Genomic DNA, 63,584 nt, shown 5'->3' on the forward strand with positions numbered 1-63,584 from the left:
AAGGCATGTTTGACGGATGGAGGCAGCCTGTTCAGCCGGTTCGCAGTCAAACTAGAGGAAGAAGCAGCAGCACAGAAATGGTTGCCTAGGTGCCCAGATAGTCATTTAACCCTCATTGGTTGAAAGGGAAGCCGAGGGCAGCGCAGCCCTTTTCACATGCTGCTCTTTCCATCCCCATTATCTCCCCCGGTCTCATCCCCGCAACCACCAATATGGCTTCCTTGAAAGGGCTTAGCATTCTTTTAAATGTAAATACCACACTGCGCTCTCTCTGCACAGGCGTGCAGGGATGGAGCTGAAGATTAGGGCCCTAATGTTTCGACGCCACCGCGGCTTTCTCTCTTCGGCAGGATCATTTAATGGCGGCGGCGACTGCGGAGCGTTAGAGGGTGTTTTCTTTTAGTCACATTTAATGTTGGATGAGATCAAACACAAAGAGAAGCCCACCACACACTGCTGTGGCCTTGTCCGAGCGTCCCACTGTGACGGACTCAAAATGGCAACCAGAAAAAAACCAGCGGCCGCAAACTTCAATCTCATCGCCCTCTCCCAGTGTCCGTCGTGTCACTGGGACGCCTCAGATGTCCTCGTTCAGAGGACAGCCTCCACTGTGTCTCTTCTCGGAGCCCCTGGCATTTTTTTTTTCCTTGGATGGCGGCGAGTGTGCATTCCCTGGCACACAATTTTCAACAGCGCTCCCCCCCGGAGTAGCTGGGGAATGGCTATCACAACAATTACGCTGACAGCTCTTTTCTAAAGTGCACTTGATTTATTTGATTTAGCGAAGATTAATGGCGCTCCCTCGGAGCAGGCCTGGCTGAACGAAGGCCCCTACGTGACGCGAGCACAGGTGTACGCCACGGCCAGATAATGGGATTGGCATGGAATGTATGCACACACCCCAACATATGTCTACATAAACTCACAAATCATCTCTGAGCATGTTTAATTTGACAAAAGCCTAAGCCTGTTGTTTTTTTTCCCTCTCTTTTTTTCCCCTAGTTACCCCCCGAAGTGACAGATTCAATGCTCCCGGTCGTACATTAGCTTTTCAGATGATCACAGCAGACGTATATCAGAAAACAGAGCAGACACACTATTATGTTAGAATCTGGTCCAATCGAGCTCAAGTGTCATGTTATGTGTGTGCACGATGTGTAACAAAATATGAAGTTAAGATCTTATTTTTTATTGTTTCATGTTTGAAAATGCTGAATTCCTGCCAAAATGCTAAGTAATTTTCAAAACACAGTCAATATACTTTTTACTTACTTTACTTTTTTTTAAATACACAGACCATGCGCAGACTAAACTTGAAGGTGAAATTACAAAAGTGAAAATGTTTGAACTTAATGGTGCAGATTTTCTCTCGTTTTCTAATAATTTTTTCCATGGTCATTTTCTCGATGTCAAGGTTCCCACAGACCCATTTAGCAAAATCTGTCAAAATCAAGCAAGAACAGGATTAGGCTGGATTCATGCAACATCCAAAACAATCTCATTGTGCTGCGCTGCACGGTTCCTCGCCCAGTTTGCCAATCGGCCTCGTATTAGCAAATTTGAGAGACGCTTTAATAAAAGTGAAAAAGTTTGACTCGTTTGCTACAATATGTGTATTTCAGTCTTGGGTCGTTCGTGGATATTGTTGCAATACTCAATTTTGGATTCTTGGGACTTATATCCCTTTTATTGACAGTATGGTCTTAGAAATATATATCTATATATATATATATATAAAGATATATTATTTTTGTGGTCATCTGACCATAATTTACAGGATCTATGAATGTATTAGCACGTTCTTGTTCATAAATTTGATGTTGTCGGGGTCGTACTGCCTCCGCCTCACCTGTCGGACGTTCAAATACTTTTCAGTCTAAAAAGTTCTTTTCATGTTAAGATAAAGCGGTCTGGAAATCACTAAGGCTTGCTTTTTGTTTTGTTTTGTTTTGAACCGGATTTCATTCTAGCATTGGCAGCCCAGATTTTTTAAATATCAAGATAGATTCAAAATAAAAGTGGTTTGGCTTAGGCTCGAGTTATTATTTATTATTTTTAAGTCTTTGCACTGTCTGCCTAAATGATTTCATTTTAGTGTTGGCGACACTGAACTTCTACACTATCAACATCAGTTACATTTTTTCCTACATATGCTGCAATAGCTTTCATCTTTTTTCACTGTTTCACACAGAGACACAAAAACTGTATGGAGACAGGAACGTTCCTAGAAGTTGCTGCTAGAGGGAGACACCTGCCCCTCCACTGTGTGCCAGAGAGCTCTTCGTTTGGCCGGCTGGCAGACAGTTGCCAGGCCAGCGGTCCGGTACGGTCCAGTGAGGTTGGCACTGACGCCTGCCCATCTGCCCGAGTTGACACGTTTGCTCCCACGCCACTTGTCCAGGAGGACGAAATGTGCGGCGGTGTCCTGGCAAAGTTCCCTGAAATGTCAACCTGGCGTGACAAACCCCTGCCGGCCCCTTGGCCCCTCGCAGGCCCGGTAATGTGGGGCATCGCCCTGGATCGGACGAGGAGCCAGGAACATGCCACGGTAACAAAAACTGCTGATCGACTGCCGGGGCGCCACCATCTTGTCCGGGGTGGAGGGAGCTTGTTCGGTCAGGTAGAGGATCCCTGTTCTCATTACTGGCCCTGAACCTAACAAAACTTGGCTATTCATTAGTTGATAGAGGGCAGCTGGATAGAGGAGAGATAGAGCCGGAAAAACACGCCCGGACCCTCGGCTGAGGCGATCGCGTCCCATTAAAAATGTGTTATAAATGAGAGAAACCATTTGTCTCCTCTCACAAGCCAAAAACAAAGGATGCGGAAGACAAATAACACACGGAACATATTTTCTCTTGTGTGAGCAGATGGTCGTGGAGGTGCTGTGAGGGTCCGACGTTGGCTGACTCTGTCCCGCAGTCCCCTCAGGGCGGCAACTGTGAGTGGTCATTAACACGGGGAGCAGGCCATGCCAGGAGAGAGAGGAGTCGAGCTGTAGTTAACAGCCACTATCCACTTAAATCCTGCTCCTCTGTGCTAAACAGGAACAGCTACAGCATTTCTACTTGTTGCCATGGCTGTTAGGGCAACACATCATGTAAGACCTTTAGAAGAAAAGAAAAAAAGACATTGTTTTGCGAGCACAAAGGAACAGAATGGGTGGAGGTGTGGATCTACTCCACTGCGCCTCATCACTCACTCTTTCTGAACCTAAGGTTATGGCCAGGGCTGTCTGGCAGTTATCCATACACAGCAAATCATGACTTTTTTATGTGTGTGTGTGTGTGTGTGTGTGTGTGTGTGTGTGTGTGTGTGTGTGTGTGTGTGTGTGTGTGTGTGTGTGTGTGTGTGTGTGTGCGCGCGCACAGTGGAGCTGTGGACAGGTATGACAAGCTGACCTCCACATGTTACCGTGGAGAGTGTGTGGCCCAGTGTTACCTGTCACAACACGGGCCGCCCGGAGCCCCAGAGCACCAGCTTGACCAGGCCACTGGGCAGCAAGAAATAATAGAGACTGGCAACGGGGCAATGAGGGGTCACGCAGAGGGAGAGGGGAGAGAGGAGGGAGAGGAGGGAGGGGAGGGAGAGGAGGGAGGGGAGGGGGGGCAGGGACGCATGACAGGAGGACTGGTAGAGGGATGAAAGCAGGGGGAGAAGAGAGGAAAGAGAAATCGAGGAGAGCGGTGAGGATAATGATGTGGGAGCAAGTGGGTCAATCAAGGAGCAAAGAGAGGAAGATAAAAGAGAGCAAAGTAAGGAAGGTGGCTGCTGATCTCGCTGCACATTACCGTCTCCAGCCTCTGAAGACAGCTGTAAATTATGCGTAAAGGCAGCGAGGGGAGAGGAGAGAAAAAATAGGACTCCTCGAGTTCCCGCCGTCTGTCAGACGACCTCAGAAAAGACCAGAGAAAAGACGCCTCCGTTTTTTAACAAGACGCCGACCGGCTCACATCATCCCCCCCCGCCCCCCTTTTGTTTTCAAGTCCAGTTTATCTTTTGTGAGTAATACGCTGGAGCGTCCTCGAGGTGCAGCCACTCGCCCGCAGAGACGGAACAGCTGCATTCACTTAGGCATGGCTTGGCCGGCAATTAAAGTGCCGGATTAAGAGTGATTGCGTTTTGTGTCCTGAGGAGGCGCTGCCTGCCATCTTGAGAGGCCTCATTAACATGGCTGCCGTGGGGCTGTGCCGAGCACTGCCACAGGCAGTTAAAAAATAATGGAGACATTATCAACCTTAATGTCTTGTACCTGGAGTGGAGAAGATTTTATAATCACTATTGTGATGGGCCACGGGCTGCCAGTTGTGCAAAAAGGGAAAGGTTGGATGAAGATAACCCTTTCTCTGACCAGACCCCTGTGTGTTTTTTTTGATCAGCCACTGCACGTGGGGAGTCGGAGCAGCTGGATTTCATTAATTGAGTGCTGGCAGCGCTCGGCTCTGGCGGCAGGGGTGAGTCACACTGTTCGGATTGGTCTCTCTCTCCCTGATATCATCTTCCAACCATAACTACAAATAATTATTCACTCAAATCCATTACTGGAGGTCAATCAAGTTCCCCAATCAGTTCTAAAGTCCAATTACTGGCGTCAAGGCTCTGTTCGCGCTCCCCTGCAGTTGGCGGCCGGGCCAACGGGCCGCCCAGTAAATTACACATAGCAAACAGTGGAGTGTGCATGTGTGGGAGAGCGAGTCTCCTCAGGTGGGTAATAAAGCAAGAGGTACATTCTGGCCCTCCTGGGGCATTCTGACCGCACCGTCCATGCAGACTTCACCAGGTTAAATAGAATTAACCCTTGCATCGAGACACACTCCGAATGCCAACCGCGTCTCATCACCCGACAGGCCTGAGAGCACGCGGCATGCACAGTGCAGCCCGGTATTAACATCCAACGCAGCAGTGGATATAATAAGACATGTCGCCATAAGGGTCTTCTTATAAAGAGGCTGCACAGTGACCCATCAGAGCGGCATAATGAGTAGGGTGTTACATCTGGCGCGCACACACACACACACACACACGCACACGCACACACACACGCACACACGCAGGGCTTCGTTGCTGCTCTCCAACCCCATTAGTGTGTGGCTCCTTGTATCGTTTTGCAGCCGTCTTGAAAGTGAGCCCCGAGCCTGGAGGAAATGCTTCTCACACACTCATCTGTCACTACAGAGAGACAGCAGTGCAGCCAGCCGAGCCGGAGCGGCTGGGTGGGCAACAAGGCAGCATGTGTGTTTGTGTGTGTGTGTGTGTGTGTGTGTGTGTGTGTGACAGGGGATGGATGGCTTGCATGTATGTACAAGATGTGTAAGAGGAGCAGGACTCGTGTCCATGTATGCGAGTGTGGCGGTATGTGCTTGTGGGTTGAGGACCGGAGCAAACAGCAGGGACGGGTTGAGACTTTGTGGATCAGCAGCCCATGACCAGTTGTCACACTACACACACACACACACGCGCAGCCCCCACAACAGCCTGGTGGGAGGGCTAGTCTGACATTTCCCTCAGTGGCAGCCTTCCCTCACGCTCTGATCTGACCAGAAAACAACCAAACTGCAACACGACAGAACCAACAAGGGGAGCACGGATGCCTGTCCGTGCTACGACGCTGTACGCCTGTTTTCCTTACTGATTTTTTGCAGCAGCCCCCATTTTTCAGTGCTCGGTGCAGACTTTGGGGTTTTTGAAGGGGGGGGGAAGCTGAGATTTGGACAGCAAGTACATCAGGATGAGGGCACCGGTTTTCTTTGTCCCGAGCCAGGAAAGCAACTGACTTGAGACTGCTGACACAAAGAGAGACTGTCAGTGTAAGCTCCTCAATTAAACATGAAAAAAAACCTCATCAAAGAGCCAGTCTCTGTCCTCTTGCTTACATTCAAGAGATCCAGTGAAATGCTAAACACATGTGGATGGGCTCTGTGTTTAGGCTAAAATGGCCGAACACGATCCAGCAGCATTTGAGTTAATCTTCCTCAGTGAAACCGCATGGTGTTGTTTACACTGGAGACAACTGTGTGTATGTATATGCGTGTATGTAAATGCGTGTGTATATGCGCGCATGAGTGTGTGTGCGCGCTGCAGAACTCACTGTTCCCTTTTTCGCAAAAGCCAGAGCAGTTACAGTGTGTATGCGTTTGTGTCAGCATGATGGAGGAGAAGGGTGTTACTCAGACCTAATGAATCCATCTGCATTCAAGGGGCATTCTTCCTCTTGTACGCAGGCGGGAGCAAACGAGCGGCGACCTGGGAGCCCGTCCAGTGTTGGTTGGCGGGTGGGGTTGGGTGGCTGTGGGCTCGGGCTCAGTATTCCCAAAGCAGACAGAACAAGGATAAGCGTGGATTAGTATTAAATTTACATTCACATTTTTCCCCCTCCCGCTTGAAATATAGGCTATTTTCAGAGAGAGGGGTTGAGGTTGAAAGCTGGACAGTCACACACCCACCCCCTCCTGTCCTGTACTGTACGGAGCGTCGCAGCGCAGTTTTTTTATTCTTTTTTTGAAGCGACGACTGAGATTGGGCAGAGGAGGGTTTGGCACCGAGGGCGAGGAGGACCACAGTACAGCCTGTGCTCAGGGAGAGTGGCAGCCACTGATGTCCTCACCTCCAAGTGACCTGACACCCTAGGCAACCTCAATGAAGAATGGATGGAGGGCAGGAGGCGGGGGCATTACGAGGGGTGGACTGATTGGCACTGAGGGCCCACTCGTTAGGATAATGAATCCAGGGCAGAGTGGGATTAGGGAGACCTCTAGTGGCCGAAGAGAGTGAGAACATCCTGAACAATATATACTTAATATAATGAAAAATCCAAAAGCTACTTTCCAACAGTGACCGTAAAAGAGTTCAAGACCTTTATTGCGTCTTAATTTTTATCTGCATTAAATGTAATTGCATCAAAATTCTCTTTAGATGATATTTTATGACGCATAAAATTAATTGTCTGCCAAGTCATTTTTCTGACATTGTAAACACAAATTTAAAACTATTTTGTGTGTACTGGATTATATTCTTTATACTTATTAGCAGCACCAAGGAGATTATATTTGGTTCACGTTTGTATGTTTGTTTGTTAAAATAAATCTACAATTTTTAACAACTGATGAATTAATTTTTAACTATTTTGAAAATATTCACAGGTCCCAAAAAGAGAAATGTGGCGAGTCATCTATTGCTTTTCCTTAAAAAAAAAAAATATATATATATATATATATATATATATATTGATTATCTATTTTTATTTTTACAGATTTATTGTTAATGCAATGACTGTGTTGAGTAGATTATACAATCTTATGCTACTGATACTCAGGCCTGAATAAAGCTGCAGCGAAGTTATGACTATGTGACTTCTTTGTCTTTTGATCTCTGGTGGTGTTGAGGAGTGCAGTGCTTTATGAAGGTAATTCTAAAAATATTAAAGTGTGTTTCTGACAAATCCCAGGACTAATAAGTTACATTATTCAGCCCCCCTAGTCCCCCCCCCCCCCTTCATATCAGGAGAAAACACAAGGAGAGAGAAAGATGAGCTCAACTGCACTGACAGATTCAATGTTATTCACTTATCATTTAAGATTCACATCACACTTAACATATGATTCCACTCAGAAATATATATCAATGTCAACAGCAGTTCAACAATAGAAACAAGCGACTGAACAAATCTTATTGCTCCAAACCGTATCCTCTCATCTTTTCTTTGTATCAATGATCAATGATAGATCTGTGGGCAAAAGTTCCAGATGCTTATCACAGATCATACTTTCACAACAGTATTTGTCATGTCATTATTAATGGCCAGAACAGCTTCTGATTCTTAAGACACTGTTCGTGAAAATGATCAGTATTATTGTGCTCACTGTAACAAGGCCTCTGCAATCCTCCGTATGTACCAATTCAGCACTTATCCAACCTGTTCATGAAGGCTGTAGTGTTCTTGTCCAACACCGTCCCAGTTTCTTTTACAGTTTTACAGATGTGAATGTCTTGAACCTCAAGGTGAGACATGAAGACCGTCAGCTGAGCCAGGCCTCTCCTGATTTGGATTAAAGCGAGCTGAAACTGAGTGTCTGTGGAACTGGTGACTTCGGCCTCGGGTGTTTTAAACTTAAAATGAAGTGTAAAAAGAGCAGCGCTGCTTCTTTTTGTGCAAACCACAGGGTCAAAGTCACATCATCTTATTCTGTCCTGGGGTTTTGGGGTTTTTATTTGGCCACTGCGTGGCCCTGATGAGCCTAACATAGATCCAGTCCCACTGTTTACTATGAAGACGGCGACGCAAAGTCTTTCAGAAGCAGGTCAGCAGCCAGGCCTGGGGAGATGGCCCCGTTGGTGACCCGCTCCTCGAGGTGGGGTAGAGCCTCTCTGACACTGGGGTGATTTTGGAAATGGCGGAGGACATTCTCCTGGATCAGACTCCACATCCACACCTTCTGCTGGGCCCTCCTCCGGCCCTGCAGCTCGCCGCTGGCTAACATGGCGTCCCGGTATGACTCCAACTCGGCCCAGACCTCCGGGATGCCCTCACCGGTGTGAGAGGAGGCGCGCACCACCTGAGGAGGTAGTTAGGGGAGGGAGGGTGCGGGATGCATGTGTGAAAAGCTAGGCGGTTGTCCTGACAATTCGACTGCTCAGCCTGATGATGTCACCAAAGGCACAACAACCCACCTCTCTGCCATCCTTGGAAATTTCTTAATCTCAGCAATTTGACAAATTTGAAACTTCTATGACAAAAACAATTAATACAAGGAAAACTGTTTTTTCCTGTCAAAAATATTATTGGCCAAAAGCATAAAACTTTGGATAGAGGTATTGGTAGGTTGAAAGATTTTTGTGAAATATTGTTTCAGCTTAAGGAGCAAAGTTGCTGCTCTGATCTTTAAGATTTGTTGGATGCATCTCCATCCTGTAGGAAGTGTTTTCATCTCCCCATCAGACCTCATTCACGTAAGTAATCTAAGGGTAAATGTAGTTTTAGTGTTTCATTCTTGAAAAAGTGATTTTTTGTTCTTTTTCAGAGGTTGTTAACGATTCAAGAACATGCATGATGAAATCAAGGGCAATGTTCAAATTCAAAGACGACGAAATGTCTGCGTCTCAGATTTACAGGAACAAAAGAAAAAATCAGTACAGTCACACATGCAGTTAGGACCCCATATTAAAGTTAACCTTGTGTTAACTAATCATTTCATTACACACTAGTGAATAAAAAGGGTTTGGAGGAAGAGAGACAAGAAGAACAAACCTCACAGACTCTACAATCTCCAGACTGCAAATGTGTAATGAAATGACTTATGTCACTGGGAAATAATTTGTCATCAAATGCCACTCGGAAAAGTTGAAAGTGACAGGCTGGTAAATATTGGAGGCCTGTGATCAACAGCCAATTACGACTTCTCTAATTACTACATCAAGATAATAATTTTGCAAGGATTGAATTTGAGTATGATGCAAAAGCAGGAAATTTAATTTGAGACTAACCGTTATTGGAGTGTTTACTATTTATCTATGGGGCTAATAAACCCCCAACTCCCAACTCCAAAAATAAAACCTACCTCTACTAGTGTGTTGCCATGCACATAGTTTTGGCTTTATTTGAGGCTTTATAAAGTCCTGGCTGCAAGTGCATTGAACTTGAAGAGAAGACGATAAAAAGCGGCTAGGGAAAAAATAAATATATATATTTATATATTGTAGAGGAATAACAAAAATCAGGGCAACAGACAAAATGTCTGAGAAAAAAAAAGCTACCCCAGTGTCACAGCAGAGATTTCCAGCTAAGCTGCCTTTTCTGTGATTATGTGCAATTTGTGCAACAAAATAAACAAGGAATACTCATACTCAATGTTAACTTGATGATTGACAATTTGTAATTGACACTTCTTGGAACTTCATAAATCTAATATTCAATTAATTATTAGACAAAGTGTTCTGCAATTTATTTGTTCTGGTTAATTGTTAGTTGTTAGTTGTTGTTGTTTTTTTCCGTGTTATCAATCACGCAGACGTTGACTATGACATTCATGTTTTGTTTTCATGCAGAGCTAGATTGAGAGAGAAAAGAAAAATGAAAAAGAGGCTAAATCAGCGGGTAAGAAGGAAAGAATGAATTGCGGAAGAGGCAGTGAGAGCAGCCTGATGGCTTTTATACGAGTGTGCAGGCTTAAAATGAGCTAAACTCATGACACAGCAGCCGAGTGGTCCAGAGCAGCAGGAGTCAGGGGTGGAGGTGAGTGTGAGGAGGGCTGGGGGTGAGGGTGAGTAGGGGTGGGAGGAGGGGATGTTCCCTGGCAGCTTGCTCACTGGGCAGATGCTGCATCAGGGGCTGGACAAACAAAGGGAAGGGGGCCAGGCGAGCAGGTGGGTGAGCTGGGACGTGCAGGGAGTGAGACACTGCCGCACTGACACCATGATGCTATCATGGTTTCACATCATCACCATCATTATCAACACCCCCCCCCCCCCTCTTCCAGATCAGCTGAACTCACGGTGGGATAGCTTGTTTGGGTTCACAAGGCAGCTGTGGTTGCCCAGTGGGTCCAATGTTGAACAGTTGTCAGTTTTGGTTTTTTTGGCTCCCTCCCTCACTACACTGTCTGTTAACATATAGACAAGTAGACGGGCATAATCACTCACACCACACATACACAACACACACTGACCTTGGGGTTCCAGGACTTGGACTGTCTCCTGAGCAGCTTGAGTGCGCTGGTGTATTCAGTCTGGATCCTCCTGGCCGGCACCAACAGGTCTCCGTCCGACTTCGTCACAACCACCAAGTCAGCCCTCTCGATGATACCCCTCTTGATGCCCTGCACAGAGATTTTGGCATCAGAGAGTAATTCACTTCACTACAAAACACTAAATAAATCTGACTTCCAGTCGCCCCCTCATCTGCTGAGGGATCTCTCTTCGCCGAGTAATGGATGGATGTAGTTGTCTGTTTTTTTGGCTTCAAGTAAAATCACCTCTGACTGATGCAAAAAAAAAAAAAGAGTAGTTGAACTTTTTGTGACAGTTATTCATTTATTTATTTATTTTACTGCCTTTCTCCTGATGAAACGTGGTTTCTGCTCAGGTTTTTGTATCTGGCTGACGAATGAAGGCTGGAGGAGATATTAATATTGTTTAATATTGTTGGCGTTGTAATGATGGTTCATGATGTTACACTGTACTTGAATGCAACGGAATGTAATTGCCACACAGTTGCATTCTTCCTCAGGAAGTGTTAAATATTTCTACTTCCAGTCTGAATAACATTTTTGTGTTTCGATGGCAACATGTTTGATGCAAGATATAATTACACTAATTAAAACAAATGCCACTTGAGGCGCTTAATCACCATAATCACCATAATATCAATCCTAATGACTTAGGCTAACTGAGTAATTAATTTTTGCTAATTAATAAATTGATTAGCATATAGTTTTTGTCAACATACTTATCTTTACATAAAACCTGGACACAGAAATCAGCTTCTCCTCAATAACTTCAATTTGTAAATGCATTAATGCAGCGAGGCGATTCAAAATGTAGATTAGCTCATTTATTTACATTATTAATTACACAATAATGCTTATATTCACAATTAATCATATTTAATGTCATTTTCAGTGAATCTGTCGTGTCACAATTAAGAAACTGAAACAAAACTGCTCATGGATGTATAACGTAGTACTATGGAGTTACCATATTTACATGACCAATGCTTACTATTACTGGGCATTCTCTACACACCTACAGCAGAGTAGCACAGAATTATCGAAATATAGATTCAAGGTGCTAAAACCAACTTCCTGACCTGACAGATTGGCACTGGTGGTGCTGCAGATGTTGTTCACTGACCTGGAGTTCATCGCCCCCTGCTGGTGGAATCAGCAGCACAAACATGTCAACCATGTCAGCCACCGCAAACTCTGACTGGCCCACACCTGGAAACACGGGCAGATGATTTTATATATTCACAACGGACCATTACCCAGAAATGTAATGCAGATTTTTACAAAAAACTAGAAGGGGGCACCAGACCGAATATTGTATCATAAAATGACATGAATAGTTGACCAGCATAATTTGACACAATAAAAGTAGTTCAGGGAAAGTAAGATTGTTGTTGGTTCGGACATGTTAGAAAAATGCTTTTGATTAATTATGAGCGTTAACAGTCTTCACAGGGAATAAATTCTTGCCTATGACATACAACCAAGGTGTCTGATGAGGAGCAGCCGGTGTCAGACTTCAACACTTATTTATGGTAAAACTGTTTCTGTGGCAACAAGATTGAAAAATGACCTGCAACACCATATTCACAGATTTAATACTTAACTTTGATACTTAACTTTTTTCCATTTTATTCTGCAACTTAATGAAGGCAGTGGAAGTAAATCTTAACACTGCTAAGTAAGTGTATGGGGTTTGTTTGTCTCTTTGTTTTACTTAGAGTTGTTCACTCTTATTGGATCTCTTAAGATTATTATTGATGCCAGGTAGGACAGGACCTTAGTATTTTTGCATTAATATGTAGCTGGTTATGAAAACAATCAGATACAAGGTTGTCATCTGTAAAAAAAAAAATATTTATCAAACAGATAAGGAAAGTGTGAAAAGTAGATTTAATTAAAAGAAAATTCAAACTCAAACCCAGTTTGAGATTCATATTCCGGTGTCTTACCTACAGTCTCTACAAGGACAATGTCATATCCTGCCCCCTCACAGAGAACGATGGCCTCATTGGTCGTCCTGGTGACTCCACCGAGTGTTCCAGAGGTCGGCGACGGTCTGATGAAAGCATTCATGTCCCTGGAGAGTTCAGTCATTCGAGTCTTATCGCCCATCAGAGACCCTGCAGCAACACATTGTTTTGGGGCAGCATTGGTGCTATTGACTGTATAGGCAGCATCCCAATTATTTCAAAACATAAACAACATGGTCAATGGCATTTTTTGTCGGTCTCAGATGCTACCTCCTGTTGTGCAGGAGGACGGGTCCACGGCCAGCACTGATACTTTATGTCCACGTCCTGTCAACATCTTCCCCACCACCTCGATGAAGGACGACTTCCCTGCACCAGGAGGACCCGACAGACCTGAGAAATCAACAGAGAAAATATGGCACCAAGGACTGTTGTCAATAAAAATATGTCGTCCCCCCCCAACACCATTAAACTGCCAGATTCTGACCCCAACATGTGCCTTTTTGTTTTATGCACCATTTAGGATGAACTCTTACTACTCTGAAGTCTCCAAGATCATATTTTTCTCCTCTACTCTGATGTTTTGTGTGAACATTAACTGAAGCCGACCTGTACCTGGTGTGAGTTTATGCATTGTGCACTGCCGCCATGCAATTGGCTTATTGAATAAGCGCACGTTCCCAACAAAGTGGGAACGTGAGTATAGTGAGATAGTGAGTATCAAACCTACATTGTCAGTGTAAAACCATAAGCCTTGCCTGACAAAGACCCAACTGTGAGAACCAACGATTATTTTCATAATCGATTAATGTGTTGATCATTTTCTCGATTAATCGATTAGTTGTCTGGTACATTAAATGTCATAAAATTGTTAATAAATAAATAAATAAATTGATCGTGTTTCACAAACACCAAGATCATGTTTTTTCCACACACCAAAGATATTCAGTTCACTGTCTTAGAGGAGCAAAGAAACCAGAAAATATTCACGTTTAAGAAGCTAAAATCATAGAATATTGACTTTTTTTCCATAAAAACTACTTGAACCGATTAATCAATTATCAAAGTAGTTGCCGATTAATTTAGTACATGATTACTAGTCTATTAATCAATTAACTTTTGCAGCTCTGAAAAATATATATCATGTAGATGAGAGGAAAATCTAAATATTCAGTGTCTGATCAAACACTGTCTCCTTAGTCTTCACTTTTCAATTAATACAGACACTGAACCCACCCACCTACTCTGAAGGCCACCGGCTTCCCACCATTGCGACCCTCCTGCACCGTCCTGTGGGCCAGCACCCTCTGCAGCAGCACCTGCGCCAGCTCCTTCTTCCTGGGGTGCTGCGTCTCCACCAGAGTGATGGACTCGGCCAGCGACGCCCGCTGTCCCCCGACCAGTCCCTCGTACAGTTTCGTCAGCAGTCTCTGCTCGGGGCCGCTCAGGTCCCGCATGTGCTGCTGCCGCTGCTGGCTGAGGGCTGCGGTGCTCACACGCCGGCCGTGCTGGCAGCTGTGACCCAGGGTGGTGGTGATGGTGCTCTGGTGGGAACGGGGGGGGTGGTGGGAACTGGTGGAGACCCTTCGGTGGATGAAGCGGAGGAGGGAGAGGCCGGACCGCCCCGTGCTGTGGCAGATGTGGGGCATCTAGGGAGGAGGAACCGACATGTTACATCAGTGTTTCCCCTACCACTGAATTGGGGGGGGCGCCCCAATTTTTCTTTTTATCGTACTTAACATATAATGCCATGCAGAAGTCATTGAAGGTCACTTCCCTTATACACCTTATTCCTGCATAAAAGATTGCCCCCCCCCCCAACCAGTAAACCTAGGGGAAACCCTGTACATGTTAGCTTCAGTGTTTTTTTAGGCTCATGATGACGAACAAAATGGAAGAGAGCAAACGGAATTATGAGACGAATAACTTCACAGTCTCTTAATCACGTGCTAACAGAGAAGTCGGGTGTTGTTGGCTGTGACACGAGCTGAACAACAAACGGTTAGGAACTCACCTTTGACTTGTTTCAACACGAGCACAAAAGAAAAACCCCGTCAACTTCCACCGACAGTCGGTCTGACGCTCACGATGAAAGTACAAGTACAGTTGTCACAGATAAAAACCGGCAAACAATTTAAACAAATCGTGCATTACCGCTGACCTCGTACACGCTACCCGTACTTCCCCGGACATGTTACATATCAACGGGTGTTTCATTCATTCTCTTCCGTTTCCGCTGACGCACGGCAACGCCCCCGACAAATAGTTCCGTCCGTTTTTGTTTTTTTACTGACATTTAATGTGTTTAAACTCCGTAAAAATAAAGAAAATGTATGTCAAATGTAAAATACAGTAGGGTTAAAGATTTTTTTATTTTGTTTAAATGAGTGGAACTGTAAGAGTGATTTATAAGAAGTATTCCGTAAATCGTCAAATGAAAAGCTAAAGTAGTCAGGTCTAACCAGCAGAGGGCAGCAGAGGTTCATTTTCGCATCCTTTGTGAAACTACAGGCTGGTTCTTCGATTTGACCTGAGCCAAACCTGTTAATTAAGTTCATTCAAAGAATAAAAAGGGTTAGATTTTCCAGGAAATTAATAAATTGTGAATTTAGGTAAATTTTCAGGAAAGTCCAGTTTTGCCCAAGCTAAGGGGCCGGGGTCGGCAAAAGGGTTACCGGATTAATCCACATATTTGGGCAAAAAGGTTAGGTGGCTATTTTCCACCACTGGTTACAAGTTGTGATACTCATCAATACTGTTTGCAGGCATCCAGTGCATTCTTTATTCATATTTTCAGTCATGAAAAGGTACAATGACCATGGAATATTTGAGTTACAACTTGACTTTTCATATAATAATAATATAATAATATTTAAAGTTTGGATCTTCCCTTTTGAATTCTAATCAGCAAGATCAGTTTATCCGCATTATCTCCTTAACATGAGGCTGAATGAACCATGTCAAGCATCTGAAACGTAAACACATCCTATGTAAATTTTTGTGCAAATAGGGGCATAGATTTATAATTGGTTGTTGTATAATTAGAAATATGCACACCCTTATATTCATACCCTTATTACATGTTATAACAGTTTTTTGGGGAACTAAGGCATAGGATAATCTGAAAGGTTTGTATTATAAAGTATTTTAAATGTGTTGAGCCCTTAGACTAATAAAGTACAGGTAATAAAATAGTTGGCAAACCTGTAGTACAGCAGTGAAGCTCGATTAACTAAAACAAAAAATACAGGATTCAGACAATGGGCATAGATCCTACATCCTCACATTTTGTGTTGGAACTACAAATGTGTGTAATTCCTAAAAAAATAGTATTAATTCTCCTGTACCCCCTTCAATCACACTTTTAAGTGTGTTTCAAAGCACAACTCCAGAGTTTGGAATGAAATATTTCAATGTCACTGCACACAGTTGTAAAACATACTCGTTTACTTTCTCAATCTGCAAATAGTTTAGAAGTCTAGTCAAGGAGACACCTTGGATAAATGTTTTTATCACATTGCAGGTCTTGGCCATTCAGGACAGACAGACACCCCAGTACTTATAGTCCCAGACGTTCAGAGACTTCACTCCACCTGACGTGTTCGTCTGTGGAATTTAGGAGAAACATGCAAACTCTTGGGAGGCAGCGGTGCTAACCGCTGTGCAACCATACCACCCACGTCTAGTGAGTCAAATGAAACTCCCGCACGCAGAAAAACACATGCACGCACACGCACACACACAATGTTCAGTCAGTGATTTCCAGGGGAGCTTCCTGGAACATCGCTCTAAATCTAAAATGTTCCAGTACTTTCACAATGTGTCCCATAAAACAAAGGGAATGGTGATGTTATGCATTTCCTTGAACTTTACTGGAAACGCAATCATGTATAACATTAGTGCAGTTGGTTTTCAGATGCACCTGTTATTGTTTTGCTTCCGTAATTGAATGTCAAGTGGTTGATGTTTTTTGAAGTCTCTGACAATACTGTGATGCACATTGTCTTAGCATGGGTGGCCTGTAATTTAAGACACAGAAACACAAACGCCCAGACAAAGTGTTCATACAAGAAGCAGGCATGTTGCAAATAATGAAACAAATTTATTGATTCTTCCAGTAGAGACTTGATATTCATGGAATAAAACTGCTTTTCTGGGAGCTTTACTGAGCAAAAATGTTAAGAAGGAGAAAACAAAACAAAAGTGCAGACACAAAAAAAATAACAGAAAACACATTCAAAAAAATACAAAAAGAATGTAAAGAGTTTAACAGTTGAATAGCAAATAGAATTGCTGAAAACATAAAAGAATTTATTGGCAAAATCTGCATTTTATTTAGAAAACAAAACATCTCATTTGGACATCAGTAACTGAAACCTTTTTTTCTCAGTCAACAATTCAAATTTGAATGCTCAACATTTTCCCATAACAGTCATTTAACAAGTTTTGCTCAGTCAATGTAATAAGAGAATGAAGCACAGTCACTGAAATATTCATGTCCTCAATGTGACTCCATATTTGACACATCATGAATTTGCTGCAGAGCAAACACAGCGATGGACAAACTGAACTACACTGCATTTACTTCTGCCTCATGTGATGTTCAGCTACCAGTCTTAAATGTGTAACACTACACTAACCAAACTATGCTTTGCAAAACCAGACTGCACAGCACATATTCTAATAGTGAATATATCTAAACACTATTCTTTTTTCTTCTTTTTCCTTAAAATTCATTTGAAACACGAGTATAACACAAGATGAGACACATTTAAACATTAGTCTTTTAGGTCTGAAATGCCCTTTTAGTGCCATGCCCCACACTACACCCAACCCTTAACTCTCAAACTCCCTTTGATTCCACCCTCCTAATATATTTCATGATTTGTGATATGGGATTTCATGTTTTTAATTTTGCAGTGCTTTAATTCATTAACCTTAAAAATGAACTCTTTGAGGAAACAGCAGTCTTGTGTCTGGAGATGATTACATTTTTTTAGTCGTACTGGTCATCCTCCAAGTCCCTGCCACCTTTATACACGTCGTTAGTACATTTCCTGCCCACCACATTGCAGTCAGACAGAAAACAGCAGCCAACTGCAATTTGGGTGACCTGGAATGTAACCATAATTATTTCAACTACACACGTATATCTGGATTTTTTTCGAAAGAATATTTAGATGCAGAGTAGTTATGAGTCAGAATAATAGAACAATGAAAAAAGAGACTTGTGGGAGCAAGATCGGGGAGGATACTTGCGTCATGATGAGTGTGATGGTCTAATTATTACAGTTGGTCACAAAGATCAAGTATCTTCCAGTTGCATCACGCTCACTCACCCCCTCTCCCAGTCTGTAAATGTGCCCAATTCAGACGTCCTTCAAGTAGAGAACAAACCAACCCATTAAACAACCTGTCCAACCCTGCAGGTCCCAGATCAGCCTGTGTTTGAGTCTAAACCTCTATCTCTAATTGACTGAACCACAAACCAGTCTGGGACCAGCAAGCCTCTATTCTTGCTACTTAGACCAAAATGCTGGGGTGTGGACAGCCGAAGAGCTGAGGACATTGGAGCCTAGGAGACGGATGATATAGGGTTGTGGGGGGAGCCCATCTGGGTTAGCACCTTATCCAACCACTGCAGGGGGCCGTGCAGGTGAATCTCAATCCAGCAGGGTGTGCTGGTCACATCCTGGCGGTGGTACTCTGCTCCCCAGCCCTGGAACATACGGACGCACATGGTTCAGGATAAGGATGTGGGGACACAACCCCAAACTGTCCAGTGTAAAAAGGATCACACTTTTTTAAAAACGATTTCCTCAGGTCAATAAGACAATAATTATATTAAGACTCCCCTGCACAGCAGCAAAGCTCAGTTGGGTGCTGGTGACATTCAATTTTCCAATTTAAAAACAAAATGTTTTGCTTTTAGAATATACTGCTCACTTCACATTATAGTGATATTTAGATATTTTTCTGAGGAATTAAGTTCACAAAATGCACCAGTAAAAGAAAGAAATGAGGAGAAAACACTAATTTGTTGCTGATTACGGCAATGTTGTATAAAAGACAGAAACAGTAGAAGGCTGAGGGTTCTTGTTTGCACTGCAGAGCTTATCAATAATTCAGAATTTTATGTAAATTTTTTTAATGGAATGACAAACGAAATTTAATTCCGGGATTCTTTTGTTGTGAAAAAAGGTTCAAGTTCAAAGGTACAAGTTCATACTTGTTCATACTTCATACTATAGTTGTCTTTAAGAAGTGACACAACTGTAGAACTCTACTGATATTGAACTGATACGAAGAACTATACAATAAGTTGAATGTTAGCATTAGACAGAACATCAGTCCGACCATCTTACCTTGACGAAGCTCATGCGAATGGTGCACATCTTTGTGAGCTCGTACACGGCCTCGAAGCCGTGGTTGACGGACTGGGCCAGCAGCTCAGCAAACTCCTGGTTGTTGAAAATCTTCAGGCTGCAGCCACTGGGGATCTTGCACACAGTTGTGGGATGGAAGCCGTGGTGGAAGTTGCAGTTGCGACTCTGGACGAAGATACTGCTGTCACTCAGACATTCCGCGTACACCTCTCCGCCGACATAATACAGATGGACACCTGAAAGGGAAGCGGAAGAGGATAACGTGTCGGTGACGTGCTGAACCGTAGCTCTCGTGTCATCTGCAAAATCAAAATGCTCCAAAACTCCTTTGTGGTCAATCTAGAAATCAATACACTACAAATATCAACTCAATTTGTTGTTATTGTTCGGTTCTTCTCTAGATCCTAATCCGTATTGAAAAATGTATTAATTTAGTCTCGTCTGCGAACAGTCGGTGCCATTGAAGTCATTGACGGGGCTTGCATACTGCACCTTTGCCGATGTGCCGCCGGGTGTTCTCAATGGTTGAGTTGCGGTTGACGTTGGAGAGCAAGCCGAGACAGAATCGGTTGCAGTTGTTGGAGGGATCTGTGAAGCCGTCGACGAGCACACTGGTAGAGGAAGCCTGGAACGCCTCCCCGACACGATTGTTGAGCTCGTAGTAAACAATAGAGCACCAGTGCTTGGGTTCCTCGTAGGCCACGGGCTGCACATCTGCGCAGGAAACACATTAACAGGTCAAAAGAATGAGCCGAGCACATTGTACATGCAGAGACAGAAGCAGACACATTTAATGTGCTTTTAAGACTCCTCTGTGCAGACAAGCTGCCAGGATCCACTGATCCCAGCAGAGGCTCAGCGGTAAATCTTACTCCTCGTGCGCATTCATTTCTTCCAAATTGTCCCCTGTAGCCCGTAACACTAATTTGAACAATAATATAGGACCCACTGGCTACACTTGTGTACATTTACGCTGACCAAAATCAATGAAGATGCATCCTAAAGCCCGCAGATTGTCTGTGGTCTCCTTGCCAGCCGTCATGGAGCAGGCTGGCAGTCAATAGAAGAGGCCAGGCCACGCTCTCTGTGCAGAGTAACTCGAGGTGAACCAGTGCCAGCTGGCCTCACCCTCTATGAGAAAGGGGAATAAATCCGTTTATCAAAGCACATACTTCTCCCAAACTTCCTCTGCGGCTTGGTACTGGCTAGCAGGTATGTTTTGTCTATCCACTTCCCAGCACTGGACTACGATAGAGACCTACTCCCCTGCACAGGATGCAGCTTGTGGAAAAGAACGTTAAAAACTCCCCATACTCCCACTTCCAGCAAACATTTCAACAGCTCTTCCCGCTACTGTTGTCACCATGTGTGTGCAGATTCTCCGGCCCTCAAGTGCATCGTGATAAACAAAAAGTGCACATATTGTGTGGGTCAGGTGTGGAAAACAAAAAACGACCAGTCATTTCACCAAAGTGACATAAAAAATTATAATGAAAATAATTGAACTGCAATCACGATAGCAAAAAAGTGCAGCTCATACTAATTTAATTTAATTCGGTTCTTATTTCCGTATTGTTTTTTTTGTGTACAAATAATATTGTGGTCAACAAAGAGAATTGTTGAGCATCAAATTGCTGAGATATGGGAACACGGTGACTCTGCTGCCACGCGGGCTGATGAGGCAAGAAGCATCAAAATCAGACAGATTGTTCACAGGCCAATAATAAAGCCAGGTTATGTAAACCAGTGGCTCTCAAAACTGAAATTTCACAAATGTTGTGATGAGGGGTAAAACCACTGATCTACATCACTTGGTGATATTTTGAGGTAAAACCAAAAGTGAGGACACTCTATGACAGAATATAAAACAGAATGTTGGTCTGTAAACCGTGATGGATGTTCATCTTACATAGTTTAATAAATCATTTCACCATATTCCTTTTCTTTTCCTTTTCAAACAAGTGTGTCTATTCTGGTGGTTTGTTCTTCCCCCATCCGTTTCTTCAGCAATTAACTTGGTGAGTATATAATTATCATAACCATCATTATATAAATGATAGCCAACAATATAAAACAGTGTGGTTTTCCTTGACACCGAACGCCTGGAGCCGTTTGTGTGCATCGCGCCGCCCGTTACAAATTCATGAATGAGGTGCCCCGACGCGTCTGTCCAATGCAATAAAGGTGAAACCACAAAGTCGAGATGGCAGCAATTACTGCACCGCATCTCAGATCTGGAAGTTGGGGGTAATCAGTGACTCTTAATCGTTAACGAGTCTCAAGTCATTACCACCAGCAGAGGTGACATAAGCTCTGGCTTTTATGGGGCCTCGTAAAACTGCTCTGAGGCCTGACTTAATTTGCTGAGTCTAAGAGCTTCCCCCTGGGCTTCGCACCCACAGACAAAAGCCTCACTGTAAACCAGCAGATCTGTTTCCACACACTTTTCTCTCTCTTTTTTTTGCCTATGGAGTTTGATCGTGTAAGAAAAAGGAAAACAACCAGGCTTCAGAGAAATCTTTGCACCTGCAGATCAAGGCGAGCAGGTGCAGACAGGTTTCTGTGTGTGATGTGTGAACACAACGGAGAGCGCGAGATAGTAACTCCCATGGTTACCTGCCCGGTTGTTGCTCTCTAGAGGCAAGGGTGGAGCCAAGAGATTGGTGTCCATTGGCTGGGGACAATCCTGAGTTATTTGCTCCTCTGGGGGCACGTAGGCAGGAGGGGGAGTCTCTGCATCACGAAGGGGGGGCAGAACAAAGAGAAATTAGTTGTTGTTGTTTAGCTGACGCTTATGTCCAAAGCGACTTGCAATAAGTGCATTCAAACATTAAGATATTACCCAAAAAGTAGAGTACATAAAAATTGACCAAATAGGCAAAATGGCTGCAAGAGTGGCAGTAGAGGAACTCCCTCAGAGAAGGGGAGGGAAAGGTGCATCTCACCTGGCATCTGGAATGGACTGCCGGGCTCAGAGCTGGATGGAGAATGAGGGAAGGTGGCGCTGCTGCCGCTCCCCGGCGAGCTTGGGTAGCTGTTTCCCGGCGAATGCGGGAAGGGCATCGTGTTGGCCTGAGCGAAGGACTCCGGGAAGGTGGCATTCTGGGGCATGTGCGGCTCGTTCTGCTGTAGCGGATTGCGGAAGCGCGGCAGCATCGTATGCTTGGCGTTGAACTCGCTGTTCCTCGGTACCAACACGGGCGGCAGCACTGAAGAAAGACGGGGAAGCAGAAAAGAAATTCATCTACTGATTACTGATCTACACACTAATGAGACACTGAAGGCGTTTGTAAAGCTCTTCTATTACCGCAAATAAACCTGAAGGAGACTATTTTTTTTACTTTGTTCTGATTAGTGTGGGAGATACACAGTACAATATAAACTGAATCTATATTTGTCAGTCGTCACACTGTTCATACCAGCTGTCTCTCTGGGTGTGTGGGGTCACGGCAGGCAAAAATCAGCAGTCAAATAGCTTTCAATGCAAAGACAAACTACAAATGCTCCTGCGCTGACCTCTCAGGATGTTTCTCTCCTTTGAACCCCTCACTCTCCTGATTAAAGGATAATCCCCCCGTCTATTCTTGATAATATACAACAACCAACAAGACATGATCCCACTTTTATCCATGAATGACTGCCTAAATTTGATAAGATGATTATCAATTTGATAAGTTTGCAGATCCCTGGAGATCTTGGAGACACACCGGGCCTTATCGGGGTGAATCGACCATCGTTTTTCGGCGCCGTGGACCCAATCACACACACGCAAAAACCTACGCACACAAATTCAGAAAGAATTGAGTTATCTGAATCCAAGATAATAAATAAACCTCTTTCTGGGACTTTTCATGACTCAACACTCTGAGCACAGATGTGCTACATTTTTCAAACGTCAGCTTCCAGCCTGTCGGCCTGAGCCAGCAGTATTCGGGCCAGACTCTCGGGTTTCTGCTCAGAGAAAGACATTGTGAGGCGAGCCATTCTTGTGGAATTCATCACTTTTGGGTCAGTGTACTGGCCGACGCGAGGGCTATTCAGGTGCAGTATATATACAAACCACAGAGATGCGCTCCACTTGCGCCCATAAATACTTGTGCAGATAAATAAAGCTGTGTTGAAACTTTAGGCGTGGGCCTGCGCTGCTGTCAGTGTTGCCGCAGGTAGACCCGTGTGTGTGCTGCGACGGACCGGCGCATCAAGGTAGCTGTTTATTCCAAGGTGATATCTGGAGCAGGCGGACAGCTGTGGTGTTTGGTGAGGGGTGATTGACAGGATGTGTGTGTGTGTGTGTGTGTGTGTGTGTGTGTAGTCAGGTGCTGTTAAGAAAGAAGGGAAGGGGAGGTGGGGCGGTGTGGAAAGACAGGTGCTCTGGGGTTGAATCGCCTCTTAGCCCTCGACTTCCACCCGCTGCTAAAACAAAAAGTGTGCGAGGCAGGCAGCGACCCTTTCCTGCCATTGTGTGTGGGTGGCCGGCTTCCTGTTCCAGCCCTCCTGAGCGAAACTGTGCGTGCAGTCGTGTGTGTGTGTGTGTGTGTGTGTGTGTGAGTGTGTGTATCATTGTTTTAGTAACATGGTGCAAGTACGAGTGTGTGTCTACATGTGTGCCTAAAAAAAAAAAAAAAAGGGGGGGGGGGACAAAGCCCTCATTCTCCCCCAGATGGAATTTCCTGCTCCACACACACACACACACACCACTGTTTCTATCTTGTCAGCTCAGCCTCACTTTCTGTTTAGTCAGAGGACAGAAAGTGTTTGATCCATCATCTTTGCGGTCGAGACAAATAAGGCCAGATCAGCTGGGTCAGTATCATTTTCTGAATATCTCTTCAAAGTTTGTTTGTTTTCCTACTTGATCTGTCTCTTCCATCTAGTTTATTAGAATGTATTTCAAGATTTTAGTTATTACCATTTGCTGCCTGCTTTGAGGAACCTACCAAGAACACAGTAGTTAGTTACCAGTGTAAAAAAGAAAACCTCACAGTTCCTCTCATCTCAGGGTTGACAAACTGCTAAACCTGCTTTCTGAAACAGGTCCCACATACAAACGTGGCAAACAGGAAGAAAAAAGGTTACAGGAGAAGAGTAAGGTTATAGAATATAGAAAATAGAAGTCATTACCGTTTCTGAGACATTGTTTTACTTAGAAAACTGATGAAAGTTTTAAACAATTTAAGAGGGAAAAGAAAAAACATACTGGTTGGACTTTACAGTTTCTTTCTATAGAGTTTCTTTTTTTGTGGTTTGTGTTTCCATGGATGAGCTGATGCTGCACCTCTCCTGATACTGAATCTGATACATCGGTTCAGGGTGTCTGCCGGGATGGATTTGTGATTCAATACTCTCTTCTCCCCTCGTTTAACATCTGTGAAACTTTTACTGAAGGTGATTTTCAAGCATTAATCACTGTAATACTGACATTGTCATAGAAATCTGTATTTAATGTGGACGGGACATGGCCGTTCCTCTTAATACAGTCAGTATCAGCAGCACGGGCACAGATGTGTGCATCCCTTCTTCTTTTTCAGTATTGTATGACTCACCTGGACTGTCCACTCGTTTGTAGTGGTAGGGGTTGATACACACATCCTTCTGTTTGGAGCCAAACGGGTACTCGCAGCACTCCAGGGCCTTCAGCTCATGGTGGGACTGCAGGTCGGGCCAGCGCCACACCCGGCAATAGATGACGTGCGGCAGACCTTTCCTGTGGGACACCTGCAGCCGTCCGTCCAGGGAACGGGGGATTGTCACACAGTTACTGGGCTGACCCGGGCTGCTCAGAGCCCTCTCCAGCTCCTCCATGGCCCCCTTCTTCTTTTTCAGTTTCTTTACCAAAGCTTCCACAGCCTTCTCCGCCCATTTCTCCTCCTCGTCTCCCTGCTTCCAGCCCAGCAGCTGTTTGACCGCCGGGCCGGTGAAGGAGAAGAGCGAAGTGACGTTCATGATGGACAAGCCGCCCTCCTCCTCCTCCTCCCTCTCGTCTGTCCACAAGGAGGTGTGAGCAGTGATGGGCGAACGTTTTTTGGTGACAGCGTTTTATTTCTTCTTCTTCTTTCTCTGTCTATCAGACAATCCTCCGCTTCCAAGACGTCAGATCAGATCCTCTTGGCACCAACTGGGGAAAAAAAAGGAAAGGTAAGTTATCATCTATGAGCTAAAAAATCTACTTCAAAATTCATCTCAACTGGCTTCCTCCTTTCTCTTGCAGCGTCCCTGCAACTGTGGTGAGCACTGAGCACCCTTCTCCTTTTACTTGGCTGGCAGCGATGTCTCACCGGAAAAACCTCTGATGAGGCGATGATGTCAGTTATAGCTGTTACGGCCATGACAGTCGTGGCTTCTGGGAAAATGTCAGAGGAGTCACAACAGACGCTCTCCCGTGAACACCAGTCCCAACCAGGCATTCTGCAGATAGCTTCCTGTCCGTGTGGCTTGTCACATTACCACCGCTCACTTAAGTCATTTACAGCAAAAGGGTTTTCAGCGTGCAGCCTACACAACTCAGAAGAATTAGCTCTGCAGGTCTAACACCTGATTCACTCTTTGAAGGGTTAAGTGTCAACCAGCTCAAATCCTCCAGCAGCTGGGGGGGGGGGTCCACATTGCTGCACCCGAGGGCTGTTTATTTTCTGAAATTAATGAAGTCAGAATAGAAAGAGTCTAAAGTAACGTCATCACAAACCTGTGTACTGCAATGTACATATCTGTTGATCAACTAATGTATTAATCGTTTCAGCTTTAGTTGCAACTTTGTGAGGTTTTCAAGGATAAAAAGAAAATAGTAGTCAAAATTGTGCGGAAACAAATCCCCTGACAATTTCCAAGATCCAGATTTAAGGCAACAAAACCTCAGTCGGTGTTTGCATGATGAATGACTAAATGATTAATCTGATATTAAAATAGGATTCAGGTAATTTGAAAATGAAACATTGATGAGTTAATATTCATCATTAGTGCAAACACCAGATTTATTGATTCTTCAAAAGCAATTTGCATATTTTGCAATAAACAATCATTGCAGAAATATGAAAATCACTGCCATAGAAGACGAAGAAAAGCAGCATATATTTACATTTGAGATGCTCCTTTTTGGAATTTCCGCTTAAGAATTACAATTAAATTTGCTCATATTCAGGCAACTAATTGATAAATAGATACACATCAATTTTGTGATATAAGTACTTCTTATACTTAGCTTTTACTTGATATGAGTGCCAACTGTAAGTCAGAGCATTTGTGAGGTATGAAAAGGTCTTTCATATTTCAGAGGAAGGAGACTTTCAATGAGCAGAAAATGTTCTCTAAAGCTTTATATGCCGCCGACCAACAAACACTGGTAATGGGCAGGAATCTGGCAAAGTGTGGAACAATAAAAAGGAAGTGCACGTGGACCCCAGGATAAATGTGCCCATTCACTCGGGTCCCACGGGAGCAATTCAGTAGCCAGGAGGTGCAGGCGTTCTGGCTTTTAAAAGGGGGAAACAAGAGTGCGTTGAGCTCCTCCAGTTCCACCTTCTTTTCATGTTTTTCCTGAATGCAATTAGGGAGATAAAACACGATTACGGTTGAGGTTTGGCTGCACACAAATGTCCAGATGCAATCCCAGAATCAAATGAACAGCTTGTCAGAAATCCACCACCTTTTATCCGTAATGACTCGCGGGCGAGGATGCATCACTCTCTGACAGTAAAGCCCGCAGTATATTGGATTTCCCACGAACAGGAACAAATACATCATTAAGACTGCTCTGTGGTTATTCTGGGCCCCTTCAGATTATGGGACGATGAGCAATTCCTATCTTTGTCGGCCACGGTATTTGTGGGCCACATCATGCTGACAAAGAGGCAGGGAAGTTTGATGAGCACAGGTGCCGTTTACAAAGTGTGTGTGTGTATGCGATGTGGAAGATCTAGCTCTTACAACCACACTGACTGGAAAGCTGCAAGTTGCAAGTATACTAAGCTTAGACAACCAAATCACACTGGCAAATCAAAAGAGAGGCTTAACTTCTATAACTACTATGAACTACTAAACGAGAGAGGGCTCAAGTGACATACGAGTGGACGATGTGTGTGTGTGTGTGTGTGTGTGTGTGTGTGTGTGTGTGTGGAGGGGGGGGGGGGGGGGGGGGGGATTAAGGGAAAATATATAACATAAACCAAATCAAGACACCCACTATGATTTCACACCCCTGCTATTCTCCACCGTCAAGACAGACAGGAAACAGGCAGAAAAGTGATGTCTTCACATAGCTGTCATCCCCAGTGACATCACTTCCTCTTGCTGGGACCTGCAGGTTTTTCCACAGGTGTGGGGGGGGTTCTATTTTTTTGTAAAACAGTTGAAGTGGAGGAGAATATTTCAGAAATGTAAAAGCAGCCGGACTTCTGTGACTTTGCTTGAAACTGTGTGTGCAATCTCTTCCCCTTTATCAGGGATGGTTATGGGGGCAGCATTAAAGATCTTAAGAGTCATCTTCGTGACCCCCACCCACTACTCTGCGAATGCAAAGTTAGCTTTTAGCTCAATGCATGATGTAGGCACTTGTGAATGGGAATGCGTGTCATGATTTCACTGTTTACCCTGCTAATAAAGGGCTCAGGTAAAACATCCAGTGTATTCTGCAACACTGGCGCCGTGACGATTTAATAACCCAGTGGGACAATTTCCACAGCGAAGCTGCCACACATCTTCACACGAGGCAAACCGCGTACTTCAGATGCTGAATGTGGAACATGACAATAAAACGTACGGTTCAAAAGGCAAAAAAAATATAGCAACGCCACGTTTGCACCAGGGTCACCACCCAGGCACAGAGGGAGTCGTTTTGATCCACTTACAGCCAGAGAGAGCTGCTTTGATGGCCTCTGGGTGACAGCCAGCGCTATCAGCACAAGTTCAGACCTAGCTGCACAAAGACGAGCTTTAATCCGTTTCAGATGTAAGACTCCAGAAGGTTCGGTGCCGTCACATTTGGAGCAGGCTTCACAATACCCCTCTGTCGTTCCGCTGCAGCTGGAGACCATATCGCTCGGATACTTCCAGCCCTGACGGTCGGTGCTATCTGACTGGTAGTCCTGACCACATGCTTACTGAAAGGGTCTGGCATGATGTCTTTGTGCCGTTCCTTTGGACAACGCTAATTTGGAGTTTTGTATGAGGCCGTCAAAATATGAACTTTCAGCTACATTTGGTCACTTATACCTTCGTCACTATATTGAAATGCCCTTTCACCTCACTTCTGATTCAGTGTGCTACTGAGTTTATGTTATCTGATTTCTGTTGGCGGTTGAGATAAGAACATAATCCCGCATGCACCATGTGGATCAAAGAAAGGCCGGTTTAAAAGTAATTTCTCTGAACCGACTATCAATTGTACACCTGCGCTGAGCCATGAGCCATTGATGTTGCCATATTTTTTGCGCAATTTTTTGTGGATTCATCTTTTTTTATCATTGTCTGATTTAACTAATAATTGGTCCGGGGCAGCAACTGGCACTTAAATTATTCAATCTGCAGATTATCTTTTGATTCAGTGATCAAAAAATTACAAGGTGACATCCTCATATCCCTTATTTTAAAATAATATAATAATGAACTTTATTTCCCAACAATGTTACAAAGTGCTTCACAAATAAAGTCCGACCAACTGTCCGCTGACAGTCACATTAGGCAAAGAAAACTACCAAATCCTTTTCGGGAATTTTGTGGGAAAAATATGACTCCAGCTCAGACGTTGCAAGATTAATCGACGATTATTTTTTTTCTGACAATTGCCTAATCAACCACTTGTTTCAGCTCTAAATTAAATATCCAAATTAATTGGATACTTTTTGCACAAGTTCTCTTTCCTAAGTGTGAGACATTTGTTTGTATTAAATATCTGTATGTAACCATCAACCTTTGAGCGTAATCGTCCGCATCTTACTCAGCCAAGGCATAGTCTCACAGTCTGCACAAGAGCGCCATAAAAAACACCCTGACATTCCCTCCAGCTGAGTCCCAGCTCCGCTCTCTATTGCGTTAGCGGAGACTGGGGCTAATGGGACCACCGAGTGGGATCATGCGACACTGTCAGGCGGAGGCTTTGACCCACCTGGTGCGAGCTGTTAGCCACTACACTAGCCCCATGGATCATTTTGCACCGCTCCAGTGTCTGTTAATCAATTTAGGCCCGGGCTGTGTAGGATGAGGAGGCAGTAATGATGCTCTCTGGACCCTCCCCGGGGACGGGGCATTATAAAGAAGCTACATTATTTATCAGCAGGGTCCTGGATTGGGCCTCCATTAGCCTCCGCTCAATGGAGTCACTGGCTATAAACAGAGGAGTGCAGGAAGAGAGAGAGAGAGAGAGAGAGAGAGAGAGAGAGAGAGAGAGAGAGAGAGTGGTAGATAAAGAGAAAAAGAGAGAGAGAGAAAAGGGGGCATGGTGCAGAGAGAGCGAAAGGGGGGAAGAGAGTGACGGCAAAGCCAGAGATCTGAGGCAGAGCGAGTGTTTCGGAGAGACACAGATCGAGAACACTCGCATATCTGGTCTCTTCACTGAGCACTTCTGGACTAAGTGCCTTCAAGGGTCATTACTGAGTAAATAGTGACACTACAAGGATGCGATATACTGTATATGCTTTGTCACAAATACAAATCACGGCAATGCAGCCGCGAGCTATGGAAGCATCCCTAGAACAGCAGCTACTGTAACAAAAAGTTCAATATCCCTTGAGTTTTAAATGTAGATGTCAAAAAAAAAAAAAAAAACGACATACAAATAAGGGCTGAGCAAGGTCTGGGATTTTGATACTAGTGCGATTATTATAGTGAATTATGGTGCAGACACAATATTTTCTTTCAACACCTTACTTCAATTATCACTTTTGATGATGTAATTTATCAAGCATAATTTATCAAGTAAAACTGTCAACAGTCTCCGGGAACAAGCTTCTGAAAATTTGCAGATTAGTTGAATTTGTTTGTCGCTTTCTTAGTAAACTGAGTAATGTTTATTTCAGTTTTTGGACTGGCATCTCCTCGAGCACTGGAAAACTGCGACGAGCATGTTTTTCTTCGCTATTTTATAAATCACACGGTTCATCAGACAAATTATATTCAGCTCAGTTGACGGTGGAAATAATTGTTAGTTGCACCCCTAGTTTTTCAAAAGAAGAACTCTGCCTGAATAAAATGGTCTAAAATTGGCAAAACTTCGATCTGATCAAAAGAAAATCTGATTTGACTTTCGGTGTCAGCTCATATGGAATTGGACAATTTCTGATCCGCGGTATCCACTAAAATACCACGTCACGATTGTTTGCCACTGCCAACCAGTTTTATTAGGTGTCACTTATACCTTCGTCATAATGGCGAATTGCTGTGTTGAATAATGGTCAGAAGTGGGGCTTTTTTCCAAACATTGTGATGTCATAGTGAAGCTGACCTTTACCCTCTTGGACATGTTCACCGTGTCGTCCTATTTACGAAATTTGGTGAAATTTTTGGTCAGTGCTTGAAATAGCCACAGTCAGACATGAGGCGCTGCCTTCGGTGACAACGCGCGACGCTGAAGCGACTTACTGGGGTCGCTCTTCTCCCCAAACACCGACGCGCGCGTACGCTGCCCTGGCCCAGGGAAGAAGATTACACGACGACGTAAGCGAGCGAACAACCCGCCATCGCATCGCCCCAGAGTGTGAATAACTCAGTGGTCTTCTAAGTCCAGACTTAGAGGGAGGCTGAACTGGGATCAGATTCTCTGTGTCCCAGACCCGCTGGTCCACACATGACCGTAGACATAACTAGCAAACACATGGGGTTTCAAGCAGCCATCTCAGCCACGCTCGGCACTCAGTGTTGTGTTGGTGTTGTGTTAGGGTGGACACCCCCCCCCCCGACACATGGCAGGCTATGTTGTCCTCACGGCACAGACACACGGGGAGGGTTCTGACATAGTTCACTACTGTTGTGACTGACTCTCAGGCTTCAGGAATGCTGCTAACCTATATTTACACCTTGTAGTCGAGTAGGGTTTTTTTTTTCCCCCGTGATCATAAGATAGCCGGACAGTAATACCGACTGTAACGTTTGACTTTGGTCCACCAAAACAAATGAAGAGTTTACGCCATGTCAGTTCCTAAAAGCCAATCGTGCCTGCGCTCCCATTAATCCGAGAGCCTCCACGTCCTCATGTCAATCCCATAAAAACGCAATTTGTTTCATTTTTTTTCTTTTTCGAAACCCGATTTTTACGGCCGCATACCTGGAGAACGCAGGACGGTAAAACGATTGCGAGTAAATCACCGACAAGGACAAATTCCTGTCCTTTGGGTAATCTGATATGTCATCTTCAATAATGTCAGGAGATCTTGGCCTTAGCTGCTGTTTGTCCTCCCTCTCTCTCTCTCTCTCTCTCTCTCTCGCTCTCCCTCGTTCTCCCTCTCCCACATAAACAGGCACAGGATTCATAAACACATTGACACAAGTCAAAACACACACGGGACACATGTCCTCCGGATCACTGCAGTCGGATGCAGCCGGGAGGCGGCGCGGTAACGATGTGAGATTCTAGATATAAACGTTTGGCGTGTGTAGGGTAAATCACTGCACTGCCTCATTCATTACATATGAATTGGATGGCGTCAAACAATAATGCATGTGTTATTGGAGAAAAAAAATCCGCCCATCAATCCATATCCTGTAGCTTAATGAACCAAAAGGCCTTCGACCATGTGTTCACCACCACGACACTTATCTTTTAATAGTGCAGATCTCAAATGATTAGTAGATTCATTGATTTATCGTTTCGATATCTGTCTGACAAGTCAAGTCATTTTCAAGCAGCAACAACAACAAAAAAAATGCACACAGTAGTCTGTTTCTTGCTTCTGAAACGTGAGGATTTGCTTTTAGTTGCGGTGTAATATCATTGTCAATTCAATATTTCATCTGGTTTTAGACGGTTCAGAAGGCATCGTCTTGGGCTGTAGGAGGTTGTGATGGGCAATTTTTCCCCAACTGACTCATATTCATCGATCAGTCACCCATCAACCCTGCATCTGACACCATGTGTGTAACAGAGGCAGAACCTCTCTGCCCCAGATCAGTGATCCAATCACAATGAATGGTGGTTCGTCCTGCTCCTGCAGACAGTGTGCCATGAAGATCACAATGCAAGACAACACTGCATCTTCGTGGAAATGTGGCCAAATGAACAACCACGGCCTTGACACTGTGAGTAAAAGGGAAGGAGGAGGAAGAAGAAGAAGAAGAAAAGTTTGGAGCTTCTAAACCAGAGACGCTGTTGAGTTGATAACCGCTTGGGATCTACTTTTCTTTCAAACGGTGCCATGCAGACTACTAAGGGGAGAGAAATCGGACGAAGAGGCTTTTCATTTAGCAAGTTAAAAAGAAAGGAAAAGTAAAAGTTGACCCTACCTTTTTCTTTCACCGCAGTCCCCCTCTCTCTCTCTGGGCTTCTCCTCCTCTCTGCTCGGCCCTGGCGTCAGAGAGTCGCGGAGCCGTCTCACCCTCCGCCGAGCGCCAGTATCACGCCGCGGGACGCAGCCCGCCCCGGCAACAACAAGACCTACTTTTCACACATCCCATATCTGCGTTCACCATGTGGACATGGATTATGTAACTGTGGAACAATGCAGGGGTTTTTTGGTTTTTTTGAAGAAGAGAGTTCTCTCTCTCTCTCTCTCTCTCTCTCTCTCTCTCTCTCTGTGTGTGTGTGTGTGTGTGTGTGTGTGTGTGTGTGTGTGTGTGTTTGTGTGTGCGTGTCTGTGTGATGTCTTAATCTGTTGCCTCAAACTTGCCAATTTAAGTGTGTGTGTGTGTGTGTGTGTGTGTGTGTGTGTGTGTGTGTGTGTAGGGGGGGCAGAGAGGGGTTTATTCACTTCAGAGGCTCTCATGCAAAATACAGTTTGATTTACACTTTTCTCGCTCTGTGTAGTCTCACCGTGCATTCCACTGAGGGAATTTAAGGGCTTTTTTCTAATCTGATTTTCTAATGCACCAAAAATTATAATTGTATTAGTTCTAATTACTGGACAGTTGCAGCTATAGAGCATAGATTGGTCCTTTGCAGAGACATTCATTCATTCATTCATTCTCCCTCTCCCTCTTCCTCCTACATATAACAGCTCCTCCTCTTAAAACTTGCAAACCAGTGGCTCTTGCCGTGGTTTAAACTGATGACAATCATCTTTGTGGTTGATCTGTAGTGAAGCCCTGAAGTGCACCACACCAAAAAACCCGCCTCTCAGTTCTTGCTTTTAAGTGTGATAAGATAAGCACGTGTCCCAAGAACAGGGCATGAAAATGGTTTCACATGCCATCATTTCAAATTCTCACTTTGTTACAATAACACAAGGCCCAAGCCTGATGCAAGTTGTCATTTTGCAATGTCAAGAATGAAACTTCGAACAGGTCTTCTTCAGATCATCTCATTAATATTGCATGGAAGTGCATGAAAATAGCAGTCGGGCAGTGCAGCAGCAGCAGAGGACATGAAGTTCCATTTCCTCAGAAGTGAGCTCAACCTGTCCATTCATAGTGCGAGTCATTTTAGAATAGTTTGTGAAATCTGATCGAAACAGGCGCGAAAAGGTGAATTCCCTGTCACAAAAAGAGTGTGATCACAGATATGAAAAACTACAAATTTAAATTCCATACAAGCATGGCTGTAACTAAAATGACTTTCATTATCATTAGTCTGCCAATATTTTTTCATCAATTAATCAATAACTTTGGTTTGGCTTATAACATATCAGAAAGTAGTGGGAAAATATGCCTGTTGTAAATCCCCACAGTCTAATGTGATTAAGATTAGATTATTATCTAACCAACAGTCCAACATTTAAAGAGTTTCCTTTTTCTATAATATAGGCGGAAAAATACTTTTTGGCGATTTTGCAAAAAAAAAAAAAGAAGATTATTTAATAAGCCAAATCAAAAAAAGCTGCCATTTAATTTCTTATTGTTTGGCAAACAGCAACACAAAATACCACTGAGTACTCACCGACATACAGCACAAGCGTTCATTATACCACAGGATTCATATCATTATTAGTATTAGTATTCATAAGCTCAGACACACTCTACTCATTGCACATTCACTAAAGAAACATCGGGTCGAACGATGAAAAAAAAGTTATCAGCATTTTTTTGTGCAAGTTCACCAGTCAAGTTCAGGGCAGCCGCTGCGAGGGGGGGACTAGATTATCTCGAGCGCAGGCGGAGGGAAACCGCTCAGAGCGGAGGAGGCTCCTGGCGCAGGTGACGTCACGTCGCTGGCGACAGAATGTCTGAGTGAGGCGGGAGCGGCGGGAGCGAGCTGCACGTGCATGAATCTGGGAAAACAGAGCGAGGCGGGGGAGGGAGGGGCGGCGATGATGATGATGATGATGATGGTGAAGATGATGATGATGGGTAGCAATGGACAGCAGGATCCTCAAACTTTTTTCACTTTAAGGATTCCCCTCTGACCCACTCTCTCTCTCTCTCTCTCTCTCTCTCTCTCTCTCTCTCTCTCTCTCTCACACACACACACAATAGGCAGCTGCACATTCATTACAGCCCACAAACAGTTATAGTGCTATTGCTGTAGAGAGGGGGCTCCTGAGGTTACTCGGACTATGAGGCCGTCGAGTGAATTTGGCCTTTTCCCAGTTAAAAAGGTGTCAAACTTGCTGCCCAAACATTTTCCCTCAACTAAATTCATCAACAGTTTCAGCTCTTGAGTACTGGTTGGTTTGTCTGCATGTGCCTGAGGAAATAATGGAACTACAAAGTACAATTGAGGCCTCCAGTGGTATAGAGGTCACTAAAAGAACAACAATAGATATTTGCCCCAGGGCCCCACTTGTTCATGTACTCTACTTGAGATACTGACATTTCATGCTATATTTCCATTTTTCCCTCCATAGCATATGAAACAGAAATATTACCACCACAACAAGCTCTCCTTACCATACTTTGCAGATTATAAATAAATATATACAAACATACGATCAGCTCAGAAAACATAATGCATATATCTCCAGCTTTGCTAGCAAAGAACATTTAGTAAAAGTAGCAATATCACAATAGACTCTAAAATGAATTTAGTAAGAGAGTACTTTAACACTACTCTTACAAAGTGGTATTATACTAAGCAATCTGCAATACTTCTTCCACCATTTCTATTATGGATACTTTGTTCATATATACAGTATATACACATATATATATATATATATATATATATATATATATATATATATATATATATATATATATATATATATATATTGTGAATACATTTAGCCTATTAACACTAGAATAGGACCATAAAATATCCATTACAGTTAAAAAAAAACTCCTGCCAAGTTACTGAAGCCTCAAAATTCATAAGCTAAAACTCCACTTATAATTTTGTGACTCGCTATATAAAGTGCAATAATAACCCAATCAAGCCGCCGTGTGTTTGTCTGTGTATGCTGCAGCACATAAAGCTAGCACACATCAAATATTTGCATTTTAACAGTGGATAACACAAAGCAAATTAAATTTCACATCACATAAATTCACTATTCGATTCGTTGGGATCTGGTTTATGTGACCACTAACAATGAAAATCAATTACCTTTGCTTATTTACCTTCCTCATGTACTTATTATTGTTATACCGTTACATCAGTGGCCTACCTATATATTAATACAAAGGGTCCTTTTTCCTCCTAATGGCTCTAACAGCTGATACTGTACTGGCTTTGTCTATATAACATGTGGAATATTCCTATCCCGGTAAAAGTGACAGCAATGACATATTATCTGCTCATATATATATATATATATATATATATATATATATATATATATATATATATATATATATTTTATACAGACACAGAGGTTTCTTTCTCATTCTTGGTTTGGCTTTGTTCTGTTGTAGCTCTCAAAGTAAATGCCAATAGATGACAATCCCCATTGTTGAGCCATCACACAGCAAGACACCAGCCACTGATGGGCAAGAGAAAGGGCCCACAGAGGGGTCAGCTCCTCACCAGCTCTCTGCTCTGTCCAACACTGTGTCCGACCGACTTCAGCCTGTATTCGACTTATCCAAACTGAGGGGCGTCCGGGTGCAGTGTGGTCCTGCTGCAGTTTGCAGACACGACACGGAGCCCGTTGGGAATTAGGTCAAATCCACACCTCACAATACCTGGGGTGTCTTTCACAACTGTGGCTTGGTTCTTTTGTATTAGACTTGTTTTGTTTCGGGAGGCCAAAAGAGATGAAAGTTCTGATCCGGTCTGCGTTCACTCTGGCTCTTTCCAAACAAACGAAGAGCCGTAAATATGAAGTCTTACACCTTTACAGCTCTTGGAATTCGATTTTCCCACTGGATGCATGTAGCCCTGATGATGCAAGGATGACAGTTACCCAACCTGCACGTTAAATTGGTTAACTGGAAGTCCATATAACTTTGTTTTTAACAGAACTACAAGGCACCAATGTACCATTTTCCTTCTGTCCACACCAAATGAACTGGACCACAGGGGTAAAAGCACGTCTAAACTTTTAATCCAGTTAAATTGGGATTAAAGTTTGGACCAAACAGTCACTGTGATTGGACTTTCGTGAATTTTAATGTCTATCGCTGTCACCCGAGAGATGTGCACCGCTTATCAGCTTCCATCATTCGCCTTTTAATCATATACCAAAGACACAAAAACCAGATTTATTTTCTCTCCTTTTATAGCCCAAAATTACAATGCATACTGTACATGTGCCTGTACCACATCCACTCGTAAAAAAGAAAGAAGGAAAAATCAAAACAGAGAAAAGGGGGGAAGAAACCTCAGAGGAACAACGAAGGAGGGTTAGGGGATGGACATGATGGTAGCAGTAGTAAAATGACGCTATGGTGAAACAGATGTGAGGTAAATTAGGTGCAAACATACAATGCAAAAAAGAAAAAATTCTCCTTCTTTCTGAACGTTAAATGATAATAGATATGAATCTGTATTAGCGGATGTCGTCACCTTTGGGCAGGGCACAACACCAGGCCGACTAAACGCACGGATACAGGTACGAGGGCGTGCGAGCGTGCGAGACGAGGGTCAGGGTTAACGCTGAGCCGCGAGCCATTCAGGAACCCTGGCGCGTTGCCTGTCTCCAACCAGACTGTGCAAGAGTGGACTCAAGGGTCAGGATTGATTACAACATTAGCGCCGCGGACTTCCATGAATTAGCGTGGGGTTGAAATGCCCGACGATGACAGACACGCGCGTTGAGACGACACTCCTTCACACACGCGGTTCATTTTGCCATCCGAGGGGGGCTCCTGGCGAGACCCGCCGGCATTTTTCCGCAGCGAATGTGAGGCACGGCAGCAGTGCATCACGTCGGCTCGGATTTCAAACGGGCGGCTCTTTTGGCGCAGCTCCTTTTGCGAGTCCTTCTAGAAATAATGTCGGGGGGTGGTAATATTTGAATGTTGTCTCCGGGGAGCTGTTGGTTTCACCGCGTCTACCTCCGCCGCACAGAGACAGAGGACGCACCAATCAGAGGAGGACACTCTGTTAGGTCCCAACAGCGCGCGGCCTTCGTCATTTCACACGTCCATTGACATGCGGTGAAAGTGCTTCACAAGTCACGGGCATTGCTGGGCAGACATACGCCTCATCTGACACTTTTGATTGAGTGTTTCTTACAGATCCCTGCTACACAATTCTGTTTACCCGCAGCAAAGAGAGGTCCACCTTTGCCCCCCCGCCCCGCCCTTGGTTTAGTGAGTAGAGGTCCTAAAGTCTTGGGGAGGGTAAGTGTCTGACAGCAGCTGTCACAGTCACTTGTTAGACGGCGGACAGTTAACCCTGGACGGCACAGCTGTCGGACAAAGCAGTCGCGTGGCTGGTGGCTCGTCGTACTTCAACCAACTGCAGGCGCTTGTTTCTGAGTGGACACATGGCGGTGCACCTGTACCCCGGCCACCTGTCCCTCTCTTTACAGGTGGACTGTTCGAGGTTCTGTTATTTACTCACTGAATAACTGTGTTTTTTGTTGTTGCTCTACTATTGCGAAGGCACTACCTTTGGTTATGTGAATTCCCCTCTCATTTCCCAAACATGTAAAAGTCAAGTGAGGTTTGAGAGTGCCCTAAGCATTCTGCCTCGCCGTGCAAAGGATTGGCGTCGACATTTCCCTTTTGATAAATGAATTTGTGCTTGACATGTTACAAATCTGTAACCAATCAAGTCCTTTGAGTTCTTGCATATATTTAAAGTTCAGTCTGGAGGATTTATTTAAACCATGTGCAAAACTGAAATTGATAATGGTCATGTCAATAAAGTAGGCTCATCGCAAACTCGCAAACTCATGTTGGGCCTCCTTGCTCATTGTAAGAGGCTGATGCAGAAAAAAGTTTGTGTGTATTGTACTGTATGTATGGGTATGTATGAGTAATGTTTTCGTCATGGCTACGAATCGTTTTTCTTGTTTCCTGGGAAAGATGCAGCAGTATCTTGTATTATCTAAGGAACGCTGTGTTCAAGGACAGAATGTAGAATCTGCTACACTTAACCGACGTGTCAGTATATTTGTGTGTGTGTGTGTGTGTGTGTTTGTGTGCCAGAGAGGGGTATAAATACAGTGTAACACAGATGTACCATAGACAATTGACTGCTAAAGACAGGACTAGACATTGTGGTCGCTTCTTTCTTCCAATTGTGCAGTATAATTAAACTCAACATACAATGAATGTATTATTTTGGGCTGGATAACAACAGCCATATAAGTTGCTGACTGACTGAGTGAGTTGCACCACTGCTCAGCTGGCCGAGTGTTGGAGTTTGCCCAGCTGTGGCTGTTCCAAAATGATTTGATGTGAGGTATTTCTATTAGTCCAGTAGAGCTTCTTGGTTATTTAGGGAGGCCGTAACAGTGATTGACAGCATTTGGACTCCAAAGTCCTTGACTTTGGACTTTCTTTTTTTTCTAAGCCCCCAGCATCAAATGTGGCAACTTTAAATCTCTATATGCATTCAATTCATTCAATTGACCATGTGGCAGCGGACATAGTGGAGGAAGAGCTTCTAAAGTTCTTTTCTAAGTGACCGTTTTACTGGTTGATATAGCTGAAATCACAGCACAGCCGTCTTTAACTTAGACTGATTTTGTCATTGTGTTTTAAAATCAGGATTTACAGTAAGTTGCAGAGCAGAAGCTTGGAATGGCTTGCGACTACTGGGAAAAATTTTTTATGTATATGTTATCTAGGACTTTGTTTCAGTCACTATTTCATACTTGTTCCCTGTCCGACACCAGAAATAGAAAAACATGTCAATTAGAACAGCTTCATTTGGAAATCGGTTGTATCACAATACTGTATTTCAATTCCTCCAGGATGTCGTAAGTTTCACCAATCGTAGTACTGTAGTCCCAGTGCCAAAGGTTAAGCCATATCTCACCAAACTCCTGTCCCGGTTTGTGGTTGTGAAGATGCAGCCTCACAACCACAAACGTTTCACATATACCAACACAAATTCCTGCTAGAGGCCGTGCAAGGCAAAGGAAAATATTGTTTTGTCTCCAAGGTGATGCTTAAATATGGTGTGAAAGGCTTTACACATCTTTTTAATATTCCAATTTTTGCAGATTTCTCTTGCTTCTGCAATTTCATTCGTAAACAAAGACTAAAAAAAGAAGACTGTTGCTGTAAAATTTTGCATTTTAGGACACAACAACTGTCCACCAAAAAAAGCCTGTGGAATCCTGGAGGGACTGGTGCATGTTAGCAGAAAGACTTGGAGTAAAACAAATAGATAAATGATTGAAACCTGCTGAGACTAGGAAGAATGCAAATACAATATGCAAATTAACCTTTTACAGCATACAGCGACATTTAGCAATTTTCCAGCAGGCTTTAGTCATGTTCCATTGAAAGACGCTGTTTACAGCAGTTCCACAGCAAGTTTAAAACCACGTCCTCGATTTCCGCACATTGACGCACACGGTCAAGCCGCATACTCGAGCCTCACACAGAACATTCTACGAGAAGTTTTCAGGGTCTTTGTGGCGTTCGGAGTGTCTGAAGAATGTGTTGTTTTGTGTCAGCGAATCACAAAAGGTTGCTTAAATCTTATCTTTACTCAAGGTCCGGCATACTAGGAGTCCCCTGAACTCTGTACGGCATCTCACAGTCCTTTTGTCCAACTACAAGGTCACAAATAAACAATACAAATCTTAAAAAGGTTTCAATTCGATGCCGTGTTTTATAGTAGAGCGGTCACCACGTGGCAGATCATAATTGGGAACTGCAGATACAGGATATTGAATCATTTCATGAAAAATGTCAGGGACACAGTTTCAAGACGTGCTTGAAGAGCAGATACGAGGATGCAAAACCTTTAACTAGTCTCCTTGTTCCTGACCTATTTAATCATTAAATACCCCCCCCCCCACACACACATCACACAATAAACCTCTCTCCAGTGTAATGTCTTGCATCAGATCAAACCTGCATCCTGCCAACCAGATCATCGAGCAGATGTTCCCTCTGTACACCCAGGCTGAGGTCATACCTCAGGAGAGGGTCCGGGGGGAGGGGGTTGGAGCATTGTAAGTGATAGCCATCATGACATCACCTCTTCCTGGTTTGGCCTCCAAAGACAGATCTGCAGGGCAAAAAATAGATGGCTCTTCAAACAAAGCTGATGACTGATTGTTTGCAGCGGAAAAAAAGGAAAAAAAAATATTACGCCAGTGGAGAAACCACAAGGACGGTTCAGGTCGAATGTCAAAGAGTGAAAGAGAAGAGGTGTAAATGGATAATGATGAATGTAAATGTGAATATTAGGTTTCTCTTCTGTCTGTTCCAAGTAAAACTTTATATAACCCTTATTTGTCTCTTTTTCAACCATATATAGTTGTGTGGCTGGAGGGACAGTCATGTTAGCCTCTCAAGATTTATTACATGGACATATATTAAATTTTGCAAAGACATTCATGGGCCCCAAAGGATGAATCCTAATGATCCCTTGAATTTTTTCTCTTGGGCCATGATGACGTTGACATTTGCGTGAAATGTCTCAACAGCTATTGATTCAATTGCCATTAAATTTGGTATATATATATATCCACGTCCTCCTCTGGGTGGATTGTAATAACTCTGGCAGGTTGTCAAAGTTTCAATTTGTCCAGTACCTTTGTTTATGACCAAATGCCTGCAAAACTAATAATAATGCGGCCTCGGCTGCACATTTTGTTGAGTGCAAATTAGCAAATGTCAGCTAAAACTGGTGTAGGCTTATGTGGTAAAGCTGCTAAACATGTTTGTATTTTTATTATGAGCAAATTACTATGCTGAGTTAGTGTTAAATTTACGGGATTCATATTTTTTCAAGTCCTTACAATAGTCACATTTCATTATTTACCTTTAAATAGTTTTTGGTCACTGAAATCATTGTTCCTTAATTCTGGAAGTAACGGGAACAAAATCCAAAGTCAATCTAAATCCTGATCATGTGAAAGTCTGATTTAAAAAAAAAAAAATCAAAAAGGAGGAGAGTTTTGATTGTGTTCTCGTCATTTATACCAAACAATGTTTTCAAAATACAGCACTTATAAATGGATGGTAATCAGACACTGAGTGTGACACAATACAGAATGAATGTTGCTGCCAACCATGTTACAAATGTGGCTACAAATCACTATGCCAAGAATATGAGTTCAATCTATTTCCTGAACTGGAGCTTACTCGGAACCAAAAACAGCAGCAGGTCGCAAAGCAGAACATGAAGCAACGCAAACGCACAAGCGACCTGGGAATTCACTCCCTGCACTCGGGCAGAGCAACTGAAAACCCAGACACTTTGATGATGTCACCAATCATTAATTGATCCCCGTGGTTTCAGCAGACATGTGACAAGGTCAGAGGTGATGCCTTTCTAGAAAATCTCACGTCTCAACTACTATTCTCATGTGTGACCCCCCCCATCTAAAGACTTGGCCCCTTGGGGGATCAGCCATCGATTATGACCCCTTTTACAGCAGCAACACTGATTTGCCTCAGTTAGCCGACACATCTTCCCTTCACCTGCTCCCTACAGCTTCTGAGGATTAGATTTTGTTCTTCCGTCTCGTGCGCTTGATGCCAAATACTTTCACTTACGCTTGACAAGGACACATCAGAAGAAAGTCAAATTTTTCACAGACTTCCTATGATAAACAAAGGATGATAACCGGGCAATAAAAAAACACATCTACATTATATTTGGATGGACGTCAGAGTTAAACTTTTTAAGCAATATACCTATAAGAAAAGAAAACTGTTTCTCCTAAACCCATATTTACAGCCCATATCTAAAATTGACATATGAAGTCCCTTGAAGGATTAAATGCAAATATGAGGCATTAACAGTAACCCACATAATCAGCAATACTACATTGAACATTTCCTCCAGTCATTTTTATCTTCATCAAGTGTACTGTATGCAAAGTTACGAAGCTAACATCCATAATTATATTTTTAGAAAAAATAAAACTTGTATATGAATGGACTGCATTTTAATAAATTGTAATGATATACTGTATCTATATAGTGCTTTTCTAGTCTTATCTACCACCCATAGCCGGCAGGAGGAACCATCAGCCTTATACACAACAATATGAAAACCATGTCCATGTTTTGGTGCATGAACCAGAGGTATATTGAACATTATATTTGATATTATACAAATGAAAGTGTTTGAACCATTCAAGAGTCATCATTAAGCCTTGCTTGATATTATTTTTTTTGTGATCATATGGAGTTGTTCACTGGGGGACAGAAGAGCAGCAAATGTAAAAGTAGATTATGAGCGCCACCTAGTGATGGAGACTGGTCAATACAACATTTCAACTGTTGGTCTCAAGCTTTTCGGCGTCATGAAACTCTCACAACTTTAGTGGCAAATTAATTCCTATCGCAAATACCATTTTGATAAACTTGGTGATATTATATGAAGAAATTGAGATTTTGTCAGATAATCAAATTCTTTAAAGGGAAAAGCTTTAGACATTACTATTTTTTGGAATGAAAACCAAATAATCAAAACTGATAATGCAGTCCAACCATCAAACACAAATTTCCTTCACTTACATTTTAATCAGTCCATTAAATTCAAAGAAACCAAATATGATTTCATAGTCCCGATTAGAGCTGCAACAATTAATCGATTAATCGATTATTAATCGATTATTAATCGATTATTTAATTAATCGCCAACTATTTTGATAATCTATGAATCGGTTCAAGTAGTTTTTTCTTTTTGTTAAAGTCAAAATTCTCTGATCTCTTAAATGTGAATATGTTCTGGTTTCTTCGCTCCTCTGTGACAGTAAACTAAATATCTTTGGTGTGTGGACAAAACAAAACATCATCTTGGAGTTTGGGAAACAGGATGGCCATAACTCTATGGACCAAAGAACTAAACGATTAATCGAGAAAATAATCGACAGATTCCTCGATTGCGAAAATCATCGCTCAGTGGCAGCCCTGGTCCCAATGTGAAAGTCAAAAGTTGGTTGAAGGTCAAAGAGGAGCGAGATGCATTTCAGCCCGAGGAGGGTCTGAGGACGCTGCAGAGCCGCAGGAAATGAGAGTGCAGAAGAAGAAGGAGAAGAATTTTAAACCATTTCCACGGTTCAGCACTTTTCCAGCTGCACATGGCTCTGAGCTGCGTCTGGTACCCCACCTCCTCCCCCCCGAGCTCACAGGTGTGTCCGATTCATCTCTTCACCTTCCACAACTTCCTGCTCTTTCAAGGCTGTAGAGGGTTTGTCTGCACTTTCTTCTTTTGCAAAAAAGCACTTAAACTGTGTAACCGTTCATAATTCTGGATGCGAATGGTCCGAACAAATTTCCCCCAAATATTTCTTGACTTAAACCTCATATGATGGACTGATTTTGCTAAAACCAGGGTTCAGTATGGAAACAAGCTGTTCACTTAAACATCACAAAAATCATACTGGTTAAAAAACAGATTTTCAGGAAAATGGAATGTGTTTTGCAGCACTTCATACTCTTCAATTTTGTACGCACATCTCCTGGTTTTCCATAAGATGTCAGTGTTGCACTGCAAACAGTTGCACTTGTCCAAGACCTCGAGTCAAAGGCTCTTTTCGAGTCTCTTGGCAGCACCTGAGTCAGAAGCTAAAGACTGGTTCGTTTGGATGGAAAATCAGACTCTTGCTCGGGCTTCAAGAAACATTCCACGTCAAACTATTTTAACGTTTCCGTCAAAATAGACTCGATTTTTTTTCAATTTTATTTTCTTCTTTAATTTTGCAGAACCCTTTTCAAACTCAAACGGTTTGCCAGTAATTCATGGGGCCAACATGGACGACAGTGTTGATTTTCCATGGTGCCAAAATAGACAGAGTTAAGCCTAAAGTAAAACAATATCTCAACCAATGGTTCATAACATCCCAGCGATGGGACGGACTGCCACAAGTGGTTGCGGCGCGGTCACGTTGAGGTGAGGTTTCTGGGGGTTGTCGGTTCTTCGTCAAGTTTGGCCTAAGTGGAAATTGAGGTTCGGCTTTGGCCTGGCTCGTATGGCTTTGGAAGTGGAGCGGGAAACGGGGAAGTTTTCTTGCGCGACATTTTGTTTCCTCTGCTTTGTCAAAGAGATAGGCGGGCAACATATGCCTGCGTCTGAATACCGTGAACACATAAATCGCCCTGCGCTCTGCTCCCGTTCGTGTCACAACGCTTACATTCATTTGATCAAATCAGTCGTAATGAACACGCAAGTTGAGCACAGCGGTGATAGAACAATTCCCACCCGCTGAAGTTGTCCTGCGGAACACACTGTTTTCATTTCCCGGTTCCACTCTGAAAGTTGAGAGTGTGTCCCCACGGGGGACGGGGCGGGGCGGCGGCCAGGCAGAGTGAATGGGAAGGTATTACACAGCGTGACTACAGTCCCTCTCTGTGTCTGAGTCTATGTTCCCCCAGCTACTCCCCTTGTGAGATCACTGGTCACTGACAGGGAATTGGCCGCCGTCTGCTCTCACTGAGTGATTCCCCTGCGGGACAACCTGCCAAGCAGGGAGCCTGCCAGCAACCCTCTCATACATTCCTCAACACAGTGGCCGCTGCCAGCTCGGCGATGTCTGGGCAGATGCCACCCAGTGCTTCCTTCGCTGCCCCAGACACCTGAACCAGCAGCGGAGTCGGGGCGAAAGAGAAAGAGAAACAGGGAAAGCTGGACGGGTGCGCGGCGGGAGTGAGATCTCTGTTGGGCGGCCAGCAGACAGCCACTGCAGCTGTTGTGGCCCTTTCCACAACGATTCCACTGTTCGAGCTTCCAGCGCGGCGATAATTAAAACTGTGCCCATCGCTCGTCTTGCCAGAACCTTCCTCAAACACTCGCACATATACACAAACGCAATTAGATGCGTGCCCTGTCTGAGACTTACGTAAATACACATGCATGCTGTATATACATCCCCAGCCTTCCAAGCCCTGCCCGCGTCATAGCTGATTTGAATTTATTCACAGCGCATCCTTCATTGTGAACAGAATTGATTGAAGCTGCATCAGTTGACATCTTGGAGGCAGCAGAACAAGCTTAAAACAAAAGAACGCATTTGAAGTTTTGTTTATAAGTCCAATATTCATGTATCTTCAGCTCCCTTTTTAGGTCAACTTCTCTCAATCATCTGTTCCCTGGGTTACTAAATGCTCCACTGTTGAGCGCCCGTGTACGTGTGGCTCCATCAGAGCTTTCTTCAGATCCCTGCTGTGTCCGATGACGAAGCCATGAGAGCGTGGAGCTGGGGCAAACCAAAACAGCAACACTCGCCTGCAGGCAGTCAAACCGAAGCAATGAGCCCAAAGAAGCTCAATATCTCCGCGGAGGAACGTTCGCGGGTTCATCAGCTCAAGTCCCAAAAAAGGATCATTACCGCTTCTTGGCTCGATTATTTCAGCGATTAATCGATTAGTCGTATAGAATGCCATAAAAACTGATGAATGCCAGTCTACGGGAGAGAAGAAGAAACCACCGGGCGTCTCCAGAGAAAACTAAAACCAGTGACCAACAATTCATGAAGATACAAAGCACGGCGGTGGCAATTCCTCACATCTGAGAAACCGGAACTGGAGTATGCTTGGCAATGTTGACTGACAGATGACCTTAACTGCCCATCTATCTCCTTTCAAACGAACAAATCCATAAATCAACTGGATGTTTCTGCACTACACCACAAGGCGACCTCTCCTCTCCGTAGCGTGGAGGACACACATGTAGTAGAAGAACAGAAATATATTGCCTCCCTCGGTGGTTGGCCTCTAATTGTGGCACAAAAGAATAATGAAGTGTGTTGGCCTCTTTGGGCCCGGCTCCCCCGCTTCCCCTCACCTTCTCCAGAGTGGGCATTCCTATATAGATTAGCCGAAAATCTTTTCCTGTTCTATGAAGGATAATCCCCCGAAACAAGGCCGCCCGGCTCTCATATTAAGAATGATTTAGGCACAGTGAATTCCGGTCAGGTCAAGTCTCCACTTTCATGTTATGAGATGTGGCCGTTCCAGTCGTTATGCGTACCTTGTGGGCAGAGTAGGAGCAGACAGAAGAGAGGAGAGGAAAAGAGGGCCGGTCTTCTTTTAGCCGAGTTCAAAGTGATGGTGAGGGTTTGAAACGTGGAAAATGAAGGTCGGCGATACAGGCAAGCTCAGACCGTCTGAAAGAAAGAGGAAGTCAAAGTGTGTGCATGTGTGTAGGTTGAACAAGGGTGTCTGGGAGTTCACTTTTTAAGACGTTTGAGTTCTTATGGATATTTCAGATTTGACCTTTAGACACACACACACACGCACACGCACACACACACACACACACACACACACACACACACACACACACACACACACACACACACACACACACACACACACACACACACACACACACACACACACACACAGCAGGACTTTCATCAGGACCGCATTAGTATGAATGAGAATTACAAGAGATACGCAGGTGCACATTGGGCCTTTTTCCCTCGACTCGTGTGTATTACTCCACAAAATGTGATTTAAAAGTGACCGAGAGGGCACTGCCGCCTCCAAGATAACGGGGAGCTTTAATTATCCCCATGGGGAAATTGGGTGTAGTAGGTTGGTTAAGCTGCAGTGACGCGATGCTATTTCCATTCCCGAGCTGAAACAAATGAGCCGGATTCATTTCATTTTGGCAAAGATTCACAAATGCATCAGGGAATGATGATGTGGCAACAGAACCAATAAGCTCAGCCTTTATTGAGTTCAGCTCATTTTAGTCACATTCAGTCGTGCACAAACGGAATCGCACAAGATCGCTGTGGGCAGTGAGCTGTCACACTCTCTCGACTCCGCCGCAGATCTTGTAGGCAGCGGCAAGCGCAAGAGAAAATGGCTTCCTAACAAGATCTACAATTTTACGCAGAGGGTTCAAACTTTGGCTCACCCCCCCCCCCCTCGAGTGGGATTGGTTAGCATTTATAATTTGAATTCATTCATGGAAACACTGCGCTGTTTTCTTCCTTATAGTGACATTATAGAGACATAATAACGGAATTTTGCTGTGGAAAGGGCTCCTCTGATGGAGGGAGCATAAGGGAGAAAGGACTGGCTTATTTCAAACTAAAGTGAAAAGGACAGTATGGGCAAGACAGGGGTTTTAGTGGTTTTACAGTTCAGCGGTGGTGTTTGAAAGCACGGTCTGTCAGCAACGTGGGTGGCACGGTTGTTCCTAGCATCTCCGCTATTGTATTGTCGTTGGCTCTGTGCACTTGTCAGCATCATTGCTCACTTTCTCAGGATAAATGTTGATTTTGCTTTATATAGGGGGAAAGCCGCGGCGGCGGCGCTTTGATCCGCGAAATTGCCACGGCCTCGGTGCGAGGGCTTGTGTCACCGCCGTCGTCCAAAATTCCTCTGACATGTTTACTGTTTTCTTTCATTTGGCGCAGGCCACTCTGCACGGCTCTAGCGCCACTGTTCCTGCAGCTACTCCTCCATGTGAAATCTTGTGTCGTGTAAACAGAGGACCAGAAAATAACAAGCAGGAGAAAAGGGAAATTTTCCGCCCCGGCGTCGTCCTCCTTTTTTTTTTCTCCGCCCTCGCCCCCTCGAGTGTGCCCACCACTTGTTGTCCTTTATTTGGAACCTAAGTGCTTTGGCATTAAATCTTATTATTTTTTGGTAAATAAACCAGTTTCTGGTTGGAATTACACCCATCTTGGTGTGAGGTCCTTTTCAGAAAGGGGCCCGGATCCTTTTATCTAAAATGTTTTCTATTTCTGCTTTTGTAAGACACTTTTGACTGCTTTGAAAGAGAGGAACCAGGTTTTTCTTGCATTTCTCGGGGTGAGGTTGGGGATTTTTCTCAGCATTGTGGTGAGATTTATTCGAGGAGGCTGCATTTTTGTCTGATTTCCCTCTTTGTTCTCTGTAAGTAGTTCCAGGTCCCCCCCTAATGTGCACTGGGCTCGGTGATTTTGCACATGGGCGTGTGTGTGTGCGTGTGTGTGCGTATGTGTGTGTGTGTGTGTGTGTGCGCGTGAGGGGAACGTGTGAATGTGCGTGCGCGAGGGTGAGGCGGGGACTTGATGTGACACCTGCTGTTGGGATGAATAGGGTCAGTGGCAGGGCCCTTCAGCAGGCAGCAGCTGCCTGTTCTCACCGCGAGCTCCACTCTCACCAGCGCTGCGAAGCCTGCGGGACGACAACTGAGGCCCCCGACACAACACATAGTGCCCCCTACCACCGTCTCCTGTCATTACAGTTATTACCTTCAAGTATTGCAATTCCCCCTCTCCCAGGGTCACGAGCCTAATCGTTCGGAAGGAAACGTGAAATTGACCTGAGGAAAACATCAAAAACCAACTTCAATTTCCATTCTTGCCCTCTCCGAACACAGGAAGAGGTTTCCAGACAGCTGCTGACAGACAAAGATACGTGGTATTTGGTTGGTCTGACCTGTCTGTGCTCTCTCGCTGTGTGGTAGTCCGCCCTGCGTGTGACTTAGTGGGTCTGAAAACATTCCCTGTGGCACAACAGAGGAAGAGGGCCGCAGATAAACAGTGAGGTATGAAAACATCAGGCTGTGTTTGTAGCGGACTCTGTTTATTTTCCCCCCAAAATCTTTTTGATTGTTTTTTAAAAAAAAATTCAAAATTCAATTATTCAACTCTTGAATTACAAATTACAGTACGTATCCTTTTATAGCGTTTTGTTTCACCCAAATACCTCAGTTTAGAGAAATCTTTCCTTATCCATCCACCAGAGGTCAGCCTTTTATTAACAAATTCTGATGTGCTCTGACGAAACTGCAGTTTTTTCCAGAAGGAAACTCACACATTGAGGAATATTAAATAAAATGACTAATGACGCAGGCAGGCAACGTTTGCGTCTTTCGCACGGCATTGTGTTGTACAAAGTACATCCCACGCACAATAGCAGGGTTAGAGTTTCTGTGTCACAGGTGATGACGGCGTAAGCGCCTCTGTCATCACGGGGTTGAAGCACACAAGCAAAGTACAGAGTCCGCTCCCGCTGCACAGCGTTTGTTAAATGAAGGGTTTCTTCGACAACAAACCAACAGTGCTCTGTGATTCCAGGCTTTAGCCTCGCTGAGCAGGAAGAGAAATAACAGGCTCAGTGTCCACAATATCTCCACTTGCTTCAAAACAGTTTTTTAACATTGCTCAACGGCAAAATATTTGGCAGCCGTGAAAGAGTTTGAACATTGCTCGCATCTTTTAAACGTTTTGAATGATTCTCTAATGTTTAATTTCCCTCTTATTTGAGCCATGTCAAGTTGTGAGCGTTGGCTCTAAGTTGAAGGTTGTATTTGCTTGGTTCTTTTGGAGAGCTTGTAGTTGAAGTACATGAGAGCCTTGGACTGTGGGGCTCTCCTGGGCCAGCAGGTGTGTCCGTTGCCAAAGTAGTCCCCCAAACACTGACAGGTGTAGGAACCATCTGTGTTGACACACTGAGCATGGCGGCTGCACCGGTGGGACCCGGTCAAACATTCATCCTTATCTGTGGCGAACAAGAGGAGGAGATTAGAAATGTTTACGTGTGACTAATGCTTGTCGGGTATTGAATAAATATCTTTTTATTTTCAGAACATGAAGGTAAAGGTAGAGCTGCTTCATAGTGGAGTCACATTAGATCAGTATGGAGAGAGGGGGGGTTCAGAGCTGTGTGTTTTCAAACCTGCTAAAGAGATAATGTTGCAATGCACATCACATGGATGAAAACAAAACAGCTTGTGGGTGAGCCCGCAGCCGAGTGGGTGAGCTATGAGTGCTCATCAAATAAACATGGTTTCTAGATCCTCTGCTGCCAAAGCACATCTTCACGTGATCCCTCTCCCTGCCAATTAACGCAGATGAGGAGAACATGTGGAGCTGCGCTCTGATCCATTCAGTCATTTACAAGGGGCTGACGTGGAGCTGGTCTGAATGTGGCTTAAAAAAAAAAAATACTATTCATACCGTCAAATTATGTCAACATGAATTCTTGCACATCACCACTACACAACAAACAGGGAAAGGTGCTTTGTTATATTTTTTTTTTACCTCGACACTGCACTGAGCCCTTGATCGTCCCCATCACGAAACCATCCCGGCACACACAGGCAAAGCTGCCAAAAGTGTTCCTGCAGGTCTGCCGCGGTGGACACGCATCGGCCCCGTGCTGACACTCATCTACATCTGCAAACAAAACACAAACACATGTCCCGACACCAGCAACACATTTCATTTGCAAAGAGGCAACAATTCCCAAACCATTGTCCCTCTTTGTCCCACAACACACACACACACGCACGTGCACGCACGCACACACACGGACAAGGTACCCGCATGTTTCTTGTCTTTCCTCACAACAATAATTAGCCTCAAAAAGACGCGAGGGACACAAATTAGTACTTTGACCTGGCAACCGCCGCTTTGAACTGAAGCTTTGAAAAACGGGGAATGACCCAAATGCACAAATGTTTTGCTCGAGGTGTTGGATCCCTCAAGCGCTGTGTATTTGTTGGGGTCTCTTTTCTTTTTTTTTACAGGATAGTCTCTTCTACATCAGTGTACCTCTTTTTCAAGACAGAGACAAAAGCAATGATTTCTCTTTGCCTCGGAGGGTGAATTGTTCCCACCACTGTTTGTGAGAATTTCTCCTTAACAGCCACGAGAGTGGCTAAGGAAAGGCTTGCTTCATTACAGGACATGAGGTGACTGCAGGCGAGCTATCGAAGAGAGACTTCAGTCATAAAGCGGCTGGACTGGTGGACAGAGAGGGTTCCTTTGTCTTTACATCAGTTAATTAAAGGCTGGACAGGCTTAACAAATAAAGCCAAATAGAAACGATAGCCGCAGCAAGATGGTTGGAATTGCTGCTTTTTTTTTTTTACTGCCGGACCTTTTACAAGTCGTAGAACGCACAGCACAAGGACCAGGAAACTTAAGCAGCTCAATGGAATCAAGCCATCGTTGATTTTATTTATTTACACCTGCGATTTTCCTACTATGACTGTCAAAATGTCTGCAGTGAAAAAAAGCTTATAGGTCTATTCCTCTGGCTGCAATTACAGCTGGGCCAACCCGATCCAGTAGAGTTCAGTCCAGTATTTACTCTACTTTTACCTCTTTTCTGACCAGTAAGGCTGTGGGTCATAGAAACAATAAGTGAAAAAAATGTTAAATCTTCCAGAAAGGTGAGATTATAACTACCAAATTGGGTGACCACTTTCATAAATACAAATATTCTCCCCAAACATCAACACGGTGTGAATAATGACGAGAATCCCATTTTGAGCTCAGTCCGACGCTCGGACTAAGAAGCATTAAAAGTTATATATGTTAACATGTGAGGAATGGATCGTGTGAGTCATTACCACAGTAATATGATGTAGGCGGTGTTTCTGAAGTGGCACTATACCTTCACAGGTCTTGTTGTCAGCGGCCAGGTGGAGGCCGGGGGGACACAGACAGCGCGCCGCTCCCCCCCTCTCCATCTGGGAACCAAACTGGCAACGCAGAGAGGAACATGCGGCCTCTCCTGGAAGACAGACGGGGAGAACACAGGCTGAGGTTCGGTCAGAGAGACGGGCCACTGACACACACACACACACACACACACACACACACACACACACACACACACACACACACACACACACACACACACACACACACACACACACACACACACACACACACACACACACACACACACACACACACACACACACACACACACACACACACACACACACACACACACACACACACACACACAGGTGGCTGCAGCACCGTGAGTGGTAATGAAGTCATAAACAAAAATGGAGACCAAACTGTACTTTAAAGAGAAAAAATCGGTATCTCACATCAATCACACATTTATATTTCTGCCCTTGAAAATACCCCATCAGGACAAAGCTTTGTTATGATATCACTTTCCATAATGTAAACTGCGAATTTATTAACATTTACTTTAGTTAAGCAAGGTGCATTAGCCGATTACCAAGCCCTTAGATACTTAAATCTCCAATTAGGGTATAAAGATGGCAGATGGGTTTTAGCGTAAAACTGATGCGACATCTGAAAAATCTTCTCTCCGTACAGACATTTTCCTCGTGTGTGTGTTGTTGTTGTTTTAAAAAAGAAAATACTGGCTTGTTAGTTTTAAATGTTCTATTTAAAGAGGAAATGACTCACTGGTGCAGGTGTATCCATCTGCGCCGAGCGTGTACCCAGGTTCACAGTAACAGCGATAGCTACCGGGGGTATTCATGCAGCGCTGGGAACACGGTCTCTCCGGCAAACCGCATTCGTTCACATCTGGAGTCAATATGAAACGTTATTCAAGCGGCGTATAGAAGAGGTCCTTGCGGTAAATGACTGAGAAATTAAAACCATGAGCCCTGATAATGATAATACTCTACCTTCATCACACAGAGGGCCTTTATACCCTCCGGAGCATAAACACTTGTCTGGTCCCACACATTTTCCGTTTATGCACGACTTCCTGCACACCGCTGTGGACGACAATGGACAGCACAGAAACTAGTCATCAAGATGATAAGATTAGAGTAAAATATGACAATGGTATAAATCTGCAAAAACAACACATTCAGCATCATGTTAAAAAGACATGGGGCGACATTAGAGTTCATTTAGAGTTGTGTATTTTTTTTGATCTTCATTCCTGAGGGAAATATCTGACTCTTCAGGTGCTAGATACTCAGCACTACTACTTCTGAATTAGTCTGTCTACCGCTTTGAACTGGGAAGGTCAGGCGTCCAATCTACTGAACCCATTTATGTTAAATTTGGTGGAAAGGAGGGACATGAAGCAAGAAAGAACCCATCAAATAATGGAACGAATCTGGCTAAATGGGCGGATCCTAGAGTGATGTCGATGAGAGCGGTGAGACTGAACAAAAAGAGTTCAGGTCTTGGCTGAAAAACCAAAACAAACGAAACAAGCTCAAATATGTTTGAATGCCCAGTGGAGCATTAGGGGACTGCAGAGTGGGATGATGAATCTGTGAGTTTGTTAATACGCATGACATCCTCCATCACCTATATATTACATCATGAAAATATTCTGTAGTGAATCTTTAAATATGAAAAGTCTTGCATTTAAGGATCTACTTTAGTAGATTTTACTTGACTAAGATTTAATTGTATTATAATTTTTTTCTGACATTGGCCCCATTCAGAGTCTGTCATTACTCTGCATATGGATTATTAAGGATGCATGTGCAACATGCAGTGACTTAATGTAGTTGATTGGTTGAGAAGTAAATTACAAACAACCCCACAAACTTTACATGTTTTGCTGAGATGCTGCACTGATAACCTGTGAACTCGGGGGTATGTGTGGTCGTGGCTGTGCGGTCGCTAAATCGTCAGAGTGACTTACGATGACAAATGCCATTAACATTCCTCCATCCCACACAACAGGAAGTGGTTTGACCGTAGCTGCAGTGTCCCGTCCGTGCGCGACCCCCCGTGTGCTCCAGCGCATCCTCCGCTGACCTGCGGGGGCCGGGACAAAAGGTTATCAGACCATTAGGCATCGTCATTCACCACAGAACCCACGCAGACCTGATGTCCTGGAGTCAAGCCACAAACCTCATTTGCCTATAAAGTTTTATTGGCAGCGGTTGGCCTTTGAAGTTTTTCCCCCAGAAGCAATTGGGAAAATTTTAGAATGAAAAATGACAAAAAACACGAGATACCATGAACAATAGGGTCAGAGGTCATTTTAAATGGGTCAACACTGTGGATGCACAGGTACAATTCACCCAGGTTTGGGTGAAATGGCACAAAGATGTGACTGTGCACGTTGAGATTGTTTGTATTTGTATCCCAGAGATGTAATTCAAACTTGAAATGTTCACGGAATTTTTGAATGTCCATTTTTGTTCATTGCATTTCTGCTTTAACCCTAACCCTTTGGAAAACAGTTAGTGATATGTGCTTCTGTAAAGTGAGCTACCAGGTCGCCCCACGTTGAGCTCATTGAGGACATTTGTGATTATATTTTAAAATTTTAAAATTTCTTGTAAATGTTTTACTTCGTTAAAATCATAAAAAATCTTGCACTTTTTCTTCAAACACATTTTAACGTTAGTCACTGAAAGTTCAACATCTTTCATCAACTGCAATTTCTACTATTTGTGTATTGACTGCCTCTATGTCTGTTTCAGCATTTCACCAATTTTCAAAAAGACGCTAAAAGTGCAAATATTCATCAGCCATCAAATAAAAACTTTCTTGTCTATTACTTCAAGTTAAGTCCAGTTTCACATCCATGATTACACGTACATACTAACCACATACATAAAACAGGTTTTTAGTGGATCCGTAGAAAACAATGGAACCTATGTCATGCATCTGTACACAGTTATGAAACACCTTCCCCATTCCCCTTACTTTTGTAAGAAAAGGCCTCATAATCTGAGCAATAATACTTTCTCCTCCCTTATTAAAATCTGCTGTCATAAACAAAAGTGCAATAAACTACATGGTATTCAGAACCGCTGGACAAGTTTCATTCATAGCTGCTGTTAAATCTCCTCTCACCCGCACTGTGCATGAGAGGCTATTACATGATCAGACACAGGCCAAGTAGGTTCATTTCACATGAAATGAACTGTACCAGAGGAGACCACCAACAGTCTGTGAGAGGGAGAGATGCACAACCCCTCTCCTTTAAAAATGTGTCTCTTCAACCCTCAGGCAAACTTAAGTAAGTTAAGTAAAGTGTTTGTTTTCACGGACTCTTACCTTTCCTGTTGATGAGCCGCAGAGAACATAATGAGATGCACCATCACCACGAAGAGCGGTCGGCTTATTCCAATCATTTTCTTCCACCACGTTTCAACCTTTTACGTACATGTTAGGTTCCTCTTTGCTCCAACACCTTGTCTCTGTCAAGACACTTGTTTTGTGATGTGTGTGTGTGTGTGTGTGTGTGTTTAAAAGGCAATTCTGGAGGTGTTTGTGTGTGAGTGTTTGAGGAGTGGAGGGTCACATGGTGTAATGGTAGGGTGCCCGAGAGAAAAGAGGTGTGACAGCTCACCTGTGTGCAAAACAGAGGAACAAAGAGGCTGGGGGGAAAAACTAAAAGAGAGGGACAACAGAAGAATTCACTGTGAGTACGAGAATACAAGGAATTCAATAATGAATAAAAAAATATCCACTCAAGGTCCACGTACTCTTGTTATGCTCCATATCAGCTGGCCTTCACATTAATATTCTGAGCACTTTTAGATCTTTGTGTTCATATCGGCTTAAAACAAAACAACAACATGGACGTTACATGAAGAATATTGCTGGAAAGTGACGAATTCACAAGGTCAACAAAGACAATCTGGCAATGGAGTAAGAGATTTTTTTAAAGTTTTCAATCTTTTTTCTTTGCAGTTCGTGAAAAAAAATCGAAAAAAGGAAGAAAATTGATCCATGAATGTATTGGTTTTTTTTCTAGAGAAGTCAAAGACAGACACAGAGGATGAGGGCAAGCGTTTTCCAAAGGCCGGGACTAAGATGTCAGGGTCGGAAATAAGAGCTGGCAGCCTCAGAGGTAGCGGCCTTTGAAGCCTTAACCATTACCAGCTCTGATCAGAGTGCAATCAGTTGTATTAAGCTCAAAGGCGGAGTCCTTGTCTGGACGCCTGGTGGTCCACTCGCAAGGCAGAGGCAGAATCTCACACACACACACACACACACACACACACACACACACACACACACACACACACACACACACACACACACACACACACACACACACACACACACACACACACACACACACACACACACACACACACACACACACACACACACACACACACACACACACACACACACACACACACACACACACACACACACACACACACACACACACACACACATCTGTCCGATGAATGAGCATCAGCTGTTGACTTCCGTACAGCTTCACCGAAGGCCCGGATTATACCTGCACACACCAAGGGCTAATGTTGTTTTTGCTTTTTTAACCAGATTTTCTGCTCTCAATTGACGCCTAAAATTGTCGGACCTCGAAACATCAAATTGGCACATATCTGGCAGCTCCTCCCAAAACCCAAAACTCAATAATGAGGTTGCTTGGACGAGGCGCTGGATGTCAGAGAAGAAGCTGATGGTTGATATTTTAAATTTATTCGTGTAAATCTTAATGTTCATAAAACTTCATTTCCAACTCTTCCTTTCTGCACACGCACGCACGCACAGACGTGCGCACACACACATGCACACACACATGCACACACACCCCCGTCTTAGATTTTTTTTTCAAATGTGTCACCACCACACATCAGCCAGTCGAGGTGGAAAGAACCCATAAAATGGCTTTGCCTGGTCTGCCTTGAATTAGCGCCAAACCTCACTCCATATCTGTCATAAGTGATACAATTAAACTTAATCCCGCCTGCCAAAAAGTAGAAAGAAGTGAGGGTAGCGGAGAAAAAAAGAAAAGAAAGTGTCCGTCAACAGTAAAACAGAATGATAAACGTCGTCGGTGCTGGCGCAGTGTGTGGCAAGTGCAGGGGTTGATCAGAGAGCTGCTGCGCTGTGCTCTCTTCCATCTGCCGGCGTGGACGTGGTGGGAGGGGGACTGAGATTTCAAAATGTGTGTCTGTGCCATAATCTGCAGATCTCTCTGTTGACCACATTACTGGTGGTCTTTGATTCCTCGACTTGAAAAAGGGGGATGCCCCACAAAGAGATCAGATGTCACTTAAAGACCACTCCCCACCCCCACCTGCTCAAAAAATATTACACATCGTTCATAAATGATGAGGTTGGAGTGAATCCCCCCCCCCCCCCCAATGTGAAAATGAGATTCCTGGAACAGCGTTGTACAGAAAATTGTACTCATCCATATGTAACAGTGGCGTGCGGGTGCACTACGTGACAGTTCAGATGCATCTGAAAAGTTTCTTGAGGGATATTCAAGAGTCAAATGAGAAAAAATTCCCCACGAGCGCACTGGAAAGTCAAATTAGAGTCAATTTTATAACCGCTCACCATCATTTCGCAGTATAACACTGACACTAATGGCTTAATTTGGACAAAATTGTCAAAGGTCTGCCAAAAAATGAACAAGGCAGTGAATTTTTGCCCCGTTGCACTGTTTTTTTTTCTTCTATCTGTTAAATGCTCTAATGTTGGAGTCACTGAAATATTGACAGAAATGTAACTTGCCAAATAACATAAACGTCTGTGGACTTAAAACTTGACCTGCTCCACTGGGACCTAATCGAGCCTTGGTTCAGACACAATTGGACCAAATCACTCACAGAGCGGTTAGAAACTCGGCGACACCTCAATTTCAACTAGTGCTGCTACTAACGATTATTTTCATAATCGATTAATCTGTCGATTGTTTTCTCGATTAGTTGTTTGGTCCATAAAATGTCATAAAATGGTGAAAGATGTCGATTGTGTTTCCCAAAACTCCAAGATGAAGTTTTTTTTCTACTACACACCAGAGCTGTTTAGTTGACTGTCACAGAGGAGCAAAGAAACCAGAAAATATTCACATTGAAGAAGCTGCAATCAGAGAATTTTGAGTATTTTTACATGTAAACAACTTGAACCAATTATCAACATTGTTGGCGATTAATTTGGTAAAGGATTAACGATCGATTAACTGTCGCAGCTCTAATATCAACCATTTACACCTTTATGAAACACAATTAAAACAACAAGCAACTGAATCAGCATATCGCATAAACAGGAAAAGTGCACATGTCCGATATGTCCACGTGTGATATTCCAAGATAACAACACAAGCTACATGTCAATTGAATTCACTGATTCCAATAGTGTGTTTATTATAACTCCCCGGCCAACTGTCAAAGGATAAGCAGCCGATGAAGAGCAAAAGGAAAATGTTCCTATCAAAAAAGTGACAAAAAAGGATGTTTGGAATCACATTATGCTACATGCTAAACATGAAGCCATGAAGCCATGTGGCACATGCAGAGAACGGGGAGACGCTCGACTACACGCCGACGTCAACACGACACGCCGACACGAAGCGCAATTGAAACACCGAGCAACCAAGTCAGCACATCGCATGAACGCGACAACTTTACATATTCACACAACATATCACCGATGTCAGACCTGATAGCTGCTGCTTCCAACATGCTAACAACACAAGCCACATACCATGCTAACGCCTCAGCCTCTCCAGATTCCAACGCTCTCCCCCCTCTATAACTCTCGGACAAAACATTCAGCTCCCCGGCCGCTGACCAACGTTCGTATCAACGCAGCGACATCCGTAAATTGTGTCTTACCCTCGAAGTGCTTGCGGGAAAAGTTGTGTTTTGATCCACTGATCCGACTCCAGTCAGATTGGCACAAAGACCGCTCGTCATCTCAAGATATTACACCGCCTGGTCCGTCCTACTTCGACTACACAGGCGGAAGTCGCGTGTCAAATGGCGTCAATCACCCAGCTTGACCAATGCGCTGCGGAGATACAGGCCCCGTGCTTTGCATTGAGTCTGTCTGAAGGTCTGATGACAGTACGTGTCACGCTACAAAGATCGTTTATGGAGAGACAGATGCTCACCCGTCTTCCTTAAAACAGTCCCATTAAATGTAATACAGACTTACAGTCTATGATAGAGACATGTAGCGGAAGTTACATGAGTTTTGCAGTGAGAAACTGCTAACTGGTCATGGTGGCGTTGATGATTATGTTCCTTGTGCACGCCACAGGATCTGGAAAATTATGAATTCTGTAAAGCACTTTACTGAAAGGTATTTCGCTACGACTGAAAAAGCGCTGATCTAATCGAATGGAACTGTCATTATTGTTTCCACCCCTTGTATCAAAAACATAAAGAAAAAAAAGTGTGTTTTACTACATCGCGATCGCCTCCCACACAACCTGGGAGTTCTCCCTCTATCAGAATCACGGGTTGAAAGTGTTTCTCTGATTTACGTGTCGCGGTGCTGAGACTCTCATCACCACCGTGTTGCTACTATAGTTCTGTTGGTTAATGATTTTAACAGGTGACCCCCAGGAGGATGGACATTCTGGGGTCAGAGTTCTGAGAGGATATACTGAAGGGGTCACCCAGGTGTGAGGGGTTAGAGGGTGGAGGTCAGGGATGGGGTCGGCGGAGGGGACACCTGCGAGGGCCTGATGAGGACAGCAGTGATGGTTGTGGCAGGACAATGTAACAGATTTGAGTGAGGGGGGGGGGGGGGGGGGGGGGGGGGGGGCATGGGGAGGAAGTCTCACGCCGTCCTGCTGATCACCTGGGTGCAGATGCACCAACTTAAATCATCCACCTCAATCACTCTGATACTGGCTGTGGTTCTTCTCACACATTTAGACTCGCACTTTTCCTGCCCGAGTGAGCCCATGTGAGAATACAGCAGGAACAATTCCAGAAGATTCTCGCCGAGCGAGTGGGCGCTCCATCCAGGGCGCCACCCCTTCGCCTGAATGTTCTGAAAATGTTCCCGTTGTCCTGAACGCGCTTGACTTGAACAGTCTCCTGCTGCGATCCTGGTAAAATGTCCAATTTGACCCAATCTGACCCAGTTTTCTTAACATTTTCCTGAGAAAAAAATGTTTATTTGTGCCAAGAGAGGAATAATTTGCAACAAGACAATTATACTACGGCAGAACAAAACCCAGTAATCAATTTTCTCCTTTTCACAAGTGTTATTTGTGTCATCAAAAGTCACATTATTACATTCATTTGAATTCCCTCATTACACGGCCAATGTAGAGAGTTCAGGACAAAAAAAATTGTGCCGGTGCTCACAGTCTCTTCAAAGTGAGGAGCTCAAATTTAGAGACCAGACTGAGGGTATGGGCTTCCAAGTTGGCACTTTAAATGAGCTGAGAAGAATAAACTTCACTTGTTTATTTCATGACAAGTACAAGGACATTTTGTGTGGTGCAAGCCGGAAGATGCCTGAGTGGGTAACACAGACATAAGATAAAAGCGTAAAATAAAACGCTTTGACTATATATGGAATTGACAGAAAAAAACCATATAGACTGAGGATCAGTGAAAATAGGATTAAAATATGAAAATATTTACACATGTGTTTATACAAGGAATCAAAATAGAGCCAGACAGTGGGGACAGTACTAAAATATGCAGATTTTGGTGACTTATATCACAGATCAAACTGTGGTACATGGGTTATGTTTGTGTTGTAGATTATTATGGCAATCTCGTCTCTCAGTTATGACTTGTGCCACCACATGCATATCTGGAGTGGTTTGTGAAATCGTGCTGTGCAGGATTCAAAGTGAAAGACTAAATAAAGCTGTCTTGTCACAAAAGACACCTTCCTTTTTTCTTTCCTTTCCTTCCTTCCTTCCTTCCTTCCTTCCTTCCTCCTTCCTTCCTCCTTCCTTCCTCCCTCCCTCCCTCAGTCCGTTTACATAACAACCTCTTCCTGTCACCACTTTGTCATCCCCGTTAGGCTATTGCTGAACTGGAAGTACACGGTGTACAGAGAGGCAGCGCAGCCATTAGACACAGAGCTTTGGAGAGATTAAGATGCAAACACAGTAAACAACCACCACAGGCAGCGTCTGTACCAAAAACGAGGATTAGGGCTTTTGTGACGCGGCGAGGCAGCACCACCACAGAACAGGCACTCAACCGTGCAAAAGGCCCCAGAGCATCGCCAAGGAGAAATGATACGCCACATGTGTTTTTACCTTATGTGATACTGATGAGTGGGCAATATTTTTTTTCCGAGAAGGAATGAGCAATATGTTTTTCTTTTTTTCACTTCAATATTTCAAAATGGACATGTTTACTCTGTAATCCTCCATTTCTGGAATAACAGTGACTTGATTTATTTATGACTAATTTCGCAGAGTGCACCCCGACGCTGGAGTCGGAGTTATGAGGCTGCAGTTGTGTGATTGTGTGCAGGTTTGACTGTTGCAGTGATACTGTAGCAGATATTAGTGCGTCATATTTTTTGTTTTGTTTACCCAGTATTTCTTAGCGTCTTTGTTCCACAGTAAATGTTGATTCATTGGACATATTTTCATTGTGAATTTTGACTCATTCAAAATGTCAAACCTCAAAGGAATAGTTATACATTTCAAGAAATGTGGTTACTTGCTTTTCTTGGAGGAAAAAAAGGCTGTATTTTCTTACTTTGTACATTAAATATGAAGCGAACAGCAGGACGATTAGCTTTGCATAAGACTGGAGGAGGACTGTTTTGGCCTGTATCCAGGTAACTGCCGCCTGATTCAAGCTCCAAAAAATTGCCACACAGGTATGAGAGTGACAGAATCTGAGTCTCAGAGAACCTGCCCCAAATATCATTTTGAACTATTACTTTAAACAAACTCTGTCTTGCCGTCGCGGGATATTTCAAGTTGCATGAGTTGCTCAAGAGTTCATTTTGTACAAGACACCGCAGATGCATGTTGCAGTAGGATACTGGTTGACCCATATGCGTTTGTGTTTGTGCATGTTTTTCTGTGTGTGTGTGTGTGTGTGTGTGTGTGTGTGTGTGTGTGTGTCCACGCTATCACTTGTGCAAACTCTTTGCGAGCAGCGCGTGTGATAAACTGTTAGGCCCCACACAGTGCAGCAGAACGCGCCGTGCCTGTACAGATAACAAGGGCGGCAGGCATCTGGCGGAGTTCACTGGCCTGGTCGCGCAGACGCACGGACCAGAGGGCTGATGATGCAAGTCATGGCTCCGCTTCAGTCAGAGGAAACCGCATCTTCGCAAGCGCAGACTACCAACTGTGCTTCACTTTCATTTCCTGTCTCGTAGGGCAGGACAGTTCCAGGGGGGAAGTCGGTGTTTGAAGAACAAACAACGAATGAGAACATGGTCGACATACAGTAACATTAATGTTGGTTAGAAAGGGCCGGAAAAATGGTTCTGGGCCATTCGAGGGATACTCACTAGAGCTTCTTTTAGACATGCGCTGAAGTGCAGACAACTTCCTGAAACTTTTCTGGAACTTTTATGTGTGAATGCAAATTTTGCTCCGGAACTTGTCCTGCCAGCGCCCTAGTAAAATGTCCCATGTGAGAATACAGCGGGAAAAAGGTCTGGACGGTTCACAGCGGGGCGAGCGGGCGCTCTACCCAGGCGCCGCCCCCTCGCCTGGATATTCCCCAAAATGTTCCTGTACGACACACTCCGGGAAGATTCTGGAGATTTTCCCAGAGTTCATGTCCGAAAACTGCTTTAGCCGGGATCTGCTGCGGCGGTCAGGTGCCTGTGAACGCCAGTGGACGCCTGCATTCGACCCTTTCCTGGATTTCATTCCCGGCCGTACGCTCGCACACGCACACGCACGCACACGCACGCACACACGCACACGCACGCACACGCACTATCTGACCCCGGTGTTAGCTCCGGCGTTAGCGGCAGGGCTGCGGCGGATGTCCCTCTGTTGACTCGGAGTGATGTAAGCTCGAGATGAGCTTTGCAGATTAAGAGCGGAGGCAAACAAAGGGCCCTGCCAAGATGAGCCACAGTGTATACAGATTAATATAACAATACTGCCACACGAGCGCCGCCGTAAACCATTTGCATAACTCTTTCCAAAGTGTTTTGGAAAATTTTTCTTGCCTCGCTCCGAGCAGATATACCCCCGCATGGAAACTTGTGCCTAGGTGGTCCATTCCAACCAACATCGGCTGTTTACCCAGCCCTGCCGAGCATCGCGGAGAGGGGAAACAGACAGGCCGCGATGCACACATGCACCTTCGCATAGATCAGACACACAAGACGTGTGCAATGTATGCAGAGCTCTATCACTGGCACACTCACAGAGGCACATTATTCTCATTCTCATGGTTTTGGTTTTTTTTTTGATTTGAACACGGTCACTTAATGTCAGGAAATAACACAGGTTATGAAAATAAAAAACAGCAGTGCGCATATATGTTGAGTGTACAGCATTTTATCAAACATTTTTAC

The 63,584-nt window shown here is 44.0% G+C and overlaps 3 protein-coding genes across 22 annotated transcripts in view; all 3 read right to left on the minus strand.

The window, feature by feature from the left end:
* The window catches only part of mmaa (metabolism of cobalamin associated A), a 31,454-nt gene extending 16,537 nt beyond the window's left edge, over window positions 1-14,917 (minus strand). For 9 of the 12 annotated variants that reach the window (XR_007031302.1, XR_007031301.1, XR_004794127.2 and 6 more), the window contains exons 1-6: window positions 14,706-14,901; window positions 13,932-14,340; window positions 12,962-13,084; window positions 12,671-12,841; window positions 11,845-11,930; window positions 10,662-10,811 (exon numbers count right to left, since the gene is read on the minus strand). Coding sequence is in view for 8 of the 12 variants with exons in the window: in XM_047333637.1 (XP_047189593.1) it covers window positions 10,662-10,811; window positions 11,845-11,930; window positions 12,671-12,841; window positions 12,962-13,084; window positions 13,932-14,340 (939 nt within the window). In the remaining 4 variants the exon portion in view is untranslated. Of the gene's footprint in view, window positions 1-7,535; window positions 8,553-9,846; window positions 10,325-10,661; window positions 10,812-11,844; window positions 11,931-12,670; window positions 12,842-12,961; window positions 13,085-13,931; window positions 14,341-14,705 lie in introns of those variants that run through there. The other 3 variants (XM_035636199.2, XM_035636202.2, XM_047333636.1) reach the window with 3 other exon arrangements.
* Window positions 14,918-16,773: 1,856 nt separating this feature from the next.
* smad1 (SMAD family member 1) lies at window positions 16,774-32,657 on the minus strand. Its single transcript, XM_035637859.2, has 7 exons — window positions 32,503-32,657; window positions 24,621-25,192; window positions 22,023-22,286; window positions 21,694-21,810; window positions 19,570-19,791; window positions 19,057-19,313; window positions 16,774-18,410 (listed from the first exon to the last, which is right to left on the minus strand). The coding sequence occupies exons 2-7, from the start codon at window positions 25,018-25,020 to the stop codon at window positions 18,267-18,269; spliced, it is 1,404 nt and encodes a 467-aa protein (XP_035493752.1). The 5' UTR covers window positions 25,021-25,192; window positions 32,503-32,657; the 3' UTR covers window positions 16,774-18,266.
* Window positions 32,658-34,190: 1,533 nt separating this feature from the next.
* Window positions 34,191-59,134, minus strand: LOC118313086 (nephronectin). Of its 9 annotated transcripts, XR_007031393.1 has the most exons (14): window positions 55,817-56,359; window positions 55,681-55,721; window positions 55,386-55,483; window positions 54,016-54,131; window positions 53,033-53,125; window positions 52,806-52,928; window positions 52,027-52,146; window positions 50,667-50,801; window positions 49,971-50,124; window positions 49,060-49,126; window positions 48,873-48,943; window positions 46,649-46,784; window positions 40,573-40,729; window positions 34,191-34,421 (listed from the first exon to the last, which is right to left on the minus strand). XR_007031393.1 is itself a non-coding variant. In XM_047334133.1 (11 exons), exons 1-10 carry the CDS (start codon window positions 55,830-55,832, stop codon window positions 49,105-49,107), a joined length of 918 nt encoding a protein of 305 aa, XP_047190089.1. In that variant the 5' UTR covers window positions 55,833-56,359; the 3' UTR covers window positions 47,584-48,943; window positions 49,060-49,104. The 9 variants fall into 9 exon arrangements, 7 of the variants coding, with proteins under 7 accessions (XP_047190089.1, XP_035494219.2, XP_035494213.2 ...); XR_007031394.1 differs by lacking the exon at window positions 46,649-46,784 and having other exon boundaries at window positions 34,197-34,421; XM_047334133.1 differs by lacking the exons at window positions 34,191-34,421; window positions 40,573-40,729; window positions 46,649-46,784 and having other exon boundaries at window positions 47,584-48,943.
* Window positions 59,135-63,584: the final 4,450 nt, after the last annotated feature.

Source organism: Scophthalmus maximus, chromosome 8, assembly GCF_022379125.1.
Source record: "Scophthalmus maximus strain ysfricsl-2021 chromosome 8, ASM2237912v1, whole genome shotgun sequence".
Classification (NCBI taxonomy): Eukaryota; Metazoa; Chordata; class Actinopteri; order Pleuronectiformes; family Scophthalmidae; genus Scophthalmus; species Scophthalmus maximus.

Bases quoted from the DNA above. Each gene is read 5' to 3' on its own strand.
- smad1 (XM_035637859.2), bottom strand. From the start codon at position 25,020: ATGAACGTCACTTCGCTCTTCTCCTTCACCGGCCCGGCGGTCAAACAG. The intron at 22,287-24,620 runs GTGAGTCATACA...GTCTTTCTTCAG, and splicing joins CAAACGAGTGGACAGTCCAG to TGCTGCCGCCCGTGTTGGTA. The intron at 19,792-21,693 runs GTAACCATGGGA...TTTCCTGCGCAG, and splicing joins AGAGAGCAACAACCGGGCAG to ATGTGCAGCCCGTGGCCTAC.
- LOC118313086 (XM_035638320.2), bottom strand. The intron at 53,126-54,015 runs GTAAGTCACTCT...TGTCGTCCACAG, and splicing joins TGTTAATGGCATTTGTCATC to CGGTGTGCAGGAAGTCGTGC. The intron at 52,147-52,805 runs GTGAGTCATTTC...TCTGTCTTCCAG, and splicing joins AGATGGATACACCTGCACCA to GAGAGGCCGCATGTTCCTCT.